This window comes from Malaclemys terrapin, chromosome 4 (assembly GCF_027887155.1).
Source record: "Malaclemys terrapin pileata isolate rMalTer1 chromosome 4, rMalTer1.hap1, whole genome shotgun sequence".
In the NCBI taxonomy this organism is placed as follows: domain Eukaryota; kingdom Metazoa; phylum Chordata; order Testudines; family Emydidae; genus Malaclemys; species Malaclemys terrapin.
The window spans coordinates 7,589,982-7,657,646 of record NC_071508.1 but is presented as its reverse complement, the minus strand read 5'-3'; the positions used below and the strand labels follow the sequence as shown (position 1 = coordinate 7,657,646).

The window sequence follows — 67,665 nt, the reverse complement described above, 5'->3', positions numbered from 1 at the left end:
CCGCCTCCCTTCCCCCGCCCCTTCACCACTCTACCTACCCCACTCCCCCTCTGTTCCCCCCAGCCCCTCCCCTTCACCGCTCCTCCTACCCTACTCCCCCTCTCTGCTCACCCCCAGCCCCGCCTCTCTTCCCCCGCCCCACTCCACAGCCCCTCCCCTTCACCGCTCCTCCTGCCCCTCCCCCCAGCCCCGCCTCCCTTCCCCCGTCCCACTCCCCTCTCCTTCACTGCTCCTCTCCCCCAGCCCCGCCTCCCTTCCCTCGCCCCTTCACCACTCTACCTACCCCACTCCCTCTCTGCTCCCCCCCAGCCCCGCCTCCCTTCCCCCTCCCCTTCACCGCTCCTCCTACCCCACTCCCCCTCTCCTCTCCCCGCCTGCTTTCCTCTTGCCTCACTCTCCCAGCCCCGACCCTCCCCACTCCCCTGCCCTTCTCTCCCCGCTCCTGCCCCCCCCACCCCGGCGCAGTGGGAACCGATCTCCGCCCCTCCCCGGGGAGCTGGCGTCACAGCTGCCCCAGCCAAGCCGGGCGGGGTGGGCACATCTGGAAGCCATCGGGTTTGTCTCTCCCCTCTTCCCCCCTCCCCCAATTTCCCAGCCTCCTGGCGCGGCGCTGGAATCCGAGGCGGCCCAGCTGCGCCGCGGCTGCTGGCTCCCGCCTGATCTGCGCAGCGAGCCAGAGCCGGGCCAGGGAGAGGGGGGGGTGGCGGGCCAGTTCCAGTCCCCCACGGGCTTCTAGGGGACAGGGCGGGGCACGAATCGGGGGGTGCTGGGAGGGCGGGGCAGGAGGGAGTTGGCGGGGGCTGCGGGGCAGAACAAGAATCAGGGAAGAATGGGCATGCGGAAGTTGTTTTCCCCCCGTACCAATACCCCCCCCATAACACTATGCCCCCTCCACAAACCTGCGTTTTCCTACTGTGCCAACCCCCTCGACACTGCATCCACCCTCTGCCTCCCCCCATGCCAATACTCCCCACACCCCATAATACTGTGCCCCTTCACCCACATCCTACCTCCCCCAGGCCAATACCCCTTATATACCATCCACACCACAACCCTCCCCACACCCTGCCTTCCCTCCACTGTGCCAGTACCCCCCACACTTCACCATCCCTCCCCCACACACTGCCTCCCCAGGCCAATACCCCCATGTCCCATCCACACACAGCCCCCTTCCCCACACCCTGCCTCCCCCCATGTCAATACCCCCTTCCCACTCCTCCCTCTTCCTCATGTCCACTTCTCTTGTGCCCCCTGATGTTCTCCTGCTTCTTCCCAACACTGCTGCAACCTCCTGGGCATGGCCCTTGCCTCCCTCACACACCACGCCCTGGCATCACCAGACCTTCCAGCTGAGTGAGGCTTCCTAGTGCTATCACCACTGGCCAGCAGGCAGCATCCCTCCCCTACCTCCTGGTCCCCTGAGCTTTGCTCTGAGACCCCGCACAGTGCTCTCCCTTCGGTGGGTAAGAGATCCCAGCTTGTGCCAAGCCAGACTGAACATAGGCAGGATCTGAACATCTCCAGCTCTCCTGCCTGCTGGGGGGAAGTGGTTCAGTGGGCAGGCGCTGGGGGAGGCAAGGATGGTGATGGAGGGATGCTCCCCTGGTGATCTGTATCCCCAACCTGCCTCTCCCACTCCTGGGGAATCCTCCTGCACCCCCAAAGTGACATACCCCCAACACCATTGCAGACAACCACACAGATCAGGCCAGGCCCCTGGGGGCTCTGCGGAGATAACTGAACCATTACACAGCGATTCAATTACAGCACGGGTGGTCCCCAGGCGAGGAATCAAGTGGAAGAGGTTTTAAGAGCTGTTTGAGCCCCAGGGAGAATTAAGCTGCTTCCAGATGAGTCCTGGGAGGAAGGGGAGTCTCAGGGGCCACCAAAGGAGAAGGCTCAGGGAGGAGGTCAAGTAGAGGGATTGAAGAGCCGGCTACAGGGTTCATGGGATAGTCATAGAACTTAGAAGGGTCTACAGTGATCATCTCTAACACTGGCCATAGGATTTCCCTGACCAATTCCTTGACCAACTAGAGCAGAGCTTTTAGGAAAACGTCCCCTCTTGATTGAAAATTTGCTAGTACTGGAGAATCTACCACAAGACTTGATAAGTTGGTCCAATGGTTAATTCCCCTCATTGTTAAAAATGTCCACCTTATTTCCAGTCTGAATTTGTTTAGCTTCAGCCTTGGCTTGTTTGATCTTTGTCTGCTAGACTGAAGAGCAAGTCATCAAATACTTACTAAAATAACAGGTAGCTCCACAGAGGGGGTTGAGAACAGGACCAACCATGTAGACCATGTCTACAGCCAATCATGGACCCAAAGGAGAAGTCCAAGGACAGGGGAGCCGTGGCTGGGGTTCTGTGTAGATGCAAGGAGGTGGATGGTGGCTTCTGGCCACACTGGGACATGGAGAAGGGAACCTAATCATCAAGGTGAGAGGAGATCCCTGGGGGAGGAGCCTCAATAGAGATAGAGTTCACAGGCAGAATAGCAAGCAAAGGAGACTTGGGCCATGTCTACACTACAGACATTACAGCAGCACAGTTAAGGTGCTGTAGCTATGCCGCTGTAACGCTGTAGTAGATACATGCTACAGCGACGGACAAGGGTTTCCCATCACTGTAGCAACACCACCTCCCTGAGCGACAGTAGCTAGTCCGATAGAGCATTCATCTGTCCACTACACATGGATTATTCACGCCTCTGAGTGCAGAAAGTATGTCAGCTTAAGGGTAGGTCTATATACACTACACACTTACTTCAGTAGAACTACGTCACTCAAGGGTGTGAAAAATCCACACCCTGAGTGACGTAGTTATACCGACCTAACCCTCAGTGTAGGGAGCGCTGTGTTGGCGGGAAAGCTTCTCCTGCCAACGTAGCTACCAACCTCTCTCCCGTCGGCTTCACCACAAGCGCTACAGCGATGCTGATGCAAGTTTTTAGTGTAGATTTTAAGTGGAGACCAGGCCTTGGGATGGAGGACAGTTCAGGCAGAAGGAGGCCAAGGTTACCAGCAGAGGGTAGGCTGAAGCAGGGGAGGGAATACCCAAGGGTGCCAGGCCTCTGAGGCAGGTCTTCGCCGGGACACCTCCATGTTCATATGGGAAATGTTCAAACCAAGCCAGGAGCTCTCTTAGGACAGGCAGAGGGTGTGAGCAGGGAGGAGTCCAAAGCTACACGGTCACAGCTAAAGGTGGTGCACAGGAGACCAAGGGTTTGTCTACAGTACAAAATTAGGTCTACTTCAATTAGGTCGACCTACAGCCACCACAGCAATTAAATCAGCTGTTGGTGTCCACACTGCCCTCCTTCTGCTGGTGGTACACATCCTCATCAGGAGCGCTTGCACCGACTGAAGTGGCTCATTGTGGGGCACTGACAGCAACACAGGGCTCACAAAATGTGAAATAATTGCATCTGGTTGGCTGGTTGGCTCTCTGCTGTGAAATTGAGCCCCCTGGCTCAGAGTTGGGGCCCCAGGGCAGAGGGCAGTTCCAGCTGTGAGCCCCATGCTGGGATGACAGCTCAGGCTGTCAATGCTGGGTGGTGGTGGGGACTCCAGCTGTGCATCCCATGCCCATCTTTCAGCTCAGGCTGTCAGCACCGGGAATGGGGGTGGGGGGCTCCAGTTGTCAGCCCCACGCATGGCTGACAGCCAACAGGCGACGTAAGTAACGCAGCGTCTACACAGACACTGCATCGCCCTAAGCACTACTCCTCCACCAGAGGTGGAGTTATTAAGTCGGTGTAGTGGGGACTTACATCAGCAGGAGCCCCATTGTAGTGTAGACACTGGCAGAGTTAGGTTGACCTAACTGTGTAGTGCAGACCAGGCCCAAGCCTGGGGGGGCAAAGTGAAAAGAGCAAGAGGGCCAAGCCCTGCATGGCTCCAGGGAGCAGCACAGTGCAATGGACAGGACTAAGCCCTTGCTCGCAGGGACTCCAACACCTGCAGAGCTAGGGGACAGCCCAGCTAACCAGGTGCTCGGATTCAGGAGGGTGAAAAGCGAAGCTGACCCATCGCCTTCCCCCTCCAGCAGGAAGGGGGAGCTGATTAGCTACTTTGCAGAGAGTGGCTATGATCCATTGTAGCCTGAGGGAAACCAGCCCAGGGTGCTGCAGAAGGGAGGGAACTGGGAAGGGAAGGGTGGCAGGGAGCTGTGCAGATGGAGAGCGCTGGGGAGGAGAAGGGGGTCAGCAGCTGCAGTGGGGAGGCTGGGATCAAGGTGCTGGACAAGCACGGCCAGGCAGGGCTGGAGGCAGGCAGGGGGTGGATGCAGGGAGGGGTGGTCAGGAAAGAATGCATTGCTGATGAGGGCACAGGCAGGGCTTCAAGTGGGAGGGTCGGGGGGAGGGGTGCACCCCTGACAGAAACCTGGGGCCGAGTGGCTGAGGGTGGCACTGTGAGCCCTGCTTGACCAGACCGGGTGCTCCCAGAGACACAAACACACACAGCCCTTTGCAGGCAACTCTATGAGCTGGTCCAGGGCCTGGCTCTGGCAAGGGCCCAAAGGGCATGGCCAAGCGATGGGAGGAGCCGTGGAGGAGATGCAGGTCCAGGGCAGGCAGAGGCCGAGGCCACAGGCCAGGGAGGGGAAGCTGGGATCAGCCCCAGGGTGCAGCTGGGGATCAGTGACGCTAGTGAGGGGCACCCTGGGGACGCTACACTGAGACCCCCAGTGACACACTGTGTCCGGCAGGGGAACCCCCCCACCCTAGCATCCATAGCCTGCCCCTCCCCCCACCCTTTCCCACCCCATGTGTTCCTCTCCTCCATCACCCCGTCCCTGCTGCCAGTGCCTCCCCACCCCCGAGTTGTTATACTCAGCAAAGTTTGTGACTTTCCTGCTCCTCCCCATGCCTCGTCCCTCCCAAACCCTCAAAACCCCAGGCCCCCTTCTACACCACCTGCACCCTAACAAGCACCCACCCACCCCCCAACCTGGGACCCCAATCACCCATACACCTCCCCCCCACCCCGTTCTCACCCTCAACCCCAATCACACCACACGCTCCTCCCCCCGGGTCCTCTCCCTACCCGGATCCCGGCGGCTCCTCACCGGGCTCCGCGCCGCGCTCGGAGTCGGCACCGCCCCGACCCCTCCGCGGCATATTCATGAGAAGCAAAACAAGGGCGGGGCGGCTCCGCGCCCTGCTGCATATTCACGAGCTATGCAAATAACTCCGTCCTGGGCACGCCCCCTGCCACATGTGACCTTGCTGAAGCCATCATCCAGCAGGCAGGATGTGCCATACAGGGCGGAGCTAGAGCCTAGGGGCCCCTCTCCTGCCCCACAGATGGACTGTCCTCCCCAGCTGTTACTGGAGTACCAGTCTCGCCCCTCCCATAGACCCTTTATCATTAGGGCATGACCCCTTCATCCCTATCCCACAGCCTGGAACTTCCCTGGGTCTCTGCCAGCCCGAGAGCCAGGACCCCACTGCGGGAGGGATCTTGTCCCCAGCTCACGTGGGGAGTGTGTGTGTGTGTATTCACCCTAGCTGGTATCACAACAGGCAACTCCATGCCTGCCAACTGCAGAGGGCTGGCTACTAGCCCCCACCGTTCTCAGCCTGAGCCCCCACAGGTTGGTATCAGGTGTCCTGCGCCCCAGAGCCAGTGCCCCATAATAAATAGAATCACTGCAGCCCTCACTGCCCCGCTCCAGAGACATCTTAACTATTCACCCATCCTGGTCCCCTAGCTCCCCTAAAGTCTGCTCCTCTGTCCTCCCCCAGGGAATAAAGGCTCCTTGGTGCATCCTTAGTGTAAGAGGGACATGAATTTTAATGCTGGAGGGATAGGGCCAGAGGTTGGAGTCCCCTCTCTTGACACCCCTCATGCCCACCTTACTCAGTTTGTGAAAGCCTGTTTGTTAATTAACATCTCTTGGGAAACCGCCAGCAAGGAGGGCAGGTGGGGCCATAGCTCGGGTAGGGGACATTTGTCCACATTGTGCTAAACTTAAAGAGTCCCCCTCAATTTATTTCACCCCCATTCAGACACATCAAATGTCACTCTCTGGGTGTGAGATTCACTTGTTAGCATGCTGTTTCACTCTCACATTCCTAAACTTCTCACTCATTTTGCGTAAACAAACAAAGATTTAAAATATTTTTACTTGGGCACAGCAAGAGACAATACATCTGGGACGTAAGGCTTGGAAAGCCATTTTCCAAGCTTGTGTACTGTGGTGACTATATGCTCTATCTGCAGGACAGGAGGCTAGAAAGAGGGGGTGGGTGGGGGTGTGTGTGTGTGAGAGAGAGAGAGAGAGAGAAAAAATATACTTGATGGTCAAGAAAATATGAGTCTGCCCAAAAACAAGCATGACTTGATTGAAAGTTTGCACGTTCTGCAAAATAACAGTTCAAAATTTAAATCACACTGGCCAAATTCATGTCCTCGGGGCTCTCCAACCATCTACGGGTTTATTTCAACCATCTAATAATTGTTTTTATTAAAATCCACTGGTTTGCATTGCATAGACACTTCTCAAGTGCCCTAGACTTTAGTATGAATTAGGATAGTTAAGTGTTTCATATGCAATATTAATCAGTGTACACTTTAAACCAAACTAGTAAGTGCTGGTTACATTAAAATCCTGGACTGTTGGATGGCACAAAGGACCAAAGCGGAGAGCCCCTGTCTTAAGCAATGACCTAACCCACCACCTGGAAAGTCTCACTCGTAAGGACAGCCAACCCATGGCATCTCTGCACATTGCCCCTGCTGGGCAGCCACCCCCCTAAGACCAACCAGTCCCATCATGGTAGCTGCTTACATTGCCCAGCACCCAGGGCAAAACAGCCCGCTCATTACAGCTGTGGTAGGATTGCAGGACGAATGCAGGAAGGGCAGAGGCTGTTGTACCTACCCCACGCCCTAGCCTTGTGTGATCGGAGAGGTGAAAAGGGGCAGCTGCCGTGGAACAAAGAAAATAATAATATATGTTGATATACTTCTCTTATAGAACTGGAAGGGACCGCGAAAGGTCTTCGAGTCCAGCCCCCTGCCTTCACTAGCAGGACCCAGGTACTGATTTTTGCCCCAGATCCCTAAGTGGTCCCCTCAAGGATTGAACTCACAACCTGGGGAAAGGCCCCACACTCCACAGGCTTTGCTCTGATTTTGGTTGTTGGGTTTAGTGTGCAGGTGTTGCCCCGCTGTAACGTCCAGGTGGGCAGATGTGGCGGTTCCTGCTGGTTTTAAACTCCACGCCCTTGCTGGGCCCCTGTTCTAGCATAGTACCCGGTGCTTGAAGAGAGGAGTTACCATGGCTGCCTACAGCTCTTCCTTCCCATTTACTCCCGGCAGCTGTGGAGTTCTGGTAAATAACCCACAGAAATTAGGCCAAAGGAAATGAGACCCTGGAGAATTTCCCATGGGAGCCAGCTTCCATTTGCACAATTAACCTGCTGCAGCCTTGGTTATAAAAACTACTGCCTCTGGGGGACATGCCTGTCCCTCCCCCAGCACACACAGCTCTCTTCCCTCTCGGAGAGCTGCAGCCTGGCAGAACTCCCGATTCAATTAGAGTGAGGCAGCGTGTGCCCTCTGACCCACAGGTGATTGGAAGTGGAGCCATAGACACTTTAATGGAGCACTGAGGTCTGATAATAGGCTCTAATCAGATCAGGCCTTCTTCCCCCAACTCAGATTAGTTGTCCTGGCAGCGAGGGCTGTAATGGAGATGAATGCTGTGTCCACCGGCTGCTCAGCACCTCACACTCCCCTTCACCCACTCTCGGAGCAGTTTGAGCTGGTCAGAGCTCCAGGCCCAGAAAGGATAGCGATGAGGCTCTCAACCCTCCACGCAGCCCCAAGGGCAGCTGCTAGCAGAACCAGGTGGAGGGGAAGCATTGGATGCTAACCTACTGCCCAGAGCTCCAGGACACTGCATCCCTCAGCAACACGCAGCTGGGAGGTACTGGGTATGTCAAGGAGGGAAGGGCTCCCGCTGCCTGGGTCACAGCACCCCCTGCTGGGCTACAGTTCCCTACATTAAGCAGTCTTGGGAACAACCCTCCCAGCCTTGCTGAGGCTGGTGATGGCCCTGGCAGCAGGAGAGGGGAGGGAAAGGAGCCCCTAACATTTGGCTAAACCTCATTGCTATTGACTGCCTCCTTCATTATGTGGCTCCCCCAGGCGCCTGATGGCCTTTAATACAATTAGGGCCACAGCTTACTGGAATGCAGTGAGATAAGGCTCTGGCCCAAATTCAGCCCCACTCTGCAGGCAGATGCCTGGGAAACGCAGCCGTCGGGAGGGGAGACCACAGCTCCAGAGTGGCCACCTTCCCCCTCTGGCAAAAGTGGGGCTTTGCCTGCTCTAGAGGGGAAGCTCTGTTGGCACTGGGAGATCCGTCCATCTGTCCCCTGGCCACGCTGCGACAGACAGACGCTCCGTCCAAAGTCACTTGGTTTTTATTCCATCCAATTGCCGCATGAACAGATCAGAAATACAAAAATAAACAGAACATAAAAAACACCGATAGAGCCTGACTACAGGCCAAGGGACGGACCCCTCTCAGCCAGCCAGCCCCCCGCTGCAGGGCCTGTGGGCCACCCTCCGACCCCCCAATTTGCTGGGAGGGCCTTCTGATAGGACACAGGGAGTCTCCCACAGCATGGAGAGAAAGGAGGGGTGCGCCCCCTCCCCTGATCTCTAGCACCCTCTGCCTTTCTCCAGAGTTCAGCACAGGTCCTGCAATTCCATGAGGGAGCAGGGGTCAGGGAAGGTCCAGAAGTAGGGCAGGTTCTAGCCAACGGAGCAGCCGCGTCACCCCTCCAGCCCATGCCTCTGGCAGAAGGGATGTGGGGGCACTGGGGGGTGTCTAGGCCTCAACTCAGTGACCTGTGCAGTCAGGAAAGGGGCAGGGCTAAAGGGAGCGGGAGGGGTTGCTCTAATCCGAGCCAGATGCTGAGTCCTCCAAGCTGGGTGGCGTGCTGGCGATTTCCTCCTCCTCGGAGTCCTGTGGGGGGAGGGGGAAGTGTGTTAACAGGAGACCACATATAGCCACAGCTGCCAGATTGGGGCAGGAGCCCCCCCTGCCCCACCCGCACCTACCTCCTTCTTGTTGTCACCAGAGCTCTCCTCACTGGAGACAAACTCCTTGCTCTTGAAGCTCTCACCCAGCTGCTTGGCGGGAGACTTGGTGAGGGCCTTGGACGGTGCCGCTTTCCTCTCTGCTTTCCCCTTCCCCTGCTGCTGCTGCTGCTTCTTCTTCTTGGATTTCTCTCTGTGCAGGATGGGGGACAGCGAACCATCAGAGGGTCATCCCAAGCCCTTACTGCACTGGTGGAGGTGCCCAGGTGCCACAAGGCCGGGAGGAAATAGACAATCCTCCACTCCTCGCACTGTACATGGGCCACACCTTTCCCCGTCACCTCGCTGCCTACCCTCCGATGAGATGGGGCCACGGCCCTTCGTCACCCACCCATGTTCCCAGCAGCCCAGCCAACTTACTTTTTGGAGCTCTCCGATTTGCCCCCCTCGCTGTACTCCTTCATGGCCTTCTCGTAGTCCCTCTTGGCATCTTCTGCCTTGCGATCCCACTCCTGCCACCAGAGCACAGCGTTGGTGATGCCACTCCTTGCTCACCTGCCCCCCCCCGTTTCACTTCTGATCCCCATCAGATACAAAGCGATCCCAAGCAAGCTTCGCCAGCCTGCCAAAAACAGATGCCCATCCCTATCCCCTCCCTGAACAAGACACGGCCCCTGTCCCATGTTGGGTTTGCCTCCAAGACCTCTTCCATTCGGTTCCCCAAGAATTCCCCATGCCAGGCCTACACCCAACACTACCCCTATCATCCCCAGACACAGCCCTGCCAGCCCACCCCACTCCCCCAAACATCCACCCCACCAAAAGACAGTTAGAACATGCCACGCCCCCAACCCAAGGCCACCTCTTTCTTCTCCTTGGACATGCCCTTCCAGAGCTCCCCAGCCTTCTTGGACAGGTCGGTGATGCTGATGCCGGGGTGGTCTGACTTGATCTTCTCGCGGCTGGCATTCAGCCACAGCATGTAGGCAGACATGGGCCTCTTCGGGGCGTTGGGGTCTTTCCCTTTCTTACTCTGGCAAGAGAAGGGGGCAGGTGCAAAGACAGAACAAGCAGGGGATCCATCAGGACGTAGCTCTACAGTTCCTTGGACCAGAGGCTCTGGCCCCCATGGCAAGGGCCCCTTGTGCCCCCCATTAACACTGGGGCGTGGCATTCGATACCCCAGCCCTTCCCCCCAGCAGCCAGACACACTCACGGGGCCCAGGCAGCACAAGACTAAGACAAGGCAACTGGGGCCAAGGAGCCCAATGGAGCCAGCGGGCCCGGCTGGGGCAGGACTGCAGGGAGGCGGGTGAGGTGAGATTGGGGTTGGGGGAGTGGCACAGCGCTGAAGAGCTCCGTGGCATGGAGGGGAGTCACTCACCCCCAGCTGGAGGCTCTTTAGTGTCCTAAGCTGGGGAGCAGCGGGACCCTCAGGACAGTTCCCCATCGCAGAGGACACTCACTCGTGGCCTCAGCCGCCGCCTAAGCAGAGCTCCCGAAGACTCAGTCTCCCCACAGGGCTGGCCTGCGTGCTGGAGGTAGAGGATCCCACTCCTCAGAGCCAGCGGTCAGGACCCACGCAGCCCCCTTTGCCAGGGCAGAGCTCTCACCTCTGATGGCTTCTTGCGGGGCTTGCGCTCCTTGACGATCTTGGCTTTCTTGGCTGGCTTCCTCTTTTCCTCACGGTCGCTGCCACCGTCACTACTGGCAGAGACTTCGCTGTCGAACCTGCAGGAGGGAATGGGAACCTGGCATCAGCCCCACCCCCACCAAACACCTCTGCTCCCAGGGCCGGCAGCCCCAGCTCAGCACAGATCAGGCCTAGCATGGGCAGATTGCTCCAGGGGCGCTGGATGGAAGGGTTAGGGACATTCCCAGTATGGCTTGGGCATGGCAACAGGAAAAGCCTCCTCACCTGTCCCTTGAAACAGGGTGGCAGGGGCACAGCCAGCTCTTCCCCACACAGACATTCCCAGCCACCTAGCGCACTGGAGCACTGGCAGAGGTGACAGTGCCTGCGGCTGAGCCATCAGCTCTGGAGGCCCCATAAAGGCAGAGTGCCCTGTACTGAGCCACTCGCTGCGCATGGCAGCACGGCGCCCCATAGCACCACAGGGAGGCCAGCGCTGATGGCACTACATGTACAATGTCCAGCCTCGGCGGCCACCGCAGGTCGAGTTCCCATCCGAGAATGGGCCAATCAAAGGGCAAGGTCACAGCCCGAGAGCCCCATGCCAGGCAGCCCCTGTCCCCGACTCACTCTTCTGCGACATCCTCGTCCTCCTCCCCGGGGTTAAACGACTCATCTGGAAGGAAAGGGAATGCACTGGTCATTCTTCCTCTCTGGGTGGGGGACAGGGCAAGAGAGGGAGATGGCAACAGCCCAGGGGAAAGGGCTGAGTAAAGAGCATGGGAATGTCTCTCTGACCCCAAATGGGGATAGCCGGGGGGATTGGAGGGGGAGAAGATCTCTCAGCCAGGGTGAGGCGCCCCAATCGCTGGACAGCCGGGGGGAGGGAGGGGACAGCTGGGGAAGGATCTCACAGCCAGGGGGAGGACCCCCAGGCACAGGTCTCACCAGTCTCCTCCCCAGACTCATCACTGCTGTCATCAGCATTCTCCTCCCGGATCTTTCCCTCCTCCTTCATCCTCTCCAGGTAGGCATCATGCTGGTCTTCATCAGAGTCAGCGTATTCATCATAGCTCTGCGGCATGGACTGCATGGGGAGCAGGGGGAGGTCACATGAGTGCCACTCTCTGCCCCTCCCCCCAGCAGAGGGGAAGGGCAGACACAACCCCCCACCCCAAATGTGCAGAGAACTGAGAACTACAACTCCCAGCATGCTCCTGGGTGCACACCCCCCGCCCCCACTCTGGGAAAGGATCCCCAACACTCGAGCACAGGCTGCATGCAGGGACCAGAGGAGCAGTGTTAACCGGGTTAGGTGGGGCCCACTCGGCAAGGAGATCGGGAGGGGTGGGGGGGCATGGCCCTCCCTTCCCTCCCATGGCTCATGCGGGGTTACTGTGGTTAGTAGAGAGCACCACAGCCATGCAGAGGAGACCTGCACCAGGAGGAGGGGAAAATCGCACGGACCTTTTTCTTCTACAAGGGCAAGGAGAGAAGAGAAAGTGAGGAGGCAGAATCTGCAGCGAGAGAGAGAGAACGAACCCCTGCCCTCACCCAGCCCCCCCAGTGGCTCTGGGGCTCCCGGTCAGGATGGGACAGGGGACCCAGCCAGTGCCCCGCCCCACCGCAGGTACCTCCTTGTGGCTTCGGTTCTTGATGTTCAGCTTCTTGGCGTTGACAAAGTCAAACAGCTTCCCATACTCCTCCCTGCAGGGGGGTGACAGTGGGGAAACGGGGTCATGGAGAGGCGGAGTCTAACGCTCTCCCATCCATAAGCGAGCAAGATTGCAGTGCACGGTGATGCCAGCCCTGCACCACCAGGTTGTGGTGCCAAGACTTCCCAGGGCTGAGTGAGGAGCAGGATACCAGTGCAGGCCATGAGACAGGGTTGTGTCACGTGGAAGAGGGCGACAGCCCAGGAGAACAGATGGGGCAATAGGCAGTACAGCCATGGGGACAGAGGGGAGAGAGCAGACAGCAGCTGCTTGGGGGGAGGGATTCACGCTCGCCTCTCTATGCTGCTGAAGGTGTACCGCACCCCCAGAGTGGTGGGGGGAGGCTCACCTCTCTATGCTGCTGAAAGTGTACTGCGTGCCCTGCTTGGTCTCGATCTCGAAGTCGAAGGAGCGGGTGGTGGTGGTGCCGCGGGCGAAGTTGACGAAGGAGATCTCGTCGAAGCGAATGTGCACTGGGGGCTTGTGCACATAGATGAAGCCACGCTCCAGCGGGTAGAGCAGCCCCGAGCTGGCCTTGTAGGAGCAGGTGATGCACTGGGCTCCCGAGTGCCTGGGGGCGCGTGGATGGGGGAGGAGAGACACAGACAGGGGGTTACACCAGCAAGGCTCCCATGCACAGACGCTTTCCCAGGGGACAGCAGCCAAGGGGGGGGTGGGGGGGGAGGGATAAAGGGATGAGAATCTGTCACACGTACCTCTGAGGCACAACTCTCCTCCCACCCACCACTGGGAACTCCCAGTCACAGGACAGGGAAAAAGTCCACCAGAGCCAGGCATGTAGGGACGGGGCCTCACAGATCAGTCATTTCTAAATATTTAATTAGCAACAGGCTCTGTATCCCACTACTTGCCACCTGAGCTAGCCAGTCCAGGATTGCAGCTGGTGCCCCCTAGAGAAGAAAGGGCCCACATTCGATTCCCCACCCCAAGACAATCTACCGCCCTGGGACTGGATGGGAGCCAGAGCCCGTTAGAAGGAAAAGGCCCCGTGTCCCATTCACCACCCCCTCAGTTAGACAGTACCCATCCCCTGGGATAGGAGCCCCCTAGAGAGGAAGGCCCCATGTCCCACTCCCCTGCCCGTCGTGTATTCACCCCTGGAAGTTGCCGGGCACGGTGATCTTGCGGTTCACCAGAGCTTTCATGACCCGACTGACCATCTCATAGAGCGAGCCGGACATGTTCTTGGTGAGTCGGCCCTCGAAGCGCTTCTCCACCTCATCCCTACGGCACGGGGAAAACGGCAGCATGAGGACAGAAGGCAGGAGAGAGAGCCCAGCACGAGCAGGAACAACACGGGATGACCCAGGAGCTCCCACACCAACTGAGAGAGACAGGAGCATGGGAAGCCCTCAGCACCCAGAGATGAGAGGGCCGCCAAGGAGGACAACGCATATTCCTCGGGCAACAGCATCTACTCCCAGGAGAAGAGAACCCCCTCCCGAGGCTTGGATGTGAGCCAACCTGGATGGGGATGGCCAGACACTCATGCCAGACAAGGTTTGGCGTCCACACGGGATTGGAGGGATCCTGTCAGGAGCATGGCAAGGCTAGCAGAGGATGGGTACGGCTGGGGGGCTGCCTGGGGATAGAGCCAGGATGGCAGGAGTGGGGAGAAGAGAGGGGTCAGGCCTGGGCACAGGGCAGAGCCAGGCTGGCAGGAGCAGAGGGATCCTGACAGGGTACAGGGCTGGGGGCAGGGCCAGACTGGCGGAGGAGGGTCTGGCCAGGGAAGGAAGGCCACTCACTCATTCATGTTAAGGGTCAGGGAGATGTCCTCATCTTTGGAGAAGAGCAGGATCAGGAAGTGGTAGCGCGTCTGGCCCTGCTTGATCGGAGGGTCCAGGCTGATCTGGAAAGGAAGCCAAGGATATGAACAGGTGAGGGATCCCAGTACCCCGAGCTCAGGGATCTCCTCCATTCCAGCTCCCACCTCCATGCAATATCCCTCCCAAGTACCACAGGGCAGTCCCCTCCCTCCCAGTTCTCAGCCCCCAACAGAAGTAGCTGGTCTGGGCCTTTTGATCCGCTGGCTGCCCGAGGCACACTGGAGTGGGATCTGCCAAACTCCACCATTTCCCCCAATGCAGTGGGGGGATCTGCCAGCCCACCATCCCCCTCCTCACCACAAAGAACATCTGGCGCTGGTCCTTGTGGGGCAGCAGGAAGAGGCGCAACACGGTGGTGTAGGGGATCTTGTAGTCAAAGGTCTTGCCGTGCAGGTGCAGGAAGGTGGGGTAGATGCGGATGTCATAGCGACCGCGTGGCGTCAGGCACTGCAGCTCCCGGAAGATGCAGATGGCATCCCCGGTCGCCTGGATCACGTCTGCCTTGGACAGCACATTCTGGGCAAAGGCCTAAGAGTGGGGGAGGATAGGGGGCCTTTATTCCAGACCGCTGAATGCAGCCCTCCATAATTCCCCCCCAGCACCTTCACACAGGCCACAGCCCCATTCCCCCCAGCCCACGAACTCCCTCCCCCACCCCCAGCTTGGCCCACACGCACCTCCACAGGGTCCACGCCGTCCTCCTGCGTGGGCGGCACGTAGAAGCGCACCTCCATGAGCGACACCTCAGCATCGTCGTTCTGGTGGAACTCCAGCGTCACCTCATTCTTGCCCGTGGTGCACTGGGACACGTTGCTGAGTGGGATCTCGAACACGGGCTGCTCCCCGATGTCGAAGGACAGGAGCTGGCCTGCGGGGAGGGGGAACCCAGTGGGTCAGCAAGGGGGCAATGGACCACCTCGCACAGCCAGCCGCTCCTCCCGTCAGACAACTTCCGCAGCCAGCAGCTACAAGGTGGTGCTGCGCAGACAAGAGCAACTCAGAGCGCCCCCTTCAGGAGAAGGTGGAGCTACAAGCTACTCCCTCTCTGCTGCACTTAGCCATCCACTCCCAACGCCAGGCCCCACATCCGAGTCACTGCAGGAGCTGTGCTCCTCTCCCTGCTATACACCCCTCAGCTCCCAGAACTGGCCTTCCCCACAGGCTTAACTCCAGCTCAATCACAGGTTCTTCCCCACAGCCACACGCCGCGAGCAGCACTCCCCAAGCTGCAGGCGGCTGCTAACACGTACTGCTACCCCGAGGTAGATGCAGTTAAGAGACAAAGCCACAGGTGCTCATGCCCATTGAGACACGAGGGCCTCCCATCCCTTCCCATCAGCCCCCTGACCAGAAGCGGACTGTCTGCCTCTGCTCAGCTCTCCACTAGCCTCCATCTCCGGTGTCTGGTAGAGGAGGAGGCTGGCTAACCTGTCCGGGGATGAGCGTCCAGGGCGGGCAGACAAGTCGTCCCCAATGCCCCGCGAATATGAGCGGAATGCCCCAGGGAGTTGTGGCGCTATGAACCTTGGGCTAGCTCTACTGCTTGCCAGGGCCAGATACAGCGCCAGCACGGGTGTCACAGCAGGGGAAACGTGGCTGCACTGTCACGGGTTAGGCTACCGCAGGTAAACGTGTCCCATGCTTCACAAGCAGCGAAGACATCGCCCCAGAGTCACCTCCAAACTTCACGGTCCCCCAGTTCCAGCCCTTCACGCACAGATCCTTCTCCGCCAGCTCCAGACGATAATGGGACTTGAAGAACTCTGACAGCTTGTCAAACTCCTGAGTGGGAAGTAGAGAATGGCCATCAGAAGCCACCATACCCCAGGGCTCCTTCCTCCCCCCCACCTGGATCACATCAGGGCTCCTTCCTCCCCCCCACCTGGATCACATCAGAGCTCCTTCCCTCCCAGAGAGGCCCGGCCACTGCTAGCACCCCACAGCTCCCCCGGGTAACAAACAGCAGCAGCGAGGAGCTCCGGCGCTCTCCCATCTAGGATGGCTCGTGCAACACACAGCGCATGCCTGGAAACAAGTGAGCTGGGGAAAGAATCAGTCACTAGGAGAACTACGACCACAGAGCTAAGGGAGAGTGAGCAGGAGTTACCAGCCCTGCATCTTCGCTGGACACTCGTGTGGAGCTGAAACCTCTCGTAGGGATATGCCCCAGTACACAACTGGCAACTGCAGAGGAACCAGTCAGGGACTCCAGCCAGTCAGAGCAGCTGCAGCCAAAGCAGGGACACTTACCTGTTCGAAGAACTCCCTGCAGGTAGACTGGACTTTCTCTACCTGGTGCTGATGGGCTGTTTGTTCCAGCCCTCCCATGCGCCTAACTTCCCCTTCAGCTGTGTGGCCACGCAGCAGCCTATTAAGCGCCACACAGGCGCTCAGGGCTGCGGTGGGGAGAGATTTCTCTCCCAGTCCCGGACCCAACCCAGCCCAGCGACAGACCTGCCACGGCCGGGGAAGAGGCGCCCCTCCCCCGGCCCCAATCCAGCCCTGGCCCGGATCTGCCACAGCCAAGGGAGAGGCCCCCCTCCCCGCCAGCCCAGGTGATGCTGCAGGGAGAGAGCTGGGGGGAGTACTCCAGCCTGCACCCCAAACCCCTCATCCCCAGCCCCACCCCAGAGCCATCCCTTGGGTACGGCAAATCGGGACAGCTGCTCCGGGCTCCACACTTCAGTGTGAATGAGTCGTGCAGGGGGCGATAGGCCGGCCCGGGAGGGGTGGAGTTAGGGGGCCCGGGCCAGCCTGGGGAGGTAGCAGGAGGCCTGGCGCCAGCAGCAGGGGTCGGGCCCGCACTCACCAGTGGGAAGCGCGCGTTGTATTTCTTTTTCTTGCTCTCCCACTGCCAGCATCCTAGCGCCGCTGGAACATGCCAGCACCAGGGTGACCCCATCCATTGCCCTTCCTCCCCGGACCCCTTCCTTTTGCAGGACCCCCCCAGCACAGGGGGCCCCCCTCACCCCTAGCATAGGTGCCACCCTGTGACTCTCCATCATCCCTTGTCTCCCAGCACTGGTGTCCCCTCCCCACACCAGATTTCACCTGTATAAAAAATGTTAACGGAGGCCCATACATGCTGATTTGTCCCAGGCCCTACACCCCCTAGGGATGGCCCTGCCAGAGCCCACACCCCCAGCTGGAACCCTCATCCTGCCCACCCCAACCCTGAGCCCCTCATCCCTGGTCCCACCCCATAGCCCACACTCCCACCCCAGAGCCCGCACCCCGACCCTCTGCCCCAGCCCTGAACCCCCTCCCACACTCCAAACTCCTTGGCCACACCCCCGACACATGAATTTTGTTATGTGCACCAATACGAAGATGATGTGTCACACGTCACCTCCATATTGGTGCACATAACACAATTAATTCCACACACAGGTGGGAAAAATTAGAGGGAACACTGCCCCTCGCTCACAGTCTCTTTGCCTCAACTTCCCTCAACACCTGTTCCATTCTCTCCCCCGCTTCCCTTCAACTGATCCCCTCCTAACTACACCCACCAGGAAAGAACACCAGGGCACTAACAAGCCACTTGCTGCCAACACATAGTTCACTGGGCTTGTGTGTTCCACTCCTACTCCCGCCCCAGTGGCTGTCTGGTCTATTTAGACTATACGCTCTTAAGGGCAGGGACTATCTACTACTCTGTACAGAGCCTCGGGCAATGGGACCCATTCTCAGCTGACCCTTTGGCGTTACCGTAATAAACACAATTAATTAAAAAAAGACTCTTAGGAGAGAGCCTTGAAGCTAAAACTCATGGCAAACTGTTTGGGCCAAGAACAGGATCCTTAGGGCAGGACGAGGGAGGTGTTTACACAGAGCCAGACGGGATCCAGGGCTCGTGAGGGCGTGGGCTGCATTGAGGGACTAATGCCACAGCAGCAAATCCAGGAGGTTGCTCAGCAATTGTCACCTTGTAGCTCGTTGGGGATGCCCACCCACATAACTCCCCCCTGGGAGCCCTGGCACAGGGCGGGGTGGGCGCTTCTAGGAGGGGGAGCCGGCCAGGCCAAAGGTCTCACCGATTCCCTGAAGCCGTCGTACTTGTAGACGTGTCCATTCTTGGTGAGCAGCTTGAGGCCGTGGCCTAGTGCCACCCGGCGCCAGATGCCCTCTGCTAGCTCGGAGGCCTGGATGTTGTCCACCTTGCCCGTCTTGCTGTTCTTGAAGATGACGCCCTGACGGCTCAGCCGCAGCCGCCCATCATTCTGACAGAGAGAGACAGGAGTTGGTAGGGGGCACAGGGACAACACTCCAAGAGCTAAGTGCACACGCTGGTGACACTCTGGAATGGCGTCAAAGAATACACCCAGAACCCCACATCAGCCAGCAACACTCTTCCTCCTCCAGGGAAAAGGCTACTTAACACCCATCCCCAGGGATGTAAAACAGAAACCCCACCATCTCTCCTCTCCCACGCAGGGGTGCACGCACCCCATATCCAACTAACACCACTAAACCCACCCCAAACACCCTCCCTCACTCTCATGCAAGCTTCACTCCAAGATCCCCCCACCTCCCACTTCAACTACCCCCCATGCATCACAGGGCCATAGCGCCAGCTCTCCAGTTTAAGTCAGCCAGAGTGGCACCGTAAAGCCTTTATTCGCTTTAGCTAGAGGACTGACTGGCCACTTAGGAACAATAGCCCAATCAAGGGCATTTCATAGATGTAGGGACAACATTCCCCAGTGTAACCATCACAAGCAACAGCCAAAGATTTGGATTTCTTGCCATGAGAACCGATTCATTTATAAAGCTCAGGGCACCATGCACCTTCGCTGTAAACTGGCAAACACTCATGTCTGCGAATAAAAAGAATCTTGCATTGGATTTTCTGAATGGCTCCCAAGTTTCAGCCATTTCGGCTAGGGCACACATCAGTTCCCACAGCACTTGGTGACACCGTGCAACAGTTTAGAACGAAATGCAAGGAGTCTGCTCCCTGAAGTCCAACGGGCTGTGACCTTCAGTCAGCTGAGTGTTACCAACCAGAGCGGGAATGCAGCCAAGACACTGGCGCTAACTCCCCAACACCCAGGAAAGTGTCACTGGCTCTTTAATGCCTACGGGGGTCTGGCCGTGTTTTGTCTCATCAGAATGATGAAGCCCTGCTCTCCTAGCCTGCGGCTTGATCTGTGGGCTCCGTAATGACTCAGGGAAAAAGCACACCCCCTCCCCCAAGTCACTTACAGCTTCTAGGTTTTACTTTGGGGTGGCACTCCAGCTGTGACCCCACTTAGCTTGAGAGCTGTAATGAAAGCGGAACCACAGTTCAGCACCTTGTCTCAGCCCTAGATACACCACTCCACCAGCCACAATAACGACACCTTCCCAGATTCTCTGCTTCCCACCCCCAGGAAGGAATGGCTTTCCAGGTTTCCTGCATCTCTCACCATGGACCCCTTCACCTCCTGGTATATTTCGTTGAACTCCAGCGTGTCCGCCATGATGGCCCCTCCCCACCTCGCCCACTCTGGTGTGGTCTGTCTCCCAGCAATGGGTTTGGGAGAGCTTTGGAGACTAGGTTCAGTCAGGAAGCTCTCCAGAGATGAAGAAGTTCTTCAGTCCCCTCCCGGGTCCCGCATGCCCGGGGCAGCACAGAGGGGAGGAAGCTGCAGCTAGGGTGAGTGTCAAAACAGTGAAGCACCTGGAGAGGAGAGGAAAGACATGACCCCACCAGTAGGATGAGGCCCAGCAGGGAGCCAACTCAGGAGCCCCCAGAGACTGAACCCATGGGGTAGCCACAGAGTAGATACAGGGGCAGGCTCCCACCCACCCAGTGAGCCTCACCCAGCAGGGCCTGGGGTGCTGGAGAGCATAACAGAGCTCTCCAGGGGCTGGAGGCTGAGCCCCAGGAGAAGGATCATACAGAACCCTCCCCATCCCTATCTTCACCCCGCCACCAGACCCTCCTAGAGCCCGACCCCCTCCCTGCCCCAGAACCCCCTGCCCCATCCTTCCCCAGACACCAACCCCCCGGCCCTGCCCCAGGCACCGATACACACCCACCCTGCGCCAACCTCCCCAGACACCGACCCTCCCCACCCCTCCTCTCATCCTCCCCCAGACACCGACCCCCTCCCTGCCCCAGAACCCCCTGCCCCATCCTCCCCCAGACACCGACCCCCTGGCCCTGCCCCAGGGCCCCCTGCCCCATCCTCCCCCAGACACCGACCCCCTGGCCCTGCCCCAGGGCCCCCTGCCCCATCCTCCCCCAGACACCGACCCCCTGGCCCTGCCCCAGGGCCCCCTGCCCCATCCTCCCCCAGACACCGACCCCCTCCCTGCCCCAGGCACTGACCCCACCTCTGCCCCAGGTACCGACCCCCCTCCCCCGGGGGTCAATTTCCCGCCTGCGCAGCACGAACCTCATGCGGCGCCTCCCTCCCCACCGGAAACCGCCCCCCCCATCCGCCTTCCGGCTCTCGCTACCATAGAGACGCCGGCCACGAAGGGCCTCCATGCGCCTGCGCACTGCTCCTACCATAGAGTCCCCGTGGGGCTTCGGCTAGACGGGCCCCCCTGGGGCGGTTCCAGCTCCGCTCCCGAGCTGTCTGGCAGCGCCCAGCCCCGGGACGGGAGGAGGCGCTGGGGCCGCGCGCACACGGAGCCCCCCCCCCCCCCCTCCGCATACTCCCCATCCCCCCCCCGGCTCCTAACCCCCCCCCCCCGGCTCTCAGCGGCCCCTCAGCCCAGGTCTGACCCCTCGGGGCGCTCCGCTCTGCAAAGCCCTGGCTCGCTTCTGGCACGGGGGGTGACACCGGACCCCTGCCCCATGGCCGTGTGCTTGGGCAGCCTAGGCGGCGTTTACACTGCCCCGGAGCAGCAAACCTTACTGCATAGTCCGTGGGCGAGCTGCTGCTTGTAGGGGGCCTGGGGGGATTTGCATTTCGCCGCAACATCCTTCCCCAGCTGACCTGGAAAATCCCCCCCCCGGGGGGGGGCTGTGGGAAATGACGGGGTGAGGGGTGGTTTCTCTTCTCTAGCAGAATGGGGGTGTCAAACACTGCAGAAGCCACCAGTCCCACTGGCGCAAGTTACTCCGCTGACTCCCTTCTGGGCAGCCTAAAGCAGAGGGGTCAGGGCCAAGGATAGCCTGGGCCATGGGGATCCGTCTCACCCCTAGAGATGGGGCCCCATGGGACGCCAAGCAAGAGCCCTGCGTCAGCCCCTACTGTGCATGCTCTGAAGATAAGTGCAGAACCCCAGGCTCAGGGACCGCCACTGCCCAGCATCTTCCACCCGCTGCTCATTTGTCTCCAGAGAAAAATCAGTGTGGGGTTTGTTTAGCTGGCGCTCTCCTTTCTGGCTATTCTTCCGCGGCTGCCTGTGTGTTGTGCCAGGGATGGAATTGCCAGGGGCTGCAGGTTGAGATTGAGGGGCACCAGCAGAGCTGTGGGGGCGGGATTGGATAGCTGGGGACTGTGGGTTGGGATTGAGGGACATCAGCAGAGCTAGTGGGGGGGAACCCAGGGCTGGGCTAGCATGTGGATTTGTGGTCAGGACTGAGGGTCACTGGCAGGGCTATGGTGGGACGTGGGCTCAGGTCAGGATTGAGGGGCACCGGGTGGGGTGGGGGAGCCCATGGTGAGGATAGGGGTTTGGGTTGGAAGTGAGGGGCACCGGCAGAGCTGTGGGGGGGGGGCGGAGGATGAGAGCTGAGATGAAATGCGCAGAGAGCAGATTCCTTTCTGGACTCATGGAATGCATTAAAGACCTTCCCAACCCCCACACACACACCCCAGAGACTCCAACTGGTAATGGATGGGCTAGGAAGCCCCACCTTTCCCTGATGGCATCACCGGGGGGTGGGGGGGAGTATATTAAAGGGGCCCCTTGGTTCCAGGCAGTCCAGAGTAGCCGCAGGACACAGGAAGACTCCACTCCTGTTCCCTGTCTTAAAGGGGCAGCCCTCCCAATTAGCTCTGGGCATCCGTCACCCCCTGGGGTACCCCTTGCCCCCTAGTCTCCGGTCCAGGCATCCCATCTGCCCTGGGCTGGTGGGCCACTCCCTGCTCCCGATGCCCATGCTCTCCTCCAGCATGAACTGCGTAGCCGAGTTCTTCACCTACGAGACCACCAAGTCGGTGGTGGTGAAGAGCTGGACCGTTGGCGTGATCAACCGGGCTGTGCAGCTGCTCATCATCTCATACTTCATCGGGTGAGTGCCCCCCAGGCCAGAGGAGTCTCACTGCCACTCGGGCTTCATGGCCAAACCCCCTTCCCCCTGGGCCTCGTTATCCGGGGGATCAAAGGGTGAGTCCCAGAGGACCAGGAGAATTCCCCTCCAGGGTGCCTACCATCATACACTGATCTCCAGAGAGCCCCGCTCCCGGAGGAAGGAGGCTGAGGGATGAGCCAACCTCACCTTGGCACAGAATTACTCCCAAGGATAAAGAGCCCCGCTTGCCCACTGACCCGGCCCTGCATGTGGGTTGCAGAGGGGTGGGGGGAGAGGATATGCTCCCTGGGAGGAATGTAATCAGCTCGTCCAACCACAAGGGTCTCTCTCCTCCCCACTCCTAGCTGCTGATGGGCGTTGCCAGGTGGGGCTGTGCTTGGGGACACAAGAGGTCCAAGCCCTGCTGGCCCTAACCACTGGGGCCAGACAGCATCTCCTAGAGAGGCAGCTATCCCCTTCCTGCCACCAGTGTGCTTAATTGAAGGGTGGGAGGCTGGCTTTGGAGAAGCCCTTGGTGCTTGGTTGTACACACTGTCAAGCCTGACAGTGCCCATCCCTGCCTATCAGCCTCCCTGCGGGAGAGTGCAGAGACAGCCGTTGGGTTGGGTGTCCGGGCGGGGCTGGTGTGTGTGTGACGCTGTGTGAACAGGAGGGGCAGGACTGTGTGTGGATCTGAAGAGTGAGGGTGGGGGGAGGGGAAGTTGTGCAGGGGGGCTGGGAGGAAGGGGTGCAGCAGAGGTTGTGTGAGCGGGTGGGGGTTGGGAGGACGGAGCAGAGGGTTGACGGGCAGGATACATGGGGGGTTGGGAGGGTGGGGCACTTTCTCCACCGTCAGTGAAGGCCAAGGGAATTAACCTGCAGCCCTTCCCCCAAAGGGATGCTGAGCCCCCTCTGGGTCCCACCACAATCCTAGTGGCTCCCATGCCACTCCTTCCTCCCCCTTGCATGGTCCCCCAGCCCAGTGACATCCACGCAGCCCCTCTCCTTCACCCCCTGCCCCAGTGACCCCTTTGGCACTTTTGAAAATGGGACTTGTGCTCCTAAGTCACTTAGATGCTTTGGATTATTTCATCCTAAATCCCTGTGATTTCCAATGAGGTTCAGGGCCAGATTTTCAAAAGCCTTTCACTCCCTTTCATGCCCCAAAACAGAAGCCCAGATTTCCAAAATATCTTGATGATTGGCCCTGAGTTCTTGTAAACAATCGGGCTGCACTAGGAGACATCATGTGCTTGGTGAATTTGGCCCCCATTGTGTTCAGGGTGACTGCAAAAAAAAAAAAATTGGACTTTGTGCTCTTTTGAAAATCTCTTTTTTGGGCTCCTAAGCCCTGGGACGTTAGATCCTCCATTACCTGGGCACTTTTGGAAAATCTACCACGGCGCAACAAGAAAAAGCAGTGAAAGTAGTGGGGGTACAACTGCAGAGAAGAATCTGTAGGGGGCCACTAGGTGGCACGAGATGTTTAGGAAGAAGAGCTCTGTGTGGCTTTTATAGTTCTGAGCCCACTCCGCTCACTTGTTATTTTAAATGGACATTTTAACTTTTGCTGCCGCTTTTCACAAGGAAGTGGCATTTCAGTAACTGGGGTTACTGAATCAACCTACCCCCAAAATCAGGCGACAGTCTTATAAAATTCCTTTGCCTTCTGGATCCTGAGCCGTCCGGGGACATGGGGGTCCTGTTATCATGTTCTTCTTGGTAATCAGCATGACTAGACGCTTGCATTTGGTTTTTGTTGATAAAAGCAAAGTGTGTGACCTCATCTTGCCACGGGGCACTGCTGGCTATGTGCCAGAATTTGAACGGGGAGGTGATCCCGCAGCAAGGACCGAAGGTAAACGGACAAGCTGCCCCAGGTGGGCAGCAATGCAGTGTGGGATGGCAGCAGGAGGGTGGTCAGGAGCAAAATGGTCCTTTTGAACGGGGATGCGGCTACCCACACTGAAAGAGCTCACCCGCTTCCAAAACGGATTGATGAATGTGGCACAAGACACTGGATCATTTGAAAACAGGACACGTGTGTGGACCCAATGCAGTTTAGGCTGAAGTAAACTAAAGTTAATCTGAAAACAAAACCATTTCCATTCAGACACATTAAATCCCATGACTCAAGGAGGTGGGGCTCTAGCAATGCCAGCAAAGACTCCCAATAAAATCCCAAGAGTTGGGGACAATGCAAAGGGATCTTCACAACTCTCTCCTGAGCCTGTCCCAGGTTGGCGAATTGTGGGGGAGTTTCCCCAGCCTGCCCCTCCAATGAGAGGCTAATGTTGGTCTCTGTCCTTCTCTCCCCACAGCTGGGTGTTTCTCCATGAGAAGGCGTACCAGGTGCGGGACACCTCCATTGAGTCCTCTGTGGTGACTAAGGTCAAGGGCTTCGGCAAATACACCAACAGGGTCATGGACACGGCAGACTACGTTACACCCCCACAGGTAATCCTCATGTTGGAGGGCCAGTACCAGAGGAGTGGTTAAAAATAGCCAGGACTGGGGTATTGTGCGATGGGAGCTAAGGATGCCAAAAAGGGCTGGATTATTACTGCTATTATTCATGTTATGGTAGTGTCCAGAGGCTCCAGCTGAGATCAGGGTCTGGTCATGCTGGACTCTGCTCACCCCAGACACAGCGAGAGACAGGCCCTGCCCCAAATGAGATCAGGGCCCCGTTGTGCCAGGCGCTGCACAGACACAGAGCGAGAGACAGGCCCTGCCATGATTGAGAAAATGAGGAGATAAATAATACTTAGTCTAATCTTATCTAGCTAGCTCTTTGGGGCAGGGACTCTCTCTTATTAATGTGTGCAGCACCCGGCACAGTGGGGACCCCGATCTTGGCTGATGCTACAGTGATATAATGAATACTGGTCCCTGCTGACTGCCGCTTCAGCCTCTAAGCTTGAATCTAACGAACTGTATCGCTGATACCTGCCTCAATTAAACAACCAGCTGTCGGCCTGGGTACTCCCAACTGCAGGGGGTGCCCCCTGTGAATCCCTTCTGTGAGAGGATGAGGTCCCTAGATTAGAACAGAGAGAGATCTGTGGGCGTCATGGCAGAGGAGGGGGTTGAAAGAGGAGAAGGCAGCAGCTTTATGAATACAGACAGGGCCGGCTCCAGGCACCCGCTTAACAAGCAGGTGCTTGGGGCGATCAAGGGAGAGGGGCGGCACCTGCGGCAATTCGGGGGCGGCAGGTCCCTCACTCCCTCTAGGAGCGAAGGACCTACTGCTAAACTGCCACCGCCGATCGCGGCTTTTTTTTTTTTTTTTTTTGCTTGGGGCGGCAGAAATGCTGGAGCCGGCCCTGAACACAGATGGGGAGACACCCTCCCCACCTCCCGCGGTGGATCTGTGAGGGGACCCATGAGCTGGAGGAATTTTGTTGCTTTACTTTTGGCCTCATCAGAATCAAAGCAAAATATCTGATCCCTCCTTAGAACCGCCTAGGACATGGAAGGTTAAAGATAGCATTTTCCTGAGCCATCAGCAGCTTTCCTGTGTCCCCTTTACAAGCTGTGAGCACAAGCACACAGTGTTCAGGATAAACAGACCGGCCTTGACATTGCATTGTAGCTACTGCTCCTTCCCCCAGCTTCAAACAGGGACGTACAACACAGTGCTCTCCCGATTGGAAATTGCCAGAGCAGGTGCAGAGTAAATTAGGAAGATGGAGGATACAGAACTAGAGCTGAGCAAAAATTTTAGTTGAATTGGGGGGGAGCAAAAATTGCTCTAACCCCTAGGTCATGCTCTTCCCGAAGAAACCACAAGAACTCAGTATGGGGCGCTTTCTCCCTCTAGTGGCTGCATCATGTAAAGCCTGTTGCTGGCTGTGAGCTAACATAGCTGGCTCTAGTCACTGAGGGCAGGTCTTCACTACGGGGGGGAGGGGGGGGGTCGATTTAAGATACGCAAATTCAGCTACGCGAATAGCGTAGCTGAATTCGACGTATCGGAGCCGACTTACCCCGCTGTGAGGACGGCAGCAAAATCGACCTCCGCGGCTCCCCGTCGACGGCGCTTACTCCTACCTCCGTGGTGGAGTAAGCGCGTCGATTCGGGGATCGATTGTCGCGTCCCGACGAGACGCGATAATTCGATCCCTGAGAGATCGATTTCTACTCGCCGATTCAGGCGGGTAGTGTAGACCTACCCTGAGAGACAAGGTGAGTGAGATAATATCTTTTAATGGATATCTTTAAGGATCTGTTTGTCAATAAAAAAAATAATTCTCCTATGAAAAGGGCCATGCCTAGGGAGCGAATCAAGGTGCTTTGATCTAAGAGATTTGCTGGTTGAAAAATTTCCATTAAAACTGTTTTTTAGTGGAAATGGGGTTTTCAGCTAAACACATTTTTTTCAGAAAGGTGCCCGCTTTCCTCAGAAAATTTGGACTTTTTTTAGTTAAAAAGACCAAACACCCCAAACTAAAAAAAATATTTCAATCAAGAATGAATGAGTTCATTCCTCATGAGAGTTGTAGTTCATTTGCCTCTTGTCCCTGTTCTTCTGTGTGGGTTGAGCTCCCTGGCCAGACTACATTTCCCATGAACGGTTAGGGGCTTTCATGACACACCCACCTCCCTTCACCCTGAAGGGAGACTGCAGTGCCTCATGGGAGATGTAGTCTGGCTAAGAAACCTGGCCTAGAGAGGAAAACGGGGAGGGGGGTGCATGAGGCACCAGAACTACAGCTCCCATGAGGCACCACAGTGATGTTTCCAAATGGAAATATTTTGATTTCTGGTTATTTTTGCCAACAATTCAAAATTTCCTGTGGAAATAAAAGGCATTTTCAGACCCGCTGTTTCTAGGAGAAGGAGCCCCTAGTGCTGGGGCTGCAGATCTGGCCCCTTGACGCGAGCTGGGGGTCTGGCCCAGTGTCCAGTACACACACACACTGAAAAGGTGTCGCTGCAGCTGTGTTGAGGCTGACCTTTTCCTGAGGCTTGGCTGCTCAGCTGCATAAGCAACTCGCTCACTTCCCACCAGCCCCATGATCTGCTCTGGTCATTAAGGGGGTCAGGACCATTAACCCTTCCCAAAAAGACTTGTGGGTGTGTCCTGACAGGCTGGTGAGGCGGCTGGTCACAGAGGAGGTCAGTGCCATTCAGGTACCTTCACTCATGCGAGCCCCAGGGAGCGCTAGTCACAGGGTTGCTGGCCTCATGCTGAGAGGCAGGGGGCAGAGTGGGCTGGCCAAGCCCTCTTCAATGGCCCCTGTGTCCCAGCCTCACCTACTGTCCTGAGGTCACTGCTGTAGCTCCCTATGGAGGGCAGGCCAGGGGAGTGCTCAGTGGGCATGTGAGACGCGCTTGGTTCTCTAGACTTCACATCTGAACGTGATGGGCACCCCTGCTGAATGCATAGTGAGACAGGCTCGGGATGGCTGGCTGCTGGGCTTATTCTGAAGGCTAACTGTCTTCCGCATGTCACTGCCCCACTCTGTGCCTCAGTTTCTCCTCCCACCTGTTGTCTCTCAGATTGTAGCACTTTAAGGCAGGGACACGACAGGGCTCTGATCTCAGCTGGAGCAGGGCCCGTCTCTCGCTGTGTGTCTGTGCAGCACCCGGCACAACACAGCCCCTGATCTCAGCTGGGGCAGGGCCTGTCTCTCACTGTGTGTCTGTGCAGTGCCCGGCCCCATGGGGCTCTGATCTCAGCTGGGGCAGGGCCTGTCTCTCACTGTGTGTCTGTACAGCACCCGGCACAACAGGGCCCCAGTCTCAGTTACTGCTCTCATCCTGCTACTAAAAATGTCACACCCTGGTTCGTACGTCAGAGGGAAATTCACACACACAACACACACTCTGGTACAACCACTGACACAGTTTTCACTCATGTTGTCTGGGATCACTTTGCTTCTCTGATATCACAGGGTGGATGAGCCCTAGCTTCAAACCCCTGGGTTTGCGAAAGCTGTCTGCATCTAGCCTCAATTTCCAGCGTGCTGAGAGTAATCCTTGTGCTATTGACCCAGCAGCCTGGGGAACAAACTGGGGTTCCCTTTTGGATCATCTTTGCACAATCAAAACACATGAGGGCTTACAGCTCCCCGGGCAGTGACCCCCTTGTAATGCGTGCTGGGCTCTGTGGTTGAGAATGCTGTAGAACAGTGGTTGTTATGGCTAATGTGCCCTCTGGCTTGGACAGGATCCCTGCCCATAGGTTGTGCTATAGAGACCACAGTGCATCTTTAGCCAGCTGGGGTTGGTAGGAAAACCTACATGGAAACTCGAGCTCATACAGCACCCAGTTGCCCACTGGCCTGGTAAGTAGAGACCGCAGCAAACCCAGGCCATGCAGGTTCTGTGAGCTCCACCAGCTTTCTGTATCGAATACAAAGCCCTGCTCAGAATCATAGAATATCCTGGGTTGGAAGGGACCTTAGGAGGTCATCTAGTCCACCCCCCTGCTCAAAGCAGGACCAATCCCCAGACAGATTTTTGCCCCAGTTCTCTAAATGGCCCCCTCAAGGATTGAACTCACAACCCTGGGTTTAGCAGGCCAATGCTCAAACCACTGAGCTATCCCTCCCCACCCAAATCTACAAGGTTTAGGATTTGAGCCCACCACCCACGCACGGTGCCTCATACAGATCCCAGACTCCTGGGCGGGGCGGGGTGGGAGCTTTGGGTGGGGGGATTCCAGCTATGCAAGACATGATCAGGGCTGATCAGATGCAACACATGCATGGTCAGGAGCAAGCTATGAGGCCTGTCTCCAGGGAAGAACACACCCTCCTACGCAAGTTACCTTCGGGAACCAACAACATTTTGGGTTCATTGGCAAATAGGAAAAGTAGGGGCCGGGGGAGAAATTGTTTCAGGTCCACCCAAAAATGAAGTGTTTTGAAATTTTCAGTGAATTGGGGGGGGGGAATCATTTTGGGTAGAATAAAACATTTTGTTTTGATTGCGAGTGGATTTTAAATAATTTTTAGAAAATAAAATTGATGGAAGTTTTGAAAGGAAAATCTCCTCTGCCCTGAAAAGATGGAAAGGTTTCGCTGCGCAAATGTCTAAACAAAATGTTCTGACTTTGTAAAAATACACCCCCTGATATGAACAACTCGGCAAAACCACCCTGAATTTACAAAATGTTTTGGAGGCACAGCATTTGCATTTTTCACCCAAAAAAAGTTTTGGGTGATTTTCCCCCCAGTGCTGGTCTTCAGTGCAGTTATCTCCAATGCTGCCCCAACTGGAGCCCTGTCCACACGCACACAGATCCTTCCCTAGGTCGCGGTGGTGCTTCTAAGCCGAGTTAGCCAGCCCAAGAAGGGGAGAGGCAAAGGGCACCGGAACCTTTGTAGAAGTGGGGGGCCAAGGCCAAAGTGCCACTTCCCCCTCTGCAGCTGGCTGCTGGAGTGGTGAGCCAGCTGCCTTCTCTTCTGGCACCAGAGCAGCCCCTGGTGGGCGAAAGGTGTAATTGCAGTGCCTCCCTGGCAGAATCTATTATTCTAGGTGGAAAAAAGAAATCTGCGGGGGACATGAATTCTACACTTATGCAGTGTGCAGAATTCCCCCAGGAGTATATAGTGCATCTTGGCCTTTAGCAGTACAATCATGTTTTTCCCATAACACATATGTTCCTTTTGTTAAAAAGTGGGGAGGGGAATGGCCCCCTATACCTTCCCTTCCCCCTCCACCACCCCACCACCCCCCAGTTCCAGTGCTGGTGGGAGAGGCTACAACTCAAGTGAGCTCACGTTTGCAGGCCAGTGTCATTTTGCAGTGTGGAGCTCTCCCTGGAGCTGAGCTAACTCAAGAGGAGCTAACTCCAGCTTCGCTCAAGTTATCTCTGCAGTGAGAGCAGACTTTTAGGAAAGACCCAGATGCTGTATTGCTGATTTCCCCTCATCTGGGAAACTGATCTGCAAGGCCCTGGATGTCTGCCACTGCTTAGTAGAGGGGCGACACAGGAGTCAGAATGAACAGGAATGCACTCTTGAGATCCCTAGTTCAATCCCCGCTCATGTCTAACGTGCCATTAATTACATCGATCCTGTTGTGTTCATGGCATACAAGCTAAGTAGTTAGATAAAAATTAGGCTGTCGATTAATCGCAGTTAACTCACACGATTAACTCAAAAAAATCAATCGCGATTAAAAAAAATTATCACGATTAATTGCTGTTTTAATCGCAGTTATACAATAGAATACCAATCAAAATTTATTAAATATTTTGGGTGTTTTTCTATATTTTCACAGATGTATTCTGTGTTATTGAAATAAAGGTGGGTATTATTTTGATTACAAATATTTGCGCTGTAAAAATGATAAACAAATAGTATTTTTCAGTTCACCTCATGCAAATACTGTAGTGCAATCTCTTTGTCGTGAAAGTGCAACTTACAAATGTAGATTTTTTTGTTACATAACTGCACTCAAAAGCAAAACCATGTAAAACTTCAGAGCCTACAAGTCCACTCAGTCCTACTTCTTGTTCAGCCAATTGCTAAGACAAACAAGTTTGTTTACATTTACAGAAGATAATGCTGTCCTCTTCTTATTTACAATGTCACCAGAAAGTGAGAACAGGCATTTGCATGGTACTTTTGTAGCTGGCATTGCAAGGTATTTACATGCCAGGTATGCCAAACATTCGTATGCCCCTTCATGCTTCGGCCACCATTCCAGAGGACATGCTTCCATGCTGATGATGCTCGTTAAAAAAATAATGCGTTAATTCAATTTATGACTGAACTCTTTGGGGGAGACTTGTATGTCCCCTGCTCTGTTTTACTCACATTCTGCCATATATTTCATGTTATAGCAGTCTCGGATGATGACCCAACACATGTTGTTCATTTTAAGAACACTTTCACTGCAGATTTCACAAAACGCAAAGAAGGTACGTGACTGGTACGTGACTGGTTCCGTCACAGAAACCCCCTTGGGACTGTCACCTGATGTGCTAGCTCTGAGCCCATTTTCTCTGATGGCTTGGGGTTCCACAACCCCGTCTTGTTGACTGCAACACAGACCCAGGGTCTGAACCACGCCTCCAAAGCCACAGACTTAATAGAAAACAGCTCAGAAAGTGTTCTTGTCTTCAGCACCCAGACACCCAGCTCCCAATGGGATTCAAACCCCAAATAAATCCATTTTACTCTGTATAAAGCTTATACAGGGTAAATTTATAAATTGTCTGCCCTCTATAACACTGATAGAGAGATATGCACAACTGTTTGCTCCCCCAGGTATTAATCACTTACTCCAGGTTTAATAATACACAAAAGTGATTTTATTAAGTATAAAAAGTTGGATTTAAGTGGTTCCAAGTAATAACTGACAGAACAAAGTAAGTTACCAAGTAAAATAAAGCAAAAACACACAAATCTAAGCCTAATACATTGAGAAACTGAATACATTAAATCTCACCCTCAGAGATGTTCCAATAAGCTTCTTTCACAGACTAGACTCCTTATTCTGGGCCCAACCCTTTCCCCTGGTACAGTTCTTGTTAGCTCCAGCTCAGGTGGTAACTAGGGGATTTCTCATGACTGCAGCTTTGTTCTGTTCCACTCCCTTTAATAGCTTTGGCACAAGGCGGGAATCCTTTGTCCCTCTCTGGGTTCCCACCCCTCCTCCTAAATGGAAAAGCACCAGGTTAAAGATGTATTTCGGTTCAGGTGACATGATCACATGTCCTGTGAGGCTTCATTACCCACTCGCTGGCACACGTATACAGGAAGCCTTACAAGTAAACAGAGCCATTTACAACCAATTGTCCTAGTTAATGGGAGCCATCAAGATTCCAAACCACCATTAATGGCCCACACTTTGCATAATTACAGTAGGCCCTCAGAGTTATATTTCATATTCCTAGTTTCAGATACAAGAATGATACATTCATACAAATAGGATGACCACAATCAGTAGATTATAAGCTTTGTAATGATACTTTACAAGAGACCTTTTGCATAAAGCATAATCCAATTACATCATATCTACACTTATAAACATATTTTTATAAAAATATGGAGTGCAACGTCACAGTACCAATGTGAGATTTCTAAAGATAGCTACAGCACTTGACCCAAGGTTTAAGAATCTGAAGTGCCTTCCAAAATCTGAGAGGGACGAGGTGTAGAGCATGCTTTCAGAAGTCTTTAAAGAAGAACACTCCAATGCAGAAACTACAGAACCTGAACCACCAAAAAAATAAATAAATAATAATAAAAAAAATCAACCTTCTGCTGGTGGCATCTGACTCAGATAATGAAAATGAACATGCATCAGTCTGCACTGCTTTGGATTGTTATCAAGCAGAACCCGTCATCAGCATGGACTCATGTCCTCTGGAATGGTGGTTGAAGCATGACAGGACATATGAATCTTTAGCGCATCTGGCACATAAATATCTTGCAATGCCAGCTACAACAGTGCCATGCGAACGCCTGTTCTCACTTTCAGGTGACGATGTAAACAAGAAGCGAGCAGCATTATCTTCTGCAAATGTAAACAAACTTGTTTGTCTGAGTGATTGGCTGAACAAGAAGCAGGACTGAGTGGACTTGCAGGCTCTAAAATTTTACATTGTTTTATTTTTGAATGGAGGTTTTTGTACATAATTCTACATTTGTAAGTTCAACTTTCATGATAAAGAGATTGCAGTACAGTATTTTTATTAAGTGAATTGAAAAATACTATTTATTTTGTTTTTTTACAGTGCAAATACTTGTAATCAAAAATAAATATCATGTGAGCACTGTACACTTTGTATTCTGTGTTGTAATTGAAATTAATATATTTGAAAATGTAGAAAACATCCAAAAATATTTAAATGGTATGCTGTTATTGTTTAACAGTGTGATTAGTCGCAATTAATTTTTTTAATTGCTTGACAGCCCTAATAAAAATATCAAATGCTCTTGTTGGAAGGCTGCCACGTAACAGGATTTTATTTCTTAGAACTCAGAACCTTAACACACTAAAACCAAAAGCAGAGTGAGACAAAGCAGGCTGCTCCCTAGCACAACTCACCCACCTTACTCTAGGCTGGCTCTCTGCAGACTGATGCTGATTGCATGCAGGCCTGGGAAATCCCCAGAAAATTTAAAGTGATCGCTCATGATTTTAACACAGTTTTCAACATGCCCTAGCTCCTGACTGTTTCACTTGCTCTGTCTCGTCTCTGCACCCTTCCCTATCCTATCTCTCTGACCCCATCCCATCTGCGCAGGGGACGTCCGTCTTCGTGATCATCACTAAGCAGATTGTCACGGAGAACCAGGTGCAAGGCTTCTGCCCTGAGGTAAGCAGGTGAGGAGCGAGGGAGAATGGTGGGAGGGCTTGGGAAGGAGGAGGAGGGTTGATCTTCCCCAGCTGAGAGTGAAGCTATTCTCTGGAGAGGTTCCCTTGAGGTACCCGCTGTTGGGGCATCTGGGGTCCCCCCCCCTGTGACGGGTTGGATAACAAAAACCCTCTTGGGAGCTGCCACCTGATGTGCCCAGACTACTTCTACGCCTGCTTTCCCTGCCAGCTCGGGGCCCCAGCACCCTGTCTTGCTGAGCCAGACACTCCCGTCTGCTCCAGCAAAGACCCAGGGTGTGAATTACTTGCCCCAAAGCTGCAGGTTTACCTGAAAGCAGCTAACAGAAGTGTTCCCATCTTTAACACTCAGATGCCCAACTCCCAATGGGGTCTAAACCCAAATAAATCCGTTTTACCCTGTATAAAGCTTATGCAGAGTAAACTCATAAATTGTTCGCCCTCTATAACACTGATAGAGAGATATGCACAGCTGTTTGCTCCCCCAGGTATTAACACATACTCTCAGGTAATTACTAAGTAAAAAGTGATTTTATTAAATACAGAAAGTAGGATTTAAGTGGTTCCGAGTAGTAACAGACAGAACAAAGTAAGTCACCAAGCAAAATAAAATAAAATGCACAAATCTATGTCTAAACAAACTGAATACAGATAATCTCACCCTCAGAGATGCTTCAGTAAGTTGTTTCCTCAGACTGGACGCCTTCCAGGCCTGGGCACAATTCTTTCCTCTGGTACAGCTCTTGTTCCAACTCAGGTGGTAGCTAGGGGATTCTTCATGATGGCTCCTCCCCTCTGTTCTGTTCAACCCATTTATATATCTTTTGTATAAGGTGGGAACCTTTTTTCCCTCTGAGTTTCTACCCCCTCCTCCCCCCGGAAAAGCACCAGGTTAAAGATGGATTCCAGTTCATGTGACATGATCACATGTCACTGTAAGACCCCAAGCCTTCATTCCCCCCAGCCTGACTCACAGGAAGGCTGCCTGCAAACAGAGCCCCAGTCAATTGTCCTGGTTGATGGGAGCCATTAAGATTCCAAACCACCATTAATGGCCCACACTTTGCATAATTACAATAGGCCCTCAGAGTTATATTTCATATTTCTAGTTTCAGATACAAGAGTGATACCTTTATACAAATAGGATGACCACACTCAGTAGACAATAAGCTTTGTAATGATACCTTACAAGAGACCTTTTACATGAAGCATATTCCAGTTACATTATATTCACTCATTAGCTTATTTTTATAAAACCATATAGATTGCAATGTCACAGTCACCACCATCAGAGCGGTGTCAGGAGAGGGGGGGCTATCTATGTGCCTGCATGTCTGTCCCTGGGGCTCATTCCCTCTGCCTACCTCCCCCTTGCTCTCCTTTTCCAGAGCGAAGTGAAGTACAGCTGTGTGTCTGACAGTGACTGCCAGAGACCCGTCCCTACCACAGGAGGCGGTAAGGACCCAGAACCACACAGCAGCTCCAACAGGAGGCTGGGGCCTAGCATGTGGGAATGGTGGACGGATGCCCTGGCATGGTGGGGTGGCCAGGAGGGAGCAGCATCAGTCTGCGTGGTGGGGATGAGGGAGGAGAGAGTGAAGAATAGATGAGTGGCAGAAGCAGGGGTGGATGGATGGATTGATGCGGGGCAGTGTCTGAGCCTGCCGCTTCCGGATGTAAAATCAGGAGCTGCCTTGGCGTGATCGAAAGGCCAGGCTGGCCAGCTGGGAGGTGGTAGCCGACTCAAACCTCCCTGCAGGATCTGGGCTCTGTGGGGGTGGCAGCAGGGAGCCATGTGGGCACAGGAGGCAGGGTGGAGGGGCTGGGAGTGGGGCTTGTGGTGCTAATAAATAGGAGGCGGTTTCGCAGGAATCCTGACTGGCCAGTGTGTGAACTACAACAGGAGCCTGCAGACCTGTGAGATCCAGGGCTGGTGCCCGGCTGAGGTGGACACCGTCCAGGCGTAAGCTGGGCCCTTCAGGGCAGATCCCCTTTCCCCTGCTTCAGCACCCAGTTCTGTCCCCATTCTGAGAACCCTCCTGGAAGTCACTGGCACCTAGAGGAGTCTGGGGTGCCGCATCAGGGCCACCTCCTGGTGGCAGTTGTGCTTGGCTGTGTCACCTGTTCTGCATGGCCAGCTCTTGACGTGGAGGGGGGACCCCACTGCGCACTGTGCTGTGGCTATTCTCTGCCCCATGAGGCCCATAAGGGATGTGGTATATCAGGTGGCACTGCACTGTGGTTATTCTCTGCCCCACAGGGCCCATAGGGGGTGGATTGGGGCCATGGCCGGGTGGATGGGGCTGTGTCTATGCTCTGTCCCACAGGGCCCATAGGGGGTGGATTGGGGCCGTGACCAGGGTGCACTGGGCTGTGTCTATGCTCTGTCCCACAGGGCCCATAGGGGATGGATTGGGGCCGTGACCAGGGTGCACTGGGCTGTGTCTATGCTCTGCCCCACAGGGCCCATAGGGGGTGGATTGGGGCTGTGGCCGGGTGCACGGGGCTGTGTCTATGCTCTGCCCCACAGGGCCCATAGGGGGTGGATTGGGGCCGTGACCAGGGTGCACTGGGCTGTGTCTATGCTCTGCCCCACAGGGCCCATAGGGGGTGGATTGGGGCTGTGGCCGGGTGCACAGGGCTGTGTCTATGCTCTGCCCCACAGGGCCCATAGGGGGTGGATCGGGGCTGTGGCCGGGTGGCACGGGGCTGTGTCTATGCTCTGCCCCACAGGGCCCATAGGGGGTGGATCGTGGCCGGGTGCACGGGGCTGTGGCTGTGCTCTGCCCCATAGGGGTCTTTACCGTTTAATCACCTTGAGCTCAGGCTACTGCCATCCACACTGTACCTGGCTCAGAGCCCATCCAGCCCCACAGGATTATTCTCAATCACAGCAGCGCCCCTCAGCCCAGGCCATGCACGGCTCTCCCTGGTTGTGCAAGGCGCTGCACAGACTCCAAAGACACAAAGAGCCTTAAGCTGTGGTGGGTAAATAGTCAGGAGCAGGGGGGCAGATGGGGATGGGACGCGGCCACCCAGGCAGGCCCCAGGCCATGGCCCCCTGCCCATGTCCCGTGTGGGTGATTTCCCGGGGCTCTCTCCCTGCAGGCCCATCATGCTGGAGGCAGAGAATTTCACCCTCTTCATTAAGAACAGCATCCGCTTCCCGCTCTTTGACTTTGAGAAGTGAGTACTCGGGGCGGCTGCATGGGGTGTGTACAAGACCCATCCACCTCAGCTCTCCTGGGGGTCAGGGCCCGATGCTCAGGGACACGGAACCTGCTTTGTCCTGCGTTGGCAGCGTAGAGGGACCTTGAGGTGGGTGGAAATGACCCTCTGAGGCCCCATGGGGGAGTAGTCTCCCCCAGCCGGCATGGGGCTGGGGCAAGGGCCCTGCACTCACCCGGCTCCCAGACACTGAATCAGGGATATGGCCCAGGCGTCACTGCACTGTGGCTATTCTCTGCCCCCCAGGGCCCATAGGGGGTGGAGCGGGGGGCGTGGCCAGATGGAACTGCATTGTGGCTATTCTCTGCCCCCCAGGGCCCATAGAGGGTGGAGCGGGGGGCGTGGCCAGATGGAACTGCATTGTGGCTATTCCCTGCCCCCCAGGGCCCATAGGGCATGGAGCAGGGTCATGACTGGGGGTGATGGCACTGTGGCTGTTCTCTGCCCCCCATGGGCCATGGAAAGTAGTGTCTAAGTCCATGCAGCCCTGAGGCTGCTCTGTTTGATATGGAGGACCAGGCAGGCCCCCAGAGTATGGCAAGTGCAAAGCAGGTCTGAAGCGCCTTTACCTCCCCATCTGAACCTGCCCCAAGCACAGGATCTGGCTAGCTGAGGATCGGACCCTCAGGGTCACAGAGAGCCACGCCCCCAGGCTATGTTCGTCCAGTCGGCCGCATTGCAGATAAACAGGACTTCCCAGTTCCTGGAGCCACCCTCCTCCTGGCGATAGTCGGGTTTTCCCTCCAGCTGGGAATAACAGCCAGGGAGCCTGTGGCCGAGCCAGCCAGGGGGTTAGGTTGGGGTTATGGCTAGGGTTAGGGTTAGGGTTGGAGGCTATGGAAGGGGGTTAGGGTTGGGGTTATGGCTAGGGTTAGGGTTAGGGTTGGAGGCTATGGAAGGGGGTTAGGGTTGGGGTTGGAGGCTATGGAAGGGGATTAGGGTTAGGGTTGGAGGCTATGGAAGGGGGTTAGAGTTAGGGTTGGAGGCTATGGAAGGGGGTTAGGGTTGGGGTTATGGCTAAGGTTAGGGTTGGGGTTATGGCTAGGGTTAGGGTTAGGGTTGGAGGCTATTGAAGGGGGTTAGGGTTGGAGGCTATTGAAGGGGGTTAGGGTTGGAGGCTATGGAAGGGGGTTAGGGTTGGGGTTATGGCTAGGGTTAGGGTTAGGGTTGGAGGCTATTGAAGGGGGTTAGGATTGGAGGCTATTGAAGGGGGTTAGGGTTGGAGGCTATGGAAGGGGGTTAGGGTTGGGGTTATGGCTAGGGTTAGGGTTAGGGTTGGAGGCTATGGAAGGGGGTTAGGGTTGGGGTTGGAGGCTATGGAAGGGGGTTAGGGTTAGGGTTGGAGGCTATGGAAGGGGGTTAGGGTTGGGGTTGGAGGCTATGGAAGGGGGTTAGAGTTAGGGTTGGAGGCTATGGAAGGGGGTTAGGGTTGGGGTTATGGCTAAGATTAGGGTTAGGGTTGGGGTTATGGCTAGGGTTAGGGTTAGGGTTGGAGGCTATTGAAGGGGGTTAGGGTTGGAGGCTATGGAAAGGGGTTAGGGTTAGGGTTGGAGGCTATGGAAGGGGGTTGGGGTTATGGCTAGGGTTAGGGTTAGGGTTGGAGGCTATGGAAGGGGATTAGGGTTGGGGTTATGGCTAGGGTTAGGGTTGGAGGCTATGGAAGGGGGTTAGGGTTGGAGGCTATGGAAGGGGGTTAGGGTTAGGGTTTGAGGCCATGGAAGGGGGTTAGGGTTGGGGTTGGAGGCTATGGAAGGGGGTTAGGATTGGGAGTAGGCTTTGGGTTTATTGATGGGGTGGGGTTAGGGACGGGCTTTCCCCATGGGACCCTGTTCTCACAGTCCCCTCTGTGTGTTTCCCTCCCTCCAAGGGGTAACCTGCTGCCCAACCTCACGGCCCAGGACATCCGGACGTGCCGCTTCCACCCAGTCACCCAGCCCTTCTGCCCCATCCTGCGTCTGGGCGACATCGTCCGCTTTGCCGGCCAGGATTTTTCCAAGCTGGCCTCCACGGTGAGATTCGTGACTCCCCACGTTCGGCTCTGGCCTGGCAGCCACATGCCAGGAGAGAGCACACGTGTGATGGCGTATGTGAATTAGGACCATCTCCAGGGGGCGTCCTTCAACATACAGCGGAAGGGGGGAGCTGCAGGGGACTCTGGGGCCTTGGTCAGTCCCTTAGAATGGGGGAAGGGGTTTGTCCAGTGACATGGCGTAGTGGTCCCTCTATGGTGCTGCCTGGGGTAGTTTGGCCTAACACCCCATCTCTGTGCACAGGGAGGAATTCTGGGGATCAAGATTGGGTGGGTGTGTGACCTGGATCGCTCATGGGAGCACTGCGTGCCCAGCTACACCTTCACCCGCCTCGACAGCGTCTCCGAGAAGAACAACGTCTCTCCCGGCTACAACTTCAGGCAAGTGCAGCGGGTGTACACGCACACACGCAAACACACAGAAAAAGTTGTGTGAGACCCCAGGGTTAACTCACTCGCTGGGACACGCTCAGGGCACATGTCCATCCTCTCACACGGGCATACAGCACCTTCAAGCTACACATAGACACAGCACAGATCCCTGACTACGCACGCTGCCCTCTATATACACACTAACACACCAGATACACCCAACTACACACACAACGCACACTGCCCTCCACATACACACTGACACACCTCATACACCCGACTCTACACACACTCCCCTCCAGTTCCACACCAAATACTCAATTACACGCACTACCCTCTAGCAACACTGACACACCAGACACTATTACACACACTCTCCCAGTTACACCCCCACACCTACATACTGACTCACCCAGTTACATACACCCTCCCTGCTACACTCACGCACACACTACCTTCATACCAGACCCTTCCTTCCACACACACTGTGTCACACCTCCCTCACACACAACCGCCCGTCAGTGTGCACACCTTGGTGCACCGGGGACCAGGGGGTGGCAAGTCACAGCCCCTCTCCCTGTCCCCCAGGTATGCCAAGTACTACAGGCGGGAGAATGGCACTGAGTACCGGACCCTGATGAAGGCTTTTGGCATCCGTTTCGATGTGCTGGTCTACGGGAACGTACGTACGGCCAGGCAGCCAGCAGGGTCAGTGCGGGGAGCCAGCACTGAAGCCCTAGGATAGAGGAAGGGAGCTGATGGGGAATCACCAATGTGTGTGAAGGGTCCATACAAGGCTTGTAGAGACCTCCCTGTGGGCATCTATAGCTCTTGGCCAATCAGAGCATTGGGGTTCCTCCTCCCCTCCATGTACGGGCCCAGGCTTGGGACTGCCCCCATGTGCCTGACTCTCCATGCCACCCCACCTCCTGTTGGTGAGGAGGGTTCCAGCTTGGCCCCTCACTGTCCTTCCTCCCCCTGCAATGAGAGCAGAGGACTCCCCCACATGTCTGCTGAAGCACCATGGGGTGTAGGAGGAGTTGGCTGGCTGTGGTCATACGCCTGGAGATGCAGCGCCACCTGGTGGCCATGTTTAATGAAGGAGGACGAGAGCCTCAAGACTCACGTGCCCAACGGAAGCCACAAGGCAGGAGGGGCTGGGGCACAGATCCTGAGGCTGGGTGTGGAGAGGGGATTACAGGAGAAGGGGCGTCCTAGGGGCAAACCTTCCCTCCCGCAACCACTAATTCCACCCTCTGTCCTCTCAGGCTGGGAAATTCAACATCATCCCAACCCTGATCAACACCGTGGCAGCCTTCACCTCCGTCGGGGTGGTGAGTGCAACAATCTCTCCGCCGCCTTCTCCTTCCCCTCTGCCTGCTCCACACGAGCGGGGGTGAACAAGCCCCGGGCTGCAGGGAAAAGGGAGGCCCTGAGCGGAGCGAAGAGCTGTCCATCTGGGCAGGCCTCCTTGCTGCTTAGTGAAGCCCTGAGTCAAAGGTCAAATCCAGGCTTGCCAGGGACTGCAGAGCCACAGAGAGAATCCAAGATGGCACCATGGTGATGACACAGGGGGAATCCAAGATGGCGCTGAGGTGATGGCATGGGGGAATCCAAGAGGGTGCCATAGTAACAGGGTGGGAGGAATCCAAGACAGGGCTGTGGTAACAATGCAGGGGGAATCCAAGATGGCACCATGACGATGCCTCGGGAGGTGCTCTAGCCTCCACTCAGCAGTGTGTCACCCACCCCACTCAGTGTAGGGCGCTGTCCCTGGTAGTGGTGGCCGGGCCCCAGAGAGAGGGTACTGATGCTCCAGCAGTGCGGGCTCTGAACGCACAAACCCGGGTACCTGCGCTCAGCCCAGCTCTCAAGGGGAGCTCATCAGCCTCTCTCGGCTCAGGATCCATGTCCGGTCTCCCGCTCCCAGAGCCCCCCCACCTCCTGCCATGAACCCAGAGGCCTGTGGGTCCTGCCCTGCTGCCTTTGGGCTTCTGTCATCCCCAGGTGACTGGGGACAGCCCCACACCCAGAAAGGAAGGCCCCGCCCCCTGCTGAGCCTGCCTGGGCCCCCCTTCAGCCTGTCTCCCCTCCCCGGCAGGGCACTGTGCTGTGTGACATCATCCTCCTCAACTTCCTGAAGGGCGCAGAGCAGTACAAGGCAAAGAAGTTCGAAGAGGTGAGTCCAAGGGAGGCGGAGCCTGGCACACCCAACAGAGAGCGGAGTGCTGGATCTGGGGGTGCTCCTGGCTACTCCAGTTCTGGTGTTTCCCAGCAGGAGGCGCTGTAGAGAGCAGGGCAGGAGCGCTGGCTGTGGGGGGAGCTCCCGGCTGCTCCAGTCCCAGCCTCTCCCAGGAGGGGGCGCTGTGGGGAGTGGAGTTGGAAGCGCTGGCTGTGGGGGGAGCTCCTGACTCCTACCAGCATGACTGTGGCAATAGCCTGGCAGTCCCCGCCATGGGGGCTGCCTGTGGGGAGGTCCCTCCATGCCCTTGTGGTGGGCGTTGACCCGGCTCTGTGCCCACTGCAGGTGACGGAGGTGACCCTGCGCCACAGCCCCGTGTACAGGAGCAGCCAGATGCTGGGAGGCCGGAACGACGAGAAGCAATCCACCGACTCGGGGGCCTACTCCATCGGCCTCTAGTGCCCCTATCCCTGGCGACCGGACAGTTTCCTACCCGCCCTCTGCTGCCGCGGGCACCTCGCCCCTGCTCATAGGCAAGGGCATCTTTTGTACACTCCCCTCCTGCGAGCCTCTGCTTCTTCCATCTTCCTCATCACCGGCCAGAGTCTTCCTCATGAGCCCCCACGCCAAGGGGGCGGAAATCTCTCCTCCGGCACATCCTCATGAAAGCACTGCCATCTCCCTCAGGAAGCATGTACCATTCCCTCCCCATCAAACCTGGGCAGTGCCACGGAGCAGGCACGGCAGACGGGCCAGCTTGGCTGCTGCTGGCACCGGCACCACTCAGTTACCAGCATACCTGGCGCTGTACAAGAAATGGGCAGCACTCCTCACCCTGGGGAGTGTGTGCTCCTCAGCAAGGGGCGCTCTCTCTGGGTTTGGCTGGGTGCTGAGAGCTTGGGAGGGCGCCCTTGGGACTGAGGGGTGGATGGGATTGGTTCCCTTGTCCCAGCAGGGGGCGCTCTCTCCAGCTCAGGTGCTCTCTCCAGCACTCAGAGAGGCACCCCAACGGTAGGAGTGTGGGGTCTCCTTTCGCCAGCAGGGGGGTGCTCTCCCCACCTTTGCCCCTATTTCCATCCTGGCAGATTCCCAGATTCCGGAGTAGGGAGGAGGGAAGCAGTCCTGGGCGGGACGGGGCATCCGGGCCCAGGGACGTGCTATTCCCCCCCTCCAGTGCTGACTCCATTCTCCCACGCCAGGGCTTTTTAATCAATAAAACTCACTTTCTCGTCAGTGTCCCTCGGGGCTGTGCTGGGGCAGGCGCGCAGGTTGGGGCTCTCTCCAGGGCTTGGAGGGGGACACGGAGGTGGCAGGCGCACGTAACCGGTGCTTCCTGCTCTGTTACCATCACCACCGATCAGCGCTGGATTGGCCAGAGCCGGGGCTCGTCTGTTCATGCCCAGCTAGGGAGATTGCTGAGATTTCAGCACCAAGACCCCCCTTGCTTGGGGAAGGGGTCGTACCGCTGCTTAGCAGAAACACCTTAGCCCGTGTTGGGCTGGGGCTCTCCTTGGGGTGTAGCCTCAGCTTCTGAGCCCTCAGCTACAGTTGTACCAGTCCTGGCATGAGCCCCACCAGTGTGGACCTGGTTAGTGTCACTGGTCGGGGCAACCACACCTGTATTTCCCCTCCTTAGTCCAGCCAGGCCACCACCTGAAGGCTTCTAGCTCCAGGGCCGTCCCTACCCATACGCAAAGTACGCAGCTGCATAGGGCACCAGGAAATTTGGGGCACCAAATTTCCTGGTGCCCTGCGCAGCTGCGTGCTGCTCCAGCCCCTGCCCCGCCTCTTCCCCATGGCCCCCACACCTGCTCCGCCCCAGTCCTGCCTCTTCCCAACACTGCTCCACCCCGCCCCCACTCCACTCCTTCCCCAAAGCCTCCCGTCCCACCCCTGCTCCGCCCCCAGTCCTGCCTCTTCCTGCCCCTCCTCCACCCCAGCCCCGCCCCCACTCCACCCCTTCCCCAAAGCCTCCGCAACACCCCGGCTCCACCCTAGCCCTGCCCCCACTCCACCCCTTCCCCAAAGCCTCCCGCCCCAATCCTGCTCCGTCCCAGTCCCACCTCTTCCCGCCCCAGCCCTGCCCCCACTCCCCTGAGGACTGAAGCAAGGCCGGGCCTTTGCTCACCGGTGGCGGGAATAGGGTGACCAGATGTCCCGATTTTATAGGGACAGTCCTGATTTTTGGGTCTTTTTCTTATATAGGCTCCTATTACCCCCCACCCCTTGTCCCAATTTTTCACACTTGCTGTCTGGTCACCCTAGGTGGGAAGTGCAGCAACCTGGTCCCAGCCGTGCTGCTGGTGAGTGCTGGGGGGGGGGCGGTTCTTGCCTGCCCCCCAAGCCAGCCCCACACCCCCTGCGGAGGCCTCCCCCCTGTGGGGGGGCTGCGTAGGGCCCCAGAATAGCTAGGGATGGCCCTGTCTAGCTCCCCAGCCACTGCCTTTCACAGGGGGAGACCCATGCCGGTCTTCCTCTTGCCAGGCAGCGCAGTGTTCCTCCCTCCCAGTGCAGAGAGAGGCACCCCAGGGAAGGGAGTCGTCCCCCAGCAAGGAGCGCTCTCCCCACCTTTCCCCTTCACGTGTCCTGGCCGATCCTTTCAGGAACAGACGGCCTAAGTCGGCCTGCTTGCTCTCTCGCCATCGGCTAACAACAGCGTAACTGCCCACAGCTAGAAGGTACCATGCAGCTCTTCTAAGCTAGCGCATTTTATTCTTATGGTAAAAGCACTACAGGGAAAACATTCAAACCAGTAAAAGAACCCACACGCGTGCTACTCAGCTCATCCGAGCTCAACCCCTCCAGCATGGGGCTGGCGGGAGCAGCCCCCACCCAGGGGTTGCCCCGGCATTACACATTTGTCATACTTGGCTCAGAAAGAGAACAACCCGTGACTCTGACTCAATCATTGCTCCCGTTTGGGCCTGTGAAGACATCCTGACCAGGCCATCAGCCAGACACCAGGTCGCTGCTCACCGTGCTGCTGCAAAAGGAGGGGATCGGGAGGGGTTTGAGGTGGGTCATTTGCATTTTCCCTCCGTTCTGTGGATTTCCCAGCAAATCCACTTCAGACTATTGTCCCCAAAAGTCCTTTGGCGTCCCTAATGTCTTCCCACGATTGCATTAGTCGTGGCCTTCCCTCTATGCCATCTCCCAATAGAGCAGAAACATTTTCATTTTCAATACACCGGCCTCCCAGAATACTGACACTTAATTCAATGAGGTTCAACTTCGTTCTGTAAGGTTTGTCCGGGCTCTTGTACCTGTCACAGCCAGACCAGCGTAATGGTGCTTTATACTGAGACAGCGACCCCTGTTTGGGAAGGGGAGTGTTGAGTGTTTGGAGGTTGGAGGCTTTGGGGAGTGCGGGGAGCTGTAGATGATGGGGGAGTACACTGGGTGTTTGGAGGTTGGAGGCTTTAGGGAGTGGAGGGGGCTGTAGATCATAGAACCATAAAATTGGACAGGACCTTGAGAGGTCATCTAGTCCAGTCCCCCGCACTCGTGGTAGGACTAATATCTAGACCATCCCTGAAAGGTGTTTGTCCAGCCTGCTCTTGTCCTCCCCGGGTCACAGTGGCTCCGGCTCCCCGGGCTCCTCTTCCAGAACGGAGCTACCCTGCTTGGCTTGTACCTTCTGCTCCAGGGCACCAGGGCGAGAGAGTCCAATGGGCCCTTCCAGCCCCATGGTGCACCCCAGACTGCAAATGACCAGGGAGAGGAGAGGTGCCCCCATGGCTATATGGACCAGGGGGTACAACGGCTGGGGAGAATGTACACTGGGTCTGGGTCTGAGACAAAGCATGGCTGGGGGTCAGTGGGGAATGGGGGACCCAGGTGCCAGGACAGAAAAGGGTGGGGGTCAGAGGACCCAGTGTCCAGAATGCAGTGGGGCTGGGGGTCAGTGAGAGCACAGGTCTGGGGATAACTGAGCCCTGTACTGTCCATGCTGGGGTCTCACCCAAGCCCATAGGGCCCATGCAGTAGCCCTCTGTAGGGGAACCCCTTTGGGGGCAGTGGCCTGTGGGCCAGGCTACCCCCAGGGCTGAGTGAGGGGCTCCATCCAGGGGGCGCCAGGACTTACAGAGACAGCGACTAGAGACAGCCCTCAGCAGGGCGAGCGCCAGGAACAGCTTCATCTCAGGCAGACCTTGGGGGAGACACCATGAGACAGAGACAGATAAACACCTCCCAACCTACCTACCGCTGCCCTGGTGCCTGGAACCGCCCTGGCTACAAGCCTGAACCAAGAACTTTGCCATTACTGTATGTAACTGATTCCATTTAACCAATTGTACGTCTCATCTCTATCTTTTTCCTTTTATGAATAAATCTTTAGATTTTAGATTCAAAAGGATTGGCAACAGCGTGATTTGTGGGTAAGATCTGATTTGTATATTGACCTGGGTCTGTGGTTTGGTCCTTTGGGATCAGGAGAACCTTTTTTCTTTTACTGGGGTATTGGTTTTCATAACCATTCATCCCCACCATAACAAGTGGCACTGGTGGTGATACTGGGAAACTGGAGTGTCTAAGGCAGTGGTCCCCAACGCAGTGGCCGCGGGTGCCATGGAGCCCGCCGGGGCGTCTATGTGTGCCCACCTACTGACAAGGGAGCGCCCCGCCGCCAAGGAGCACGGCCGCTGGACAAGCAGCCGCCAAAATGCCGCCGAGAAGTGGCAACATCAAGAAGCGTTGCCGCTGAAATGCCGCTGCTTCTCGGCGGCATTTCAGCGGCTAGTCGTCCGGCGCCCGCCACACTGAAAGGTTAGGGACCACTGGTCTAAGGGAATTGCTTGTGTGACTTATGGTTAGCCAGTGGGGTAAAACCAAAGTCTTCTCTATCTGGCTGGTTTGGTGTGCCTTAGAGGTGGAGAACCACCAGCCTGGGGCTGTAAATGCCCTGCTCTAAGCAATTTGTCCTGAATTGATACTCTCAGAAGTGTCCCACCAAAGGCAGCGTCGTTACCTCCCCCTCCTAATGGAGCCAAGGGCTGGGCTAACAGGGGGCTGTGGGTCAGGATTGAGGGGGCACCGGCAGAGTTGTGGTCAGGGGAGCCCAGGGCTGGGCTAACGGGGCTGTGGGTTGGGATTGAAGGGGACCGGCAGAGCTGGTGGGGCGGGGGGGAGCCCAGGGCTGGGCTGGCAGGGGGCTGTAGGTCTGGATTGAGGGGCACTGGCAGAGCTGGGTGGGGAGCTCAGGGCTGGGCTAGCAGAGGGTTGCAGTTTGGGATTGAGGGGCACCGGCAGAGCTGGGTGGGGAGCTCAGGGCTGGGCTAGCAGAGGGTTGCAGTTTGGGATTGAGGGGCACTGGCAGAGCTGGGTGGGGAGCTCAGGGCTGGGCTAGCAGAGGGTTGCAGTTTGGGATTGAGGGGCACCGGCAGAGCTGGGTGGGGAGCTCAGGGCTGGGCTAGCAGAGGGTTGCAGTTTGGGATTGAGGGGCACCGGCAGAGCTGGGTGGGGAGCTCAGGGCTGGGCTAGCAGAGGGTTGCAGTTTGGGATTGAGGGGCACCGGCAGAGCTGGGTGGGGAGCTCAGGGCTGGGCTAGCAGAGGGTTGCAGTTTGGGATTGAGGGGCACCGGCAGAGCTGGGTGGGGAGCTCAGGGCTGGGCTAGCAGAGGGTTGCAGTTTGGGATTGAGGGGCACCGGCAGAGCTGGGTGGGGAGCTCAGGGCTGGGCTAGCAGAGGGTTGCAGTTTGGGATTGAGGGGCACCGGCAGAGCTGGGTGGGGAGCTCAGGGCTGGGCTAGCAGAGGGTTGCAGTTCGGGATTGAGGGGCACCGGCAGAGCTGGGTGGGGAGCTCTGGGCTGGGCTAGCAGAGGGTTGCAGGTCCCTACATCTGTACCCTAAAGTTCAGAGTGGGGAAGGAACCTTGACAGGGGCATTGTCTGAACCGTGGGATCCTGGCCCTGGGATCTCACTCCAGACCTGGTGTTCTGGGCCGGGGGCAGCAGTGGCTGGCGGCCCTGGCTGGGGGCCCCTGCTGTGGGTGATGCCAGGGACTGTAGAGGATGGTCCGAATCGGCCCTTCTGGTCTTACGCCCTACGGCCCTGTGACCTGACCTGGAGCCACTCAGGAACCAGCCCCGGCAGAGCAGCAGGCTCTGCCCAATGCACTGGGTGCCCGGGTGTGGGGGGGAATGTCACACACATCACAGCAACTCAGTGGGACCCGCCCCATTGGGAGGTTGGGGTCAACAGAGCCACAGATGCTTTACACCAGCTGGAATCTGGCCCATTGACTTTTCAGCAAGTTGACAGAACAAGGAGCAATGGTCTCAAGTTGCAGTGGGGGAGGTCCAGGTTGGCCAGAGATTCTCCCTAAACACATCACAAACACCCCCGCACAGCCCACCACCACCATGGGTGGCCAGTTAAGAGTAGATCGTCTGGGGACTCCAGCTTCTGCACGATTATGGTTGGCAGGGTGTTGGGTCCGGCAGCTCTGATCCTGGGCTGTGTCCTGGAGTTAGGTTTCAAAGAACTTCCCTTTGGACCCCAGTTTATACAGTGAGTGAAACTTGAGTCCTGCTTAGCTGTTCCTTACCCAATCATGTCACGAATCCTAGCCCATTACAAAACAATTCTTTACCCAATCAGATCCAACCACCTTAGCTGATTTAAATCTTGAAAAATTAGTGATGCAACAGACAGAAACAATCAAAGAACCAGACAGAGACTCTACAGATAAACAATAGAGAAGTGGGGACCACAAAGGCAAAACAATAGACGTATACATCTCACAACCACAACTGCTCCTAAGTGGTTTCTTGCCAGACAGAATGTGGAGAACAAAGTTTTCTTTAGAGATCCAAAGATCTGTTTCTTTAGCTGGTGATGGTGGGTGCTTTAGGACAGGAGACTTCTTAACAGCCTGATATTACACTGTTTTGATGCAATTTAGATGGAAGGGGATGATGTGACTTTCTACTTCTTAGCCCATCGCTGCTGTTGCTTACTAAAGAAAAAGGCCACGGACCTTACAACACACCCAACACTCCACTACCCAGTGTACTCCCCCGTCATCTACAGCCCCTCGCACTCCCTAAAGCCTCCAACCTCCAAACACCCAACACCCCCCACACCCAGTGTACTCCCCCATCATCTACAGCCCCTCGCACTCCCTAAAGCCTCCAACCTCCAAACACCCAACACCCCCCACACCCAGTGTACGCCCCCATCATCTACAGCCCCTCGCACTCCCTAAAGCCTCCAACCTTCAAACACCCAACACCCCCCACACCCAGTGTACTCCCCCATCATCTACAGCCCCTCGCACTCCCTAAAGCCTCCAACCTTCAAACACCCAACACCCCCCACACCCAGTGTACTCCCCCATCATCTACAGCCCCTCGCACACCCTAAAGCCTCCAACCACCAATCACCCCACACCCAGTGTACTCCCCCATCATCTACAGCCCCTTGCACTCCCTAAAGCCTCCAACCTCCCAACACACACACCTCTCACACACACACACCCCTGCATTGCCCCAGGCTCCCATCTCTCAGACAGATGTTCCCACCTTGGGGTGAAGCTGCTAGAGCCAGGGCAGATGCTGACAGGCAGCCCGTAGGGACCCAGCCTGGTCACGTCCTTCCCTACTTCCCTCTGGTTCAGCCCCATGGAGCGTGCAGGGCCCTCAGTGTCCTGGGGCAGGAAGGAGCGACACCCGGGGGTGATGAGTGAAGCACTTTTTATTGCAGGGAGTCACAGGCAATGAGCGAGGGGGGGGGGCTCCCCCCCCCCCCCCCCCCCCCCCCCCGGCGAGCTGGGGCAGGGCCAGGAGCAGAGTCGAGTCCAGGGAGCAGGGGCGCCCCTGGCAGAGCGGAGCGGGGAGTCTCAGGCCAGCAGAGCGGTGGGGGCAGCGGGGCCCTGTGGGGGGAGCAGCCCCCTCAGTACTGACAGATAAAGGGCATGCTAACCCAGCAACTCACACTTCTCCATTGACCACCTGGCAGAGAGAGAGGGGTTAGTGCCCTCCTGACTGGCACCTGGAATGCAGCCCCCAGGAGACCCCGTATCCCTTGCCCCAGACCCCCGTATCCCCACTAACACCAGATCCCCTGCCCCACACCCACAGCCCCACCTACCCTCGGATCCCCTGCCCCACACCCACAGCCCCACCTACCCTCGGATCCCCTGTCCCACACCCTACAGGCCCACCTGCTCTTGGATCCCCTGTTCCAGAGCCCCATGAACCCCAGATCCCCTGCCCACAGGTCCCCGGTTCCCCTGCCCCAGGGCTCTTGTTCCCTCAAGCAGTGAATAGATCCCCATCTCTGCCCTGTCCCCGCCCCCCGGCAGGGGGGCTCCTCACCTGAAGGGCACATAGCGACACACATTTGCCCAGTGCGGCAGGGGTTCCCTCTGGCCCAGTTGGAGTAGTTCCAGGGACTGTGGTCGGCCCAGTAGGCGTGCAGACAGTGGTTCTGTGAGGGAAGGGGCTGGGTTAGGATCAGTGCTGTCCCATCTGCAGGGGGGCGTGGGGAACCTCCCACCCCCACCTCTGAGGGGCCATCGCTTGGGCTGGGGCCAGGAGTCGTTCGTGCACTGGAGCCGGGTGGTGGCTGGGGGTCATAACAAGGGGCTCTGGATTCGCTGGGATGGGGGTCAGGCCCTAGGGCAGGATGTACCCAACACGTGCTGGCACCAGCCTCTGCCCTGGCACCAGGCCCCAAGAAGACTCCCAGTCATCCGGGGTCAGCTGGACCCACACCTGAGCCGCCTGAGTTGCCCAGGCCCACCTCCCAGGGGGTAAGCGGGGGCGTGGTCTGGGGCAGCCCTGAGTAGAGTCCCGGCTGGGGATACACTGAGCCGCAGCGGGGGATGGATCCCCCATCCGCTCTGCACTGGAGGGGAGGCCAGCCTCAGAGCTGGCAGAGCCCTGATGAGGGAGTCGGGGGCAGGGGGGGGGGGTTCTGGGCCAGGCCCAGGCAGTGGGGGAATGGGGGCAGCAGGGCCAGACACTCTCCTTACCCTGCCGGAGGTGATGCCTCCAATCCACACCTGGGCCCGGTTGGTGTGGGCACGCGCCATGCAGCTCAGGTGGCGGTTGATCACGCTGCCGTGGATGGAGGCCAGGCGGCCGCGGTAGCAGCGGGCACACACGTTCTGTGGGGAGGGGGACATGGGGCATCGACCAACTACCACCCCATGCGCCATCCACTGCCTCTATGCCCCCTTCAGCCCCTATGCTGCTTCCACCACCCTACCGCCATCTAATGCCCCTCCACCACCCCCACATCCCCTCCACTGCCTCCATGGGCCCCCCAGCACCAGGGCCGGCTCTAGGCACCAGCAAAGCAAGCAGGTGCTTGGGGCGGCAAATTTGCAGGGGCACAAGAATCCAGCATGGGAGCTGAGAACCAACAGGGAGCCCTGGGAGCTGTAGTTCCTTGGTTAGCTCCCTGCCTATAGAGCCAGCCCTGGAGCAGGGAAAGAACTACATTTCCCAGCATTCCCTTGGACGCAATTAACAGGAAAGGGAGGGAGAAGGAGTGTAGAACTGAAACCTCATGCTACAGCTTGCTGTGAATGGTAGGAACAGAGCCAGCTCTAGGTTTTTTGCCGCCTCCCACCTCAGCCCTGGGCTCCCCCCGCCCACAGCCCCTGCTGCCCCAGCTCTGGCCCCCATCCGCACCTCCTGCTGCCCCAGCCCTGGGCTCTCCCCCCACCCGCATCTCCTGCCACCCCAGCCCTGGGCTCTTCTCCCCCCCCCCTGCACCCGCACTCCCTGCTGCCCCAGCTCTGGCCCCCACCTGCACCTCCTGCTGCCCCAGCCTGGGCTCTTCCCCTCCTCCCCCCTCACCTCCTGCCACCCGAGCCCTGGGCTCTCCCCCAAAGAAAGAATTGGGTGGACTAAATGGACATTGCACCTCTCTATCTGAAGCCTAGCAAGGCAGGTACGTGGATCCCACTAGAATTTAAAATGAAAAGTAAGGGAGAGGAGGCTCTACTAGACTGGGCAGCTTTAGAGACCGTACCAGACACGTAGGAGGATTTCCACTTCTGAGCCACGGAAGCAGAAATTGACTTTTCTTTTCCAGATTTAGCTAATATTCAGGAAGGGAATCCAGCACCTGCCTTCCAGATTTGAACACCTCAAAATTCAGGAGTGCTCAAGCTCAATTTGGGCAGCTGTTACTTCATTTCCCCCAAATCAAATATACTGATCCACTGTAACCTGCTGTAGAAAAATATAGAATAAATTGAGCAAGAAATGCTTCCCAGTGGTTAGTAGGACTGGAATTGCTATTTTCAACAGCCATTGCTTTTTATTATTATTATTATTATTAAGTTTTAGTTGTATTTGTTTAAAAGGAAGACAGTGATTTTGCATTGGCAAATTCCCCATAGAAACAAAGAATGGAACAAAAGAATAATAAAGGCACCTCAACTTTTCCTCATTTATGTAGGACAGTCTTATAATATGCATCCAGATATCCTCCAATCACACAAGCTGAAAATTGTTTGACTTTACTGCAGTTCTGTAACCATATGGGAACCAATCCTGTCTGTGTTCTCTGCACGTCCAAAATTCCTGCTGAATGACCCGCCTTGGGAGCGAGTTACCAGTGACCCAGGGCTGGGGCGGCAGGAGGGTGCGGGGGGGAGGGGGCAGCCAAAATTTTTTTTGCTTGGGGCAGCAAAAAACCTAGAGCCGGCCCTGCCCATCACCCCTATGCCACCCCTCCACCACCCCCATGCCCCCTCCACTACCCCCATGCCTCCTTCACTGCCTCCATGGGCCCCCCATCACCCCTATGCCAACCCTCCACCACCCCATGGCCCCTCCACTACCTCCATGGGTCCCTCATCACCCCATGCCACACCTCCACTACCCCCATGTCTCCTCCACTGCCTCCATGGGCCCCCCCATCGCCCCTATTCCATTCCTCCAACACCTCCATACCCCCTCCACCGCCCCCACATGCCATCCACTGCCCTTACAGCCCTCTACTGCCCCCACTCTTCCTCCACTGTTCCCATGGCCCCCCATCACACTGTGTGCCCTCTACACTGCCCCCATGTGGCATTCTCTAACCCCATGGGTCTCCCACCCCACTTCCTGACCCATCTGCGAGTCCTCCCCACCACCTGTGCCCCTGCCCCACTTACCTGGGCGTTCCAAAATGTCTGGCAATTGTTCACAACCACATACCGAGCGAAGCAGCCCCCCTGGCCAGGCACAATCACCCTGAAGCTCTCCCTGTCTGTGGGGCACGGTGGCTCCAGCTCCCTGGGCTCCTCCTCGCCCTGCTCGGCTGGTACCTCCTGCTCCGGGGCGCCTTCATCTGAGGATGGGTGCGAGAGACACCAATTGGCCCTTCCAGCTGCAAGACGCAGCCCAGATCCCAAACAATCCATGGAGGAGGGAGATGGAGCAGATCTAGTGGCCGGGGATACAGGTGTCCGGGATAGAGAGGGTCAGGGTGTCACTGGGGGGTCAGGGGACCTGGGTGTCCTGGATGGAAAGGGTCATAGGATTATTGGGGGACTAGGGGACCCTGGTGTCCGGGCTGCAGTGAGGTGGAAGGTTATTGGGGGCAGGGTCCCCAGGTGGCCGGAACAGAGTGGGGCTGGGGGCTAGTGAGAGCACAGGTCTGGGGTAACGGAACCCTGTATTGTGCTTGTTGGGGTCTGACCCAAGCCCATGGGGCCCGTACAGTGTCTGCTGGGGGTGATGGTGGAGGTTCCCATTGGGGGCAGTGGCCTGTGGGTCAGGATCCCCACAGGGTGGGGGAGGGGCTTTAGCCATGGGGACTGGGGCCCCGGGACTCACGGAGCTGGCGAGCAGAGACGGCCCCCAGCAGGGCAAGTGCCAGGACCAGGACCAGGAACAGCTTCATCTCAGGCAGACCTGGGATGGCAAACCACTGTGAGAGAGAGACAGATTGACACCCCCCGTCCAAACTCCCCACAGTCACTGAGCCCATACCGACCCCTCTGCCTAGAGCCCATCCCCCTCCTTCCATTTAGCTCGAACTGATCCCTCCCCCCCGCCCTGCACCTAGGGACCTCCTACCACTGCACCCTGACCTACCACCAAACTCCGCTGGGCTGATGACCACCCTCCAACCAACGCAGCCTTTCCCAGCTAAGGTAGGGCTGGGCCAAGCAAGGGTGAAGAAGAGAGCCCAGGGCCTTGGCTCAGCTGGGGGGAGACAGGTGAGCTGTCACTCACCTGCCCTGTAACACAGGGCCAGCGGGCTATGGGCATCCATTGACTATGGACAGAAGGTGGCAGAGAGAACCCAGCATGTGCTGTTAGTCTGTGGAACTCCCTGCCACAGGATACAAGGGGCCGAGAGCGCTGAGCAGTGCCAGGACTTTCTGGGCATCAGAGCAGCCTCAGGGGCCAACAGTGAGGCCTCATGACCTCAGGCTCCAGGGCAGGAGCTGAGCAGCCCCCAGGGTCAGGCAGGGATCTGCCCCTGCCACAGAAAGGTGAATTATGGCAGTCACTTTCCCAAGGCATCCAGCACTGGCTGCTGTGAGAGCCAGGCCCCGACCGAGTGACCCCACTCTAAGATGGCTCCCCATCACCACCCATAGCTCCTGGGGTCATCAGAGAACCCCCTCACCTCTGTGATGGCTGTGGGTCCTCAGCGAGCTCCAACCGCTCCAGCCGTCCCAGCCCCTTATATAGCTCTGGAGCAGGAGGCTGGAGATGTGGAAAGAGCCACTATCAACTGTATTCCCGGCCACAGGGAAGGGGGCAGCAGCCAGTTGGGTGACCAGATGTCCCGATTTTATAGGGACTGTCCTGATATTTGGGGCTTTGTCTTATTTAGACACCTATTACCCCGTGCCCCCGTCCCGATTTTTCACACTTGTGTGTGGTCACCCTAGCAGCCAACGGGCTGGTGCCATCTATCCCGTGAGTGCCAGCACTGGGGTTCCCTCCCCTCCCCCGCTGGCACTCCCTGGGGTCAGCCCCTCAGAGCCATGGACTCCCTCCCCTGCCATGGGACCCTGCCCAGTGCTGGCTGGGACTGGAGTGGGGTGATCACCCAGAGCCTGGCACGTGGCCCTTCCCTTCCTGCGGTGAGCAGAGGCGCTGGGACCCCTGAGTCTGGAGTGGGACTGACCAGGGCTGAGCCCTGGGGCACAAATGGGCTCCCCCCACTTTCTATAGTGCACCACACACACACTGATGCCCCTTGCAGAGTTCATTGGGCCCCATGAACCCCGCTTCCAACCCCCTGGAGAATCTGAGGGCCCCTAGTGGGGACTGAGCTACCTGGGGGCTCTGCCAGGAGCTGCCTTTAGTCCCAGCAGAGCTTCCTAGACTCCAAGAGCCGACAGCCCATTGTGCCGTCTGTCTGCACTCCTGTGTCACACTGGGCACCGGCCCTGCCATGGGGCTCCTACCTCCCGCCCCGACGGAGCCAGAGCGCAGCCTCTGGAGAGAGGCTGGACTGAAAGACTCCGAATGATGGAGCATCTGCGCCTCCCTTCCCCCCGCAGGCGAGTTGTCCCCAGGGCTATGAGCACCGGGGTTACCCCTGCACCTCCTGGCACCTGCCCAGAGAGCAGCTGGGTCACGCTGGGCCTTGGCCTGGTGCATCCTGGGAGAATTGTTAAGTGGGGAGGTTAAGAGGGGCTTAGATGGCTCAGTGGGCAGGATAGCAGGTGGGAATCAGGACACCTGGGTTCTTTGCCTAGCTTTGCACCCACCTGTGATGTGACCATGGACCAGTCACATCCCAGTCCCATGCCTCAGTTTCCCCTCCCCACCCTTCTCTATTCAGACCGTGAACTCTTTCGGGTAGGGGCTGTCTCTTGATGATTGTATGTGCAGCACCTGGCACACGGCTGGCCCCAAACCGTGGCAGTTTGATGACCCGGTTGTCACTGCAGCTGCGAAGGTGTGTGTGTGTGGGGGGGGGTCTCTCGCCTTCTCCACCCCCTGCCCCAGCACAGGAAGCCCTAGAACCTTGCCCACACCTCTCCCCTTCCCAACCCAGGACGCCATTCGCTGGCTCTGCAGAGGCCCTGAACACGAAAGCGGTGGCCCCAGCTGTCTCCTGCTCTCGGCTGCTGTATGCACCTGTCACAGGCAGCTGCTCATTTCGGGGCCACCCGCTGCCACCCGAACTGCACAGGGTGAGGGGCCCCCCACTTCGCTCTCCACTCCCAGTGGGGTGCCTGCCCCTGCTGCAACCAAGCTGCACCAGCCCAGGCCCCTCCTCCAAGCCCGGCCCCTCTGCCCCCCCACTCCAGCTGGCCCCCCGCCTCCCACAGGGGTGGTGTGTGTCCGAATGGGCCATTTCCTGCTTTTCAGACGTTCCTGATCCCCTCAGTTTCCCCCTCCCGTCCCCTCTCCCAGCTCACATGGGGGGCAGGGATGAGGGGCTCAGGTACCCGCAGACGGACAGAGCCTCTCAGAGCCCCTCCCATCCTCACCCCTCACCTGAGCCCCTTTCCTCTCCTACCACCCATGCACCCTCCCCATAATACCCCACCTCTCGCCGCAGTCACAACCCTCTCGCTCCTGCTAGCACCCCAAACCCACCGCCCCGTGAGCATTCCCACGTGTCATTTAGCTTCTCTTCCAAAATAGTTTCCACCCATTCTGGCTGCTCTGCCCTGCTCACATCCCAGTGAGAGTTCAAACCCCACACCCTGGATGGAGGCGGCTTTTCCCCACTCGGCTCCGCCTCGCTGGCAGAGTCTTGCCCAGGGCCGGTTTCAGAGTTGCCTGAACCTGTGAACTTTATGAAATGCTGGCTTTTTTCGGGGGAGCTGTATCTCAGCAACCCCTCAGGCCAACGACGCCAAATTTGGGTTGCTCGCCCTGCCCTATGTGCCTATAAGGCCCGGCACATTTCAAGCCAATCCATGGCTCCGGGTGGATTTTGGAGTACTGAGAAGACTCACAGAGTCGGCCTTTAACTGGCAAAGGCGTCCTGCCGCAAACTACAGCCTGTCTGGCACCAGGCTGACAGGAGCGCTGAAGGGGCTGTACACAGCTCTCTGCAGTACTGCACGATCACAACGGGGGAAGGGATAGCTCAGTGGTTTGAGCATTGGCCTGCTAAACCCAGGGTTGTGAGTTCAATACTTGAGGGGGCTATCTAGGGAACTGGGGTAAAAATCTGTCTGGGGATTGGTCCTGCTTTGCGCAGGGGGTTCGACTAGATGACCTCCTGAGGTCCTGTCCAACCCTGCTATTCTCTGAATGGGGCCCATCTCCCAATGGGACACTCTTAGCTGAAGAATGCCCTGTGGAGATGAAAACAGCCTGAAACAATCTCTCAGAGAGGTCTCAGCTGCTCCCTGCATGTTAGCAGGTGTTCCCATTCTTCTGGCCTAGGGCTGCAGAGCCTGTGATATGCATCAAGCATGTCCAGTCTGTGTCCTCGGAGCATGCAGGGTCCGTGGTTTGGGTTTGAGGGAAGTCTGCAGGGCTGGGTGTGTGAGGGAGCGTGTCAAAAGTGAGAATTGTCTGTAATACTTTTCTCGGGAGCAGGCATCTCCATTCCCCCATTGGCCTTGGCATGGCCACCCGCTGGGTGCCAAGGGGTTCTCATTCTCCTCCTGTCACAGAGCCATAGTCACAAGGCCTTTGGGATGGTAGCTGGCTGGGGTGGTAAGAATACGCCATGACGAGCTGTCTGCAACTATCACCTTCCAAGAGAGGAGACAATGGCCAAGCCAATGACTGACTGTACCAGCCAGCGGCCCCAGGAGGCGGAATGGGTGTAAAACCCAAGTGCCTATGGCTATGATCCAGGCAATCGCAGAGGGGACCAAGGCAGGGAGGGGTCCCCTGAAAGCCAGATCTGGCTCGCCTGGCATCAGCTGATCCGTCCTGCTCACTGTCCTCCGTACCGTGTGACCTGGCAGGTATCAGATGTGGGAGCTCACTGGTAGGGGCCTGGAGTTGCTGTTGGAGCCTCCCGGGACAAACACCGTCACTGCTTCCGGCGACTGTACCTAGATGGGTGGAATCTTTCTTCTCTCTCCCTAGCCGCATCTACACTGGGGGTTAGGTCGGCCTAGCTGTGGCGCTCGGGGCGGGGGGGTGCTTTTCTCTCTCTCTCTCTCTCTCTCACTCACTCTCACACACACAGACACACACACACACACAGAGTGGCGTAGCTAGGTGGATCTAAATTTGGGGTGTAGGCCTGGGTGAGCACAGCAGGGGACCCTGGACAGGAGGGGTCAGGAACCAGCATTATCAGGACAAGGTTCCCAGACACACAGGAGCTCGGCTTGGGACAGAGGCTGTGTCTACACTACCCAATCTGTGCCAGCACCGCTCCCGGGGTAGACACAGCGCAGGCCGGTGAAGGAGCTTTTCCTGCTGCTGTAGGAATGCCATCTCCCTGACTGGCGTTCGCTGGGCCAACGGCAACACCCGTCCATTGACGTAGCTGAGTCCACTCTGGGGGTTGTGCCAGCACAGCTGCGCTGGGTTCCCTGACGTAGCTGTGCCAGTGTTTTAAGCGTAGACCAGGCCTGACTGGCAAAGGGACGTAGCTGGAGCCTTGGCTGCTGCCAGGCTGAACTCGGTCTCTGTGCCAAGCGAAGCTGGCCCGCTTGGGGCAGGGCTGCCCGGTGCTGATGCGAACACAGGACACGGTGCCCCGGCCAAGGGGAAAAGCCTCTGCAACGGCCGGCGCTAGCGGGAGAAGCAGGAAGGCTGGAGGCTGGAGCCGAGTCTCCTGTCCGTGGGGAAAAGCGCGACCCCTTGTGGGGGCTGGGCAGGAAGGGCAGACGCAGGGGACGGGGCATAACTTATCCCTGTGAATCCATGCCAGGGAGCCCAGGACTGGGGTGTGTGGGTTGGGATTGAGGGGCACTGGCAGAGCTGGGCGAGTGCCTAGGGACGGGCTAGCAGGGGCTGCGGGTCGGGACTGAGTTGCACTGCTGTCAGTCACAGCCCCCCACCCCACCCCCATCGCTGCCCTGCTCTCAGGGCGCACTGGCTCAGGGCATCCCTGCCGATAAGCATCTCCCCGCCACGCTGGGCAGGTTTCACAAGGCCATTTCACACAGTAACGGCCACTCTGGGACCCCGCGTCTGGGCCGTCCTGATAACCCCGGCGCCGTTTCACCACAGGCCACAGCGCTGAGCACCCGGCCACAGTGCCCTCTGAGTGTCAGCATTAGAGTCCCCTCCGCTGCCCCACGCCCTGGTAGTGTTACCAACCCTCCAGGATTGTCCTGGAGTCCCCAGGAATTAAAGATTAATCGTTAATTAAAGATTATGTCATGTGATGAAATCTCTAGGAATTCATCCAACCAAAGTTGGCAACCCTACTCCCTGGGGGCGGCTCCCTCAGAGCCAGGGACCCCCCCCCCATTGCCATGGGGACCCTGCCCAGTGGGGCTGGGACTCGGGAGCCGTAAACATGCCCCTGCAGACGCTGGCGGACCCGGGGTGGAGCTGCCCAGCGCCCTGGCACCAGCCCTGTTCAATGCTGCTATCAGTGCCCAGACCAGGCTGTGGATTGTGCTGTGACCTGGCCTGGCCTGACCCGGTCCTGTGCATTCCCACCGCTGCCAGCTCCCGCCTGCCCCAACCCTGGCCACAACCTGCCCACGCCCCTGTGTCTGCCCCGGTCCCCACCCTCCTCCCTGGCTCTAGCCTGGCGCAGAGGAGCTGTGAGAACTGGGGCAAGCAGAGACCAGGGCCTGGGGCCCATCCTGGGAGATAGGGGATGGGGGGACAGTCCCACACTGCACTGGGGGGGCAGTGGGGCCAACCATGGTGGGGGATGGGGGGACTGTCCCCGAGATGAAGCTGTTCCTGGTCCTGGCACTTGCCCTGCTGGGGGCTGTGTCTGCTCGCCAGCTCCGTAAGTCCTGGGGCCCAAGTCCCCATGGCTAAAGCCCCTCCCCCACCCTGTGAGGATCCTGACCCACAGGCCACTGCCCCGAATGGGAACCTCCACCATCACCCCCAGCAGACACTGCATGGACCCCATGGGCTTGGGTCAGACCCCATCAAGCACAGTACAGGGCTCCGTTACCCCAGACCTGTGCTCTCACTAGCCCCCAGCCCTACTCTGTTCTGGCCACCTGGGGCCCCTGCCCCCAATAACCTTCCACCTCACTGCAGCCCGGACACCAGGATCTCCTAACCCCCCAATAATCTTATGACCCTTTCCATCCAGAACACCCAGGTCCCCTGACCCCCCAGTGACACCCTGACCCTCTCTATCCCGGACACCTGTGTCCCCTGCCACTAGATCTGCTCCATCTCCCTCCTCCATGGATTGTTTGGGATCTGGGCTGCGTCTTGCAGCTGGAAGGGCCAATTGGTGTCTCTCGCACCCATCCTCAGATGCGGGCGCCCCGGAGCAGGAGGTACCAGCCGAGCAGGGCGAGGAGGAGCCCAGGGAGCCGGAGCCACCGTGCCCCACAGAGAGAGAGAGCTTCAGGGTGATTGTGCCTGGCCAGGGGGGCTGCTTCGCTCGGTATGTGGTTGTGAACAATTGCCAGACATTTTGGAATGCCGAGGTGAGTGGGGCAGGGGCACAGGTTGTGGGGAGGACTCGCAGATGGGTCAGGAAGTGGGGTGGGAGATCCATGGGGTTAAAGAATGGCACATGGGGGCAGTGGAGGGGGCACACAGGTGACGGGGGGCCCATGGGGACAGTGGAGGGGGCATAGGGGTGATGGGGGGGCCCATGGAGGCAGTGGAGGGGGCACACAGGTGACGGGGGGCCCATGGGGACAGTGGAGGGGGCATAGGGGTGATGGGGGGGCCCATGGAGGCAGTGGAGGGGGCACACAGGTGACGGGGGGCCCATGGGGACAGTGGAGGGGGCATAGGGGTGATGGGGGGGCCCATGGAGGCAGTGGAGGGGATGTGGGGGCGGTGGAGGGGCAATAGATGGCGGTAGGGTGGTGGAGGCAGCATAGGGGCAGTGGAGGGGCTGAAGGGGTGACATAGGGGGCATAGAGGCAGTGAATGGCACATGGGGTGGTTGTTGGTGGATGCCCCATGTCCCCCTCCCCCTCTCCTCACAGAACGTGTGTGCCTGTTGCTACCGCGGCCGCCTGGCCTTCATCCACAGAAGCTTGATCAACCAGCGCCTGAGCTGCACGGCGTGTGCCCGCACCAACCGGAGCCAGGTGTGGATCGGGGGCCTCACCTCCGGCAGGGATTAGGAGAGTGTCTGGCCCAGGGCCGGCTCCAGGCACCAGCTTGGCAAACAGGTGCTTGGGGCGGCCACTCCGGAAAGGGACGGCAGGTCCAGCTATTCGGCGGATGGTCCCTCGCTCCCAGCGAAGGACCTCCCGCCGAATTGCCGCCACAGATTGTGATCACGGCTTTTTTTTTTTTTTTTTTTTGGTTGCTTGGAGCGGTCAAAACCCTGGAACCAGCCCTGGTCTGGCCCTGCTGGCCCCATTCCCCCAATGCCTGGGCCTGGCCCAGAACCCCGCCTCCCCCGCCTCCCTCATCGGGGCCCTGCCAGCTCTCAGGCTGGCCTCCCCTCCAGTGCAGAGCGGATGGGGGATCCATCCCCCGCTGCGGCTCAGTGTGTCCCCAGCCGGGACCCTGCTCAGGGCTGCCCCAGACCACCCCCCCGCTTGCCCCCTGGGAGGTGGGCCTGGGCATCTCAGGCGTGGGTCCAGCTGACCCCAGATGACTGGGAGTCTTCTTGGGGCCCGGTGCCAGGGCAGAGGTTGGTGCCAGCACGTGCTGGGCGCATCCTGCCCTAGGGCCTGACCCCCATCCCAGTGAATCCAGAGCCCCTTGTTATGACCTCCAGCCACCACCCGGCTCCAGTGCACGAACGGCTCCTGGCCCCAGCCCAAGCGATGGCCCCGGCCCCTCAGAGGTGGGGGTGGCAGGTTCCCTGCGGCCCCCTGCAGATGGGACAGCACTGATCCTAACCCAGCCCCTTCCCTCACAGAACCACTGTCTGCACGCCCACTGGGTCGACCGCAGTTCCTGGAACTACTCCAACTGGGCCAGAGGGAACCCCTGCCGCACTGGGCAAACGTGTGTCGCCATGCGCCCTGCAAGTGAGGAGCCCCCCTACTGGGGGGCGGGGACAGGGCAGAGATGGGGATCTATTCACTGCTTGAGGGAACAAGAGCCCTGGGGCAGGGGAACTGGGGACCTGTGGGCAGGGGATCTGGGGTTCATGGGGCCCTGGAACAGGGGATCCAAGAGCAGGTGGACCTGTGGGGTGTGGGGCAGGGGATCCGAGGGTAGGTGGGGCTGTGGGTGTGGGGCGGGGGATCTGGTGTTAGTGGGGATACGGGGGTCTGGGGCAAGGGATCCGGGGTTTCCTGGGGGCTGCATTCCAGGTGCCAGTCAGGAGGGCACTAACCCCTCTCTCTCTGCCAGGTGGTCAATGGAGAAGTGTGAGTTGCGGGGCTAGAATGCCCTTTATCTGTGAGTACTGAGGGGGCTGCTCCCCCCACGGGGCCCCGCTGCCCCCACCGCTCTGCTGGCCTGAGACTCCCCGCTCCGCCCTGCCGGGGGCGCCCCTGCTCCCTGGACTCGACTCTGCTCCTGGCCCTGTCCCAGCTCGCCGGGGGGGCAGCCCCCCCCCCGCTCATTGCCTGTGACTCCCTGCAATAAAAAGTGCTTCACTCATCACCCCCAGGTGTCGCTCCTTCCTGCCCCAGGACACTGAGGGCCCTGCACGCTCCATGGGGCTGGGCCGGTGGCAGGCGGGCAGGCGGGCGGGGGGGTCGGACAAAAAGTGGCCGGGGGGGAGGGGGCTGGGGGTTACCCCCACCCAGGGATGGAGTCAAGAGGGGGAGTTGATGCTATTACAGAGCCCACTAGCGGGGACCATGTCCAGTTCTGGGGTTCCCCTGCCCCTGGGACATTCCCAGCAAGCCAAGGGCTAAGAAACGCCCAACCACAACGGAGCTGAGAGCTGCAGCCTCCCTGTAACGATGCTGCCTTTGGCGGGACACTTCTGAAAGTATCAATTCAGGACAAATTGCTTAGAGCAGGGCTGTCACAGCCCCAGGCTGGTGGTTCTCCACCTCTAAGGCACCAAACCAGCCAAACAGAGAGGATCTCACCCCACGGGCTAACCACAAGTCACACAAGCAATTCCCTTCAACACTCCAGTTTCCCAGTATCACCACCAGTGCCACTCGTTATGGGGACAAATGGTTATGAAAACCAATGCCCAAGTAAAAGAAAAAAGTTTCTCTCGATCCCAAATGTGAACGTTACTAGTGACCCCCGCTTAACAGAGCAGCCTTTATGTCAACCAGTGGCCATTAGGGGGAAGCAGATACTTCAAGTACACAAAAAGAAGAACAGGAGTACTTGTGGCACCTTAGAGACTAACAAATTTATTAGAGCATGCTAATACAAGTACTCCTGTTCTTCTTTTTGCGGATACAGACTAACACGGCTGTTACTCTGAAACTTCAAGTACACAGTAGCCTGAACTTTTCAACTGTCTTCCCTTCAAGGCCTTAAGGTAGTAGGAGCTGGTCCCAAGCCGGTTTTCACTGACCAGATAGCAAAAGCACGGGTCTGACAACCACCAATCAAGTGTTAACACTGCAAGGACCTTTGTCTGAATGTGTATAAAGGATCTGTAAAATGTGTGTAAGACAGAGTTTTTGTACTAGGTGCAAAGCTCTCCTTTCTTCTGCAGAATAAAGCAACTCTTCCTTATCCCTGTCTGGCTGTTATTGGCTCTCAGCTAGGTGGACCCGGTATTTCGGTAACCGTTTCTGGCGACTCCGCCGGGACTCTCCTAGCTCGGACATTTGGACTCCGGACGGCTGCGGCGAATTGGGAACGGCGCCAACGGGGTGTTTCGCCCCTTTTCTCTGCTTCACCACAGCCCCTGGGGTTCGTGCTCCGATAAGGTGAGTCCTAATAGGATAAGGAGACACTATCTGGTTCTGGTCTGGTTAACCGGTTAATGAATTTCTGTCTTATACATTTGGGCGTTAGGTGTGTGGACGGAACTGAGCCTCTCATTCGTAATTCCTCAGAGTGGAAACCATCACGTGCGATGAAGCTCTGAGGTTGAATTGGGATCCTTCTGTCTCGTCCCCTGTAGCGGTCAGTATTAGTAGAAATTCCTGTAATAGGATCCTATTAGGCCATAATTCCCTCTGTTCTCTGTGTAATTCTCTGTTAGAGTGTCAGCAGGCAGATGGGTGGGTCTCTGGTAAAACCCTCGGAGGATAGCCCTTTAGATTATATGGTAAGTAAATGGTCTTTACCCGGTGTTTAAAAAGAAACAGTTACACCTTGTGTAGAAATTGATGTGGCTAGTGTTGTGGAAATTGAATTGTGGAGAGGATGTGCATTTTCCCCAGAACATGTGCAGTGTATATTGTAGCAGAGGTAAAAGAAATGCAAACCTACCAATATAGGTTGTGTTGTCTCTTTCAGATCACTGGGTGTTTGAAAGCAGGAGTTAGAAGTAAAAGGCAATCAAAAGTCTGGGAAAGTTAATTGTGTGCTTTTTTTTTTAAGTAAGAATCTTTACTTTGGATCTGGAAGCAAGCCAGGAAGCATCTGTATTAATGCAATTTTCTAACTAATAAGGTAGAAGCCACTGAAACCTGGGCTGCCTATGAAATAAATACAAGGAAATATGGGGTAATTCTGTTTTGCCTAAAATCAACAAGAGTATGTGTATATAAAGGAAATATTTTAAGCAATGCCTGACTGCCCAGAAGGGGTAGATCTCTGTTCTTTTGTCTTTCAGATCATCAGAGAAAACGGATGCCAGCTGAATAGCATTCAACGTACCAGGCATTTACTGGCACAATAGGAATTATTTTTGTGTTCTATGGCCAAAATTGTTGTTAAAATTTGCATACCAACAGTCTTTGGAAGCAAGGACATGGAAGGTTAACCCACTCCCCACATTGCCCATGGGATCCTTCTGGCTACCTCAGATTTCTAGCCAGAGGGCTGGGGAGGGAGGAAAGCTATTGGACACAAGAGGTTGTACCGAGTGGACTCCTCAAAGGCGGAGTGCTTGTCCTGGTTTGTTGCTCCAAAGCTCTTTAATGAAGTTATATTACTGGAAGGGTGTACATGGCATACATTGAGTAATAAGACTAATGTACTGTATAATGGCAATGTGTATGTGTTCATTGTTGGGAAAGGGTGTATGAGTGAAGAGTGGAAGGTTCCTTTGTAGGTTAAAAGAAGCCAAGAAGGGAAGAAGGAAAAAGAACAGAACGAGTTAACTGGAAAAAAAAATAGCTAGCAAGCTCAGTCCAAAGATAAGATGCTGGCCCCATCCAAGGACACTGCCCACAGCTAAGACTTGGCTGACAGCCAAGAAAAGGGGGGGCCTGAATGTGCCCAAGCAACTATGAGATCTGCAAAACACTGCCAGGCATTAATGAAATGTGTTAGGTTTCTTTTCTCACAGATAAAAGAAGTGCTACCCAAAGACCCTAGCAGCCCTGCCATTCATTGAAACAAGGAGACTGAGTCTATGTAAAGTCTATCAACGAAAGACTGCTTTGACTCCACACTGGAAAGGCCTTTTCCAAGTCCTGTTAACCACCAACACCGCTGTGAAGTGCCAAGGACTGCCCACCTGGACCCATGCTTCTCACTTTCAAAAAGACCCCTCCACCTCGGGAGGACTCTCCGACTGATAAGCCTATTTCTCCTTCTAGCTCTGCTGTGCCTTCTGGACAGCAGGAAAAAGGAAAAAAGACAAGGTGAAGTGCTAGTAACCTCTCCCTTGTCCACTGACAGACCTCCTGTGCCTTTGGATATTCCTAGAAGAAGCAAAACCATTACAGGGTGATATGCGAGTAACCTCTCCCCTGTATGATGCTAAACCACACTGTTTCAGGAAAAGAGAAGAAGGAACACTTGCTTCATTGGAACCACCAAAGTCCAGGGATTCCTGACTACAAGAGACATTAAGAACTGACCCTGGTGAAGAAACAAAGAATTATACACTGTCAGGAAGAAACTTGTGGGACCCATGCTTGGGAATGTGGTATAGTACTACACCAAAAAGAAATGCATTAGGATATCAATGAACTGTGATTAACACTACACTAGGGACTGTTAAATTTTCATTACCCTTATTCAGTTTCCAGATCACCTCTACATACCCAAATTGCTCACAGGGGGCTGCCATTAGATTAGCACAACAGAGGGCTTGGGTTATTTCCTCTAGAAAGAAAAGTGACTTGACCGGATCCCTATGGGATGGGGCCAATAGTGCAGCAGCAGTTTGGAATATTTTTAAGAACCAAGAACATGATGAGAAATTGGGGCACAGCTAACCCAGGTACAGGCTGGAATTGGTGAGTTACATGTTATCTCCGCCCTTAGTTCTATGACCCAGAAGTTGCTGACAGAGATGGTATTGAATATCACTGAGGCTGGGAAGGCATTGCAGTGGGATCTAGCATGTTCAGAAATTCAGGATTTCCTGAATGACCAGCTAATGGCCATTTGGAATGATCTAGAGCATCAGGCTTGGCCCACTGCCCTTACAGACACATCAGGAGTACCATCTGATCTGTGGCCATGGAGATATACTTGGAAATTTTCTGGGTGGAAGTACAAACATTCTCAATGCTCCTTCCAAGCATATGAACCAATTAGGGGGGGACTTGTGCTCGCATCGGGGAAAAATGTTGTTTCTATGTTAATCATTCTGGCTTAATTGAGCAGGATTTACAAGCCATTAAGAATGCTGCTGTTGTTTTCCGTGCTTTATCTCTTGATCACACCTTTAGTTTTGAGGACCTCCTTCCAGACCTTGGGTCATGGTTTACGGGGCTCTTTCAAACAGTTGTTAAATGGATTCTTTTCTTTCTATGTGTTATTTGGACAATGATACAATGTGCCAAATGCCTGTGTAATGCTATGATCAAAAGCTCTGCTGTCCATAAGAAAACCCAGTATCTGTCCCTCCAGCTTGATCGCAAATTGCATAAAAAGGCCTGACAATTTTTGAATTTGTCAGGCCCGAAGGGGGGACTGTGAAAGTTACTATTGACCCCCCTTAACAGAGCAGCCTTTATGTCAACCAGTGGCCATTAGGGGAAGCAGACACTTCAAGTACACAAAAAGAACAGGAGTACTTGTGGCACCTTAGAGACTAACAGATTTATTAGAGCATAAGCTTTCGTGGACTACAGCCCACTTCATCTTCCACAAAAGCTTATGCTCTAATAAATCTGTTAGTCTCTAAGGTGCCACAAGTACTCCTGTTCTTTTTGCGGATACAGACTAACACGGCTGCTACTCTGAAACCTGTCATTATTCAAGTACACAGTAGCCTGAACTTTTCAACTGTCTTCCCTTCAAGGCCTTAAGGTAGTTGGAGCTGGTCCCAAGCCGGTTTTCACTGACCAGATAGCAAAAGCACGGCTCTGACAACCACCAATCAAGTGTTAACACTGCAAGGACCTTTGTCTGAATGTGTATAAAGGATCTGTAAAATGTGTGTAAGACAGAGTTTTTGTACTAAGGTGCAAAGCTCTCCTTTCTTCTGCAGAATAAAGCAACTCTTCCTTATCCCTGTCTGGCTGTTATTGGCTCTCAGCTAGGTGGTCACGATATTTCGGTAACACAAAGGACCAAGCCCCAGACCCAGGTCAATATACTAATCAGACCTTACCCACAAATAGGGTGACCAGACGTCCCGATATTATCGGGACAGTCCCGATTTTAGGGGACTTGTCCCGGGTCTCAACCTTACATTGGTCGGGACGTCTGGTCACGCTATATGAGGGGGACCGTGGCAAGCTGGCACCACCGGCGCCACTCACCTTCCCTCCCTGGGCCCTGGGGCAGCGCGCAGCTGAGCTCCCAGTGCGTCAGCGCCAGCCCACGGGCCCCCTCCTGGCCGGCAGGAGCCTGCAGAATGCAGCCCTGCCCCTGCCCCTGCCCTGGCACACAGAGAGGCAGTGAGGAGGTCTCACTCCCCTGCGTGCTGCAGCGGGGTGGGGCCTGTAGACTCCAGCAGCAGGCAGTGGCCGCCGGGCAGAGAGCCCCCCCCTGCCCCCCTCCCCTCGACCCGACCCTAGGAAGGGGCCAGAGGGACTGGGAGGGACCTGCCTGCTGGATGCTTCCTGGGAGCCGCTCCAGGTAAGCCCTGCTGGGCTCACCTGGCCCCCTGGCAGGTCCCTCTGGGGGGGCTCCCCTCAGACCCACTGCCC

At 56.7% G+C, this 67,665-nt stretch overlaps 5 protein-coding genes across 9 annotated transcripts in view; 2 read left to right on the top strand and 3 right to left on the bottom strand.

Annotated features, from left to right (window-relative positions):
- Window positions 1–5,130, bottom strand: part of TNKS1BP1 (tankyrase 1 binding protein 1) — a 26,572-nt gene extending 21,442 nt beyond the window's left edge. For both annotated transcript variants that reach the window (XM_054028492.1, XM_054028494.1), the window contains exon 1: window positions 5,050–5,130. The gene's annotated coding sequence lies outside the window, so the exon portion shown is untranslated. The remainder of the gene's footprint in view (window positions 1–5,049) is intronic.
- A 3,292-nt stretch (window positions 5,131–8,422) lies between these two features.
- SSRP1 (structure specific recognition protein 1) lies at window positions 8,423–20,685 on the bottom strand. Of its 2 annotated transcripts, none has more exons than XM_054026810.1 (17): window positions 20,645–20,685; window positions 19,670–19,923; window positions 18,296–18,481; window positions 15,935–16,040; window positions 14,936–15,126; window positions 14,556–14,786; window positions 14,178–14,281; window positions 13,525–13,653; window positions 12,758–12,979; window positions 12,328–12,400; window positions 11,642–11,780; window positions 11,324–11,369; window positions 10,674–10,791; window positions 9,923–10,093; window positions 9,481–9,572; window positions 9,082–9,253; window positions 8,423–8,986 (listed from the first exon to the last, which is right to left on the bottom strand). In XM_054026810.1, the coding sequence occupies exons 2-17, from the start codon at window positions 19,721–19,723 to the stop codon at window positions 8,918–8,920; spliced, it is 2,103 nt and encodes a 700-aa protein (XP_053882785.1). In that variant the 5' UTR covers window positions 19,724–19,923; window positions 20,645–20,685; the 3' UTR covers window positions 8,423–8,917. The 2 variants fall into 2 exon arrangements, with proteins under 2 accessions (XP_053882785.1, XP_053882786.1); XM_054026811.1 differs by lacking the exon at window positions 20,645–20,685 and adding an exon at window positions 20,583–20,633.
- A 268-nt stretch (window positions 20,686–20,953) lies between these two features.
- Window positions 20,954–43,297, top strand: P2RX3 (purinergic receptor P2X 3). Of its 3 annotated transcripts, none has more exons than XM_054026860.1 (12): window positions 20,954–22,437; window positions 24,759–24,894; window positions 33,650–33,721; window positions 35,127–35,193; window positions 35,608–35,701; window positions 36,847–36,924; window positions 38,834–38,975; window positions 39,240–39,376; window positions 39,956–40,049; window positions 40,636–40,701; window positions 41,469–41,546; window positions 41,895–43,297. In XM_054026860.1, the coding sequence occupies exons 1-12, from the start codon at window positions 22,298–22,300 to the stop codon at window positions 42,006–42,008; spliced, it is 1,218 nt and encodes a 405-aa protein (XP_053882835.1). In that variant the 5' UTR covers window positions 20,954–22,297; the 3' UTR covers window positions 42,009–43,297. The 3 variants fall into 3 exon arrangements, with proteins under 3 accessions (XP_053882835.1, XP_053882836.1, XP_053882837.1); XM_054026862.1 differs by lacking the exon at window positions 20,954–22,437 and adding an exon at window positions 24,206–24,295; XM_054026861.1 differs by lacking the exon at window positions 41,895–43,297 and having other exon boundaries at window positions 39,956–40,075.
- A 6,049-nt stretch (window positions 43,298–49,346) lies between these two features.
- On the bottom strand, window positions 49,347–53,774 carry LOC128835612 (bone marrow proteoglycan-like). The gene is made up of 6 exons (XM_054025184.1): window positions 53,735–53,774; window positions 53,333–53,410; window positions 52,669–52,844; window positions 50,527–50,661; window positions 49,868–49,979; window positions 49,347–49,501 (listed from the first exon to the last, which is right to left on the bottom strand). The coding sequence occupies exons 1-6, from the start codon at window positions 53,772–53,774 to the stop codon at window positions 49,443–49,445; spliced, it is 600 nt and encodes a 199-aa protein (XP_053881159.1). The 3' UTR covers window positions 49,347–49,442.
- A 5,528-nt stretch (window positions 53,775–59,302) lies between these two features.
- Window positions 59,303–61,929, top strand: LOC128835611 (bone marrow proteoglycan-like). Its single transcript, XM_054025183.1, has 5 exons — window positions 59,303–59,363; window positions 59,852–60,027; window positions 60,541–60,670; window positions 61,390–61,542; window positions 61,871–61,929. Exons 1-5 carry the CDS (start codon window positions 59,303–59,305, stop codon window positions 61,927–61,929), a joined length of 579 nt encoding a protein of 192 aa, XP_053881158.1.
- The last annotated feature ends 5,736 nt before the right edge of the window (window positions 61,930–67,665 follow it).

Coding starts and splice junctions, on each gene's coding strand:
- SSRP1 (XM_054026810.1), bottom strand. CDS start 19,723: ATGGCGGACACGCTGGAGTTCAACGAAATATACCAGGAGGTGAAGGGG. Junction 10,094..10,673: donor CCCGCAAGAAGCCATCAGAG/GTGAGAGCTCTG, acceptor TTCTCTTGCCAG/AGTAAGAAAGGGAAAGACCC. Junction 9,254..9,480: donor AAATCGGAGAGCTCCAAAAA/GTAAGTTGGCTG, acceptor CATCCTGCACAG/AGAGAAATCCAAGAAGAAGA.
- P2RX3 (XM_054026860.1), top strand. CDS start 22,298: ATGCCCATGCTCTCCTCCAGCATGAACTGCGTAGCCGAGTTCTTCACC. Junction 35,702..36,846: donor GAGGTGGACACCGTCCAGGC/GTAAGCTGGGCC, acceptor CTCTCCCTGCAG/GCCCATCATGCTGGAGGCAG. Junction 38,976..39,239: donor TTTCCAAGCTGGCCTCCACG/GTGAGATTCGTG, acceptor CTCTGTGCACAG/GGAGGAATTCTGGGGATCAA.
- LOC128835612 (XM_054025184.1), bottom strand. CDS start 53,774: ATGGATGCCCATAGCCCGCTGGCCCTGTGTTACAGGGCAG. Junction 53,411..53,734: donor GGCCCTGTGTTACAGGGCAG/GTGAGTGACAGC, acceptor TTGCCATCCCAG/GTCTGCCTGAGATGAAGCTG. Junction 49,502..49,867: donor TGTCGCTATGTGCCCTTCAG/GTGAGGAGCCCC, acceptor TCTCTCTGCCAG/GTGGTCAATGGAGAAGTGTG.
- LOC128835611 (XM_054025183.1), top strand. CDS start 59,303: ATGAAGCTGTTCCTGGTCCTGGCACTTGCCCTGCTGGGGGCTGTGTCT. Junction 59,364..59,851: donor TGTGTCTGCTCGCCAGCTCC/GTAAGTCCTGGG, acceptor ACCCATCCTCAG/ATGCGGGCGCCCCGGAGCAG. Junction 61,543..61,870: donor TGTCGCCATGCGCCCTGCAA/GTGAGGAGCCCC, acceptor TCTCTCTGCCAG/GTGGTCAATGGAGAAGTGTG.